This window comes from Gossypium hirsutum, chromosome A09 (genome assembly GCF_007990345.1).
Source record: "Gossypium hirsutum isolate 1008001.06 chromosome A09, Gossypium_hirsutum_v2.1, whole genome shotgun sequence".
Lineage (NCBI taxonomy): Eukaryota > Viridiplantae > Streptophyta > Magnoliopsida > Malvales > Malvaceae > Gossypium > Gossypium hirsutum.
In genome coordinates this window covers 15925657-15997745 of record NC_053432.1, presented here as the reverse complement: position 1 = coordinate 15997745, position 72089 = coordinate 15925657, and the positions used below count along the sequence as shown (strand labels likewise).

Sequence of the window (72089 nt, the reverse complement as noted above, 5' to 3'; positions counted from 1 at the left end):
GAATTTCAGTCACATCGTATCTTTAAGTCGGTCCTAACAACGAACTCATTCCGATAAATACCATGTTTTAGATCATCAAAGAATCTCAGATGACTTCGATACATAATGTGAGAACTTTCAAGTTTTGCGGACACTTACACCACTTATAATTATGGATATGCCAAGTTCTCTGTCCTGGTGGGTTACTATGACGGGTTCATCCATCGACTACACTGTCAAGAAATATTTCAGAAAATCTACAAGAGCTTCCCAAATAACTTCGCCACTAAGTCATTACGAATAATTCACCACAAAGGCTTTTTAGAGAATTTGCCATAAAAGCTTTTTAGAGAATTTTCCACAAAGCCACCACATAAAACCTTCATGTTCGGTGATATAAATTTGCCTAGACTTAGCATTGCTTGAGGTTTTCCCATTATCGCCTTAGGATACAGAAACCCTAATAAACAAATGTGGTTCATCTTCCATTTCTAGAATGCACCATAGCCATGGTCTTTTCATATATATGTCATACTGCCCTTTTTTTCATGTTTACTATCCTTGCGGACATCATGTTTAACGTCCCGATAGACTACAGCCTCACCATATTGCCTTTCGTGTTTACTGTCCCGGTAGACATCACCAAAACTCCACCGCAGGGTCTATTATCACGTCACATGTTTTCGCAACACTCCGCCTGAAGCCCTTTATCACCAATCATACTTTGTCATGCATCACTCAATTAACAAAATGGATAAATTTCACTCATACCCTTAACAGAATCATACTTCCCATAAAATTTGGTCTTTATTCGACCTTAAGTTGTCTAAAGAGCTTTTATAAACTCGTATAATGCTCTTATGCGATTGTAAATTATGTTGCAATGATGTTTTGAACTAAATAGTATGTATTAATTGTTAAATTCAATTGTATTTTATCACAGTTGCTTCGGCAACGAATATAATATCCCGTAACTCAGACTTGGCAATCGAGTTGGGTATAGGGTGTTACATATTGTATCTCCTTCCAATAGAGTTCACTAAAAGGGTTTTGCGATGTTGATGGCTCGAAAAAGGAAAATGTCAATGTAAGACTACAATGAAACAACATAGACCTCTTAAGGGAAAAAAATATTAAGGTTTTCCAATTATGCAAAGGTGAAGTTCTTTTTCCCATTTCCTACTAAAACCTTCTAGTGATTGAAGTTAGTATCGCCGACTGTGCAAAGGTTGAAGATGCTCATAGTCTGCAGAACGTTAAGAAATATTGTCTGGTGGAAAGGAGTCGAAACGGATGGGACAAAATCGATATAAATGCTATTGCTAGTGATAGATTGGAAAGGATGTTACCATGTAATAAGGCATGGACTCATGGTCTTAGTGATGCAGTTGGGAAAATTCTTGTGGGCTTTAGGAAAGAACCTAAAGATTTTTTAGTCAGCTATGCTTATTACACTAAGTGAAAGTGGGAGCATCGTAATAAGCAAAAGAAGGTAGAGGAGAAGACGAAAAAGGGATTCTAATGTCATTAAGCATGAGTTATCTCAGTTACCCATAAGGCGCATCGCCATTTAGCACGTGCCTTCACATATTTCTAGTTCAAGTTTAAATGCTACCATAGTCTAAAATTTTTAAATTCTCAAAATTTCTCCAACTTCAACAAATCTCTCTATCACGTCTAATTGACTCGATAGAGCTTACTTTATAACCCCCCTGGTCAAGTCTGGGGGCAATTATTATACCATCTTCACAAATAGTTACATGTGGCACACTTCAGTTAGCCTCATACCAGGTGGACCTCTAACATCAAGCTATCCCTAGTGGACCTCGTACCAAATAAACCTCCAACATAGACTACCTTTGTCAGAAGTGCATAGGATCTTACACCCGTTGATTACTAGGTCATCCCTAAGACGTTACATTACTGATCTATAAGATCATATTGTCGCCTTTGCAAAGGAACAATATGTGACTTTACCACCAATGAGGTCTTGACACTTGATGTATCCTCTATCCCATGTATATAAGCATTTTCACTCCCCTAATAGGACCAAAAGAGAATAGACAAAGGACAAAAGCAATTCCTTAACCCTTAAGCATCTCTCCTCTTCCACCCTTTTAGACACTCTCACCATTGTTTATACCATTGAAACACAATGACTCTCCGCCACTCTAGGGTAAATTGCCACGTCACCAACCATTTTCTTCCCTTCCTTGATTCTCATTATCAAAAAAAAAAGACATGTATAATTTTATATTTTAATAAAAGCAAAGTATCATCTATATCTACTTTATGATTCATAGAAACTAATAAAATATGAATATTTTTATTTAATGTTAAAGAGAAAATTCTAAAATTAAAATTCACATGTCTTGTTATGATTATTTTTATACACTATCATATATTGAATATTAACACATAAAAACGTAAATATTTAAATCTATTTGCCTTAAACAACTTAAAAAGATGATAAAATCAAGTTTTACTATCGTTATTATCGTATCAACCTAATCACTATTTTTATTTATGTAGCTTTTAAGCTATTAAATTGAGATGATATCATGTGTTAATTTAACATTAGTTCAACTAAGAAAAGATTTAAAAACCATTTTTTAAAATGTAAAATATTATTATGAGGCTGTTTTTATTTTTTAATACTGTTATATAAATTTTTAAAAATAATTTATATTCAAAGTAAATCTAAAAAGAAGTCACAAATGATTAAACTTAAACATTTACCATTTTAAATAAAACCTTAATTGTTTCTCACATAAAATTTTTTATACATATAGTTTTTGGACATAAATTTTTCTTAAACATTTTATTTTTATTTATTTATTTTGTTAGATGAATATGAAACAATGTGAAAGGAGAACCAATAATATGGGAATAGATGAGCCTTGTGACGACTTTCAAAGAGCATCATTCAGAGCTATGAGAGGCCCACCGCTATCATTTGAGCCGATAGTTGAGGAAAAGAAAGGCAATTTCGTCTATGGATACTTGTAGGGTAATTTGTGGTTTTCATTCATGTATTCTATTCAAATTGCCTACTTCAAATTTTACTTTAATTTGTATAATATGATCACATGATGGTTATGGTATTTATTATCTCAAGTGTAGCCTGAGTTCAAGTTATTTTAACTGTGTTTGTTATTTGATTTTACCTTGTTCTTATAATTCACAAAAAAAAATGTTTTAGTAGACTAATACATTATTTTTTTAAAAAAAAAACCCTAAAATTTGAAGTTTCTATATTTGTCATGTTCTAAAAAAATTCGTCTCTATCTCATGATTTGAATTCTATCTGAAACTCAAAATTTTATATGGTGTCATGATTTGGATTTTTTAATGAAATTAATTAGTGATTTGAACTAAGATATAATATTAATAATAGTGAAATGATGAAAGTACATAAAATTAAAGTAAATGGACTAGATAGTTTCAAAAGAAAAGTAAATGTACTAGATCTTAAAATTAAATATAATACAAGGACTGAACAACAATTTGATCAATTTATAATTTATATATGCAGAGAGTAGGGGGCATGGGGACTGTGGAGTATGGAACAGCTTTAACTTTGCGTAGAAAAAGGGAGGGTCAGTTTAGTTTTCCCATTTTCATATATGGAATTGTGTACCTCAGTTTCAACTAAACTTTTGCTTCCTTTCTTTCTCGAAAATGCAAATCACTTTATATCAATCAGTTAAATAAAAAGTTATTTCATCAGCCATACTTATGAAAACATGGGAAAGCTTGTTCAAAGCTGCAAAAGCATACAGCATCCATTTTAGAACCAGATCAGGGTGCAATTGGGAATATTAACAAACAAAACTTGTTTAAATTAGAAGTCTTGATTTGTTTGATACAATTGTAGATCTCCTTTTATATATACAAGTGTTAGATTAAAAATTAAATTTAAAAACAATAATTTAAATTTATATCTACAAAGATAAATTAAATTTTATGGTGGAGAGGCCAGAATTATACTGAAAAATTTTACCGTTTCTTAATTAAAATTTACTAAAATTTAAGGGCCTAAAAAGGGAAATATTCCAAACCAATGGCTAAAGCCCCTGCCATTTACAAAGATTTTTATTATATTTTGAATTATTTGTTGGTTTCAACTTTGTAGGCTTTTTAGTGCCACGGGGTTAGATCTTTCAATTCGTATGGTCTTAAGTGATTCTTTCGTTTTAAATACGCTTAAATCAACCTAACTCTCGCAAATTGAGGGTTCTCGTAAAATTTCTCTAAAGCACGGAATTATGACGGAAGCAACTCAAACCGAAAGAGTAACAAAGAACAGAAAAGTCAAAGGAAAATATTGCACACTAAGTTTTGAGTAAATATTCTCAAATATATTCATCTATGAATGAAGTTATTACAAATGAATGGGGAAGACCTCTATTTACAATTAAGCTCCCCAAATCCAACGGTACAGATCGATTTACATTAACAACTAATATTAGTTCTCATCTACAATAAAAATAAAAGTAAAAAGTCCTAAGGGATTTAAATTTTGTACATGTTTGCTCTTTAGGATTTACAAGAATTATCCTGGTAAAATAAGATTTACTGGAGTGTTTCAATTCAACCAGGATTCAAGTAGATAGGTTTCTGATCATATTCCACGAATCGGGCTAGTTTCAGTGTATCGAATGAGCCCGATTTCATCTGTTGACCTTCATGAGACGTTTTGTGTGTATTGGTCACGAGCTTTGATCCGTGGCCCGTGACACTAGAAAATGGAACCATTAGCTACACCTATCTTGGATCGTAAAAATAGAAACCCTTTTTTGACAAGAGGTTTATAAGGCCATTAGCAAGTTGATCAATTATGGAGATATAAGAAATCTTCATGTGCCCAGATTGAATATGTTGCCTTATAAAGTGGTAGTCAATAGCTGAGTGTTTCATATGAGAATGGAAAACATGATTAACACTAAGATAAGTAGCACTGATATTATCATAGTGAATAACTGGTGTTCAAGTGGAGTTCAGAAAAAAAAATCCAGATGACTTTCGTAGTGGCATTCGCAAGCGCTTAATATTTTGTTTCAATGGATAATCAAGCAATAGCATTTTGCTTTGATGATTTCCACAATATGGGATTGCTGCCAAGATATATTATGTAATGGCCAATTTTTGGCCCAGACAAATAAAATAACAAAACCCAATAAACCAAATAAATAAAGTCCAAAGTACAAAACTAAAATACTAGCCCAACAGGCCCAAATCAACCTAGCCCACTAAACATTTTCCAAAAAAAAAAAAGAGAAAACCCTAGCAGCTCCCCAAGCCTCCAGCCGCCGCACGCTAGGCCAACCATGGGCCACCTTGCGCACTACCACCACCACACCCCGCGCATGCCCTTCTCCTCCATGCGTCTGACACCGCCTGCAAAACGAGACACAACTATAGAGAACAGAGCAAAAACGCAACAAACAATAGAAATTTTCTTGGTATTCGGCTATAAGAAGCCTCAACCGAAAATATGTGAGGGGTTCTTTGGGGGAAATACAAAAAGGGGTATCAAAAACAAAAGAAAAAAGAAAAGCTTAGAAGGTGAACTTCAATTTTTTTCCCTCTGTTATCTCAATCTTTCTATTTATCTTTGCTTTGTTTTATTTTTTATTTCATTAACTTACTTTAAAACAAAAAAGAATCAAGGAAGAAGAGAGTCTTACCGGATCTACCTCGTGGTCGCTCCCCTCTTCGTTCGGCGCATTGAACCGCCGACGATGATAGGTGTTGAAACCCTAGCTGAAGAAAGGAGGAAGAGATAAAGGGGGGGTTTGAGAGCATTAGGTTTTTTAGAAAAAAATATATAAAGGTTAAAATAGTTTTAAAATAAAAGCTTAATTGAAAAGTCAAAGGTGAAACGGCGCCACTAACTCCATGATTTGTATGTTTATGCATTTAGGGATATTTGTCCCCCTGGTCCCTCAACCTCTCCAGTGCGCTGCAATTTAGTGCTTTAGTTACCTTTTTCCTATGATTTTGCAATTTGGCCACCTAATTCTCTGAGGTTTTCAATTGAGCCCCGTACCAAGTGCTGCGTTTTAATGATTGGGGATATTTCTGTTTTCGGTCCTCCCATGTTGCGCGCATATTGCAATCTGGTCCTCTCCTCCTTATTTTCTTTTCAAATCTGCCCCACAACTTTGTTTTTAGTTTAATTTTAGTCCTGTTTTCGTTTATTTTCATTTTTTTATTTAAATATCCTTATTATTATTATTATTATTATTATGTGCTTTTATTATATGCGTATATATATATGTATTTGTATTAGGTTTTTTATTTATTCTATTTTAATATTTTTAATGCTATACTTGCCTTTATATTTCAACATTATTATTATTATTATTACCAATGTTTATATATGTTTTATGTATACATGTGTATATATATATATTTACGTATAGGCTTATTTTTATTACTTTACTTCAATATCTTTATTGTATTTGTTTTTGTGTTTCAATATTGTTATTATATTTATTATTATTATCATTATAATAGTTTATATTTCTATTTAAGTACATAGATTTATATATATAGTATTTTTGTTATGTTACATTGTTCTTTTTTTGTATTTTAATACCATTACTATTATAATCATTAACCGTAGTATATGTTTTGTTATATACGTATATATTTTATATATTATGTATATTATTATTTTTATTATACATATTACGTATATATTAAATATCGTATTATTCATGTATTATATCATATATGCACATATCTTTAATATATATATAAGTATATCTTTATGTAATATTAGTATTATTATTAATATTAATATGTTTTTTTAACATTGTAATTATATGTGTATATATTATGTAAAATGTTTTAATATTATATTATATATATGTTTTATATATATTATGAACATGTATTTTCAATATTATTAGTTAAATTTTTGTATATATTACCCTATGTACATATTTTAATAATACAAGTTACATATACCTTTTTTACTATCTTATGTATATACTTCAAACACTATATATAGTATATTTCTAACACTATTACTATTTATATATACTTATATGTATATTCATCGTGTTTTCATTGTGTTCTCGTATTTCATACTATTGTTACATTTAATATCGCGTGCATTGTCATTGTTTTTAATATTATTGTTGTATGTATTATGTGCCTTGATGTATTTCCAACCATTATCTTTCGTTTCCCGCCCATTTTTATATATTACCCCGTTGTTCATTATTTTAAAATATTTATTCGTGTTTTTATTTATTTCAATAAGCAAGGAAACGTACCGATTTAAATACTATGTCATCGATTTCATCGCTATGTTGGGTGAATATCAATTGACTCATGTTAAAACAGTATATCCTTCTCAAAAGAAAACGAAACTTGAAATTTCTCGTGTTTTGATCGGGTCACGATTCAATGTTACTTTAGACTTGCAATTTTGAAAATTAAGACAACACTTGTTTATAAGATACCAATTTTGGGCGTCGCGAGGGTGCTAATACCTTCCTCGCGCGTAACCGACTCCCGAACCCAAATTTTCCTCTGGACTTTCACGTAGACCTAAACTTGGCCTTCTTTTTGTTTTAAAAATAAATTTATTAGGTGTCCGATCACACCTATAAAAAGGATCGGTGGCGACTCCCTTTGTTAATAAAATCGAAAGTTGGTTTTCAAATGTTTAATAAATCATCACAATTAGCGACCAACCGAAAGCGAAAATTTTTACGTCGCTACATATTACATAAGCTGAAGTTGAAGTTCTATCATCCAAGCCACCCAATTTGAATCACTAAATGCTGCTATATTTATGTGAGATGATTTTTTCTCAAGAATAAGCCACTATGAATCATTTGTTTTAAGGTACCATAAGACTCTCTTCAGACTAGACCAATGAGACTAAGTTGGTGCATGCATGAATTGAGACAATTTATCGACAAAGTGAGCAATATCAAGTTGAGTGTGAGAGATACTGTAAGGAACCTACTAATTTTCTATATGTTGTAGCATCAACCAGACCAATGCCATCCTTGAGCTGTAATTTCACATTTGTTTCCAGGGGAGTAGTGATTGATTTAGCATTGTTCATATCAAACATTTGTAGGAGATCCCATATGTATTTGACTGTCCTAAAATACTGGTTGTAATTGTTGTTCAAACATGATATGTAACAGATACTCTATAATAACTTATTTTTATCGGTGTTAAAAAGTTCGATTTTAAAGTCGAACTATTTAAATTGAATTAATCGAAAATTTTAATAAAGCGGTTATGAGATGTATTTAAAATTAAAAATTGAAATTTCTAAGTGATGAATTAAATAAGTTGTTAATTATAATACAAAAACTAAATTGAGAAGTCGGTAAAATAGGGAGAATTTAGCAAGACATTAATTAAGTCCTTAAATGACAATTAAATCAAGGATCTAACTGCTTTTAAACCGTGACTAATTCATGGCTAATGGAGTAATGTGACCTTATCCATCAATTAGTACCAAGTGTATTGAGATGAAATTATAACCATGGATTAATCTGTTAGTTTATGTTAATTATGATTAATCAATTTATTATATATATAAGTAATAGTGGGTGAGAGAAGAAATGGAAAAACATTCTCATCTTCTCCTTCCACCGAAGAATAAAAATTGTGGATTCTTTCATTCATTATCATCCACCATTAAAGGAGATAGGTAGGCTTTTCAAGCAAAATTTTGTTAGATTATTAATCTAGGACACCACCCATTGAGTAAAATTTCCAATTGTTAAAGATACGTTAATTTGCCATTATTAGAAACTTTAGAGAAACTTAAAAGAATGAAGGCTTTAAAACATGCATGTTGAGTATTTAAGCTTGAATCATATTAGAAAAGAAATGGATTGTGTTGAATCAAGGTTTAATTGATGATGTCTGCGAAATCAATTAAAAATCTTATTAATACAAGTGTACCTATCAATTAATAGTATAGTTACAGTAAATAAATATATCGTTCCCACGAAGATTAAAAGTAATAGTAATTATTGTATTTCTATTATTTAACCAATAAATTCAAATGATTGATTGAAAACTAAAATTAACTAAATTAATTGCTAACGTACACAACAAAGAAAAATTCAAAAAAATAATCGAATACTAACCAAGAAGCGAAACAATACCCATAAAAGAATTCACCTAAACTTCATCTGTCACTATCAATCTAAATTACGCAATTTATTTACTTAGTATCTTGATCCGTAGAAATCTTTAAATTATGCTAATATCGAGAGTAGAAGCAACAGACTCTAGGTTAATTAATTGAAATTTCTTTTTAATTAAAACTCCTATTATCGCATCAGCTAGATTTATGGATTCCCCTATTAGATTTGGCTTTAATTCGATAGATTTATGTTGTCCTATTTCTAAGATTGCATGCAACTCCACTTAATTACGCTAGATCTATTCTTAAACAGGGCATATTTCTCCTCTCATTTAAGCACATCAAACATGAATCAATAATCTAGAAATATCAAACCAAGAATTAAGCACACATAATTGAGAACAAGATCTAAAGATTTATTGCGTAAAATAAAAATCAAATGACAGTATAACCACAAGAAACAAAGAAACTCATTATAATCTCCTGAGAAATCAATTAGGAGTCTTCAATCTTGACGGAAATTTGCTTCAGAATTGGCTTCCATGGTTTTTTCGAGTTGTTTTCTTGAATATTTTATGATGGCTCGCTCATATCTTCATATTTTTGTCATATATACGTCTTAGAATGCCCAAAAAACTAAAAATCGCGTTCTCCCACAATTTACATTCCATATTCGCGAAATTGACACTGCCTACCACATTGTTGTGTGGCAGCCTGTGTGGAATGGGTCAACCCGTGTGGCTCTTGTAACTTGCTCCGATTTTCCTGTTTTAGCTCCTTTTGCTCACAAATGCTCTCCTAAGTATAAAACATGAATTTAAAGGATTAGGAGCATAAAATTCACTATTAACATCAAATAATCACCTAAAAACGCATTAAGAATGGGCTAAAAACATATTACTTCTAGTATCTATCAAATATCCCCACACTTAAGTGTTTGCTTGTCCCCAAGCAAAATTCCCAACTCACATTGAAGTTAACTTCTCTTAATTTATTATTTCCATCGATAATGTCTCAGGATAATTTACAGATAATCATGCATTGGAAATTCAAACTAAAATGACACTAAAAAGCACAAGCAATCCAAGCATAGAATTTTAAGCTTTAAAAACATTATGCATCTCCCTTTATCTCAATAATTACCTGAAATTCAAAATTAACAATAAATAATATCCTCACTAAAGATTCACTCAAAGCACTCAAAGTGTTTAAGGTTCAAGTAATGTGTATTCAACATTCAAACAAAAAATGTTATTACAATATGCTTGCTTGAAATTCAAATCTTCACCATTATAGAATGATGTGACACGCCAATTAAAAGGTCTTTACAAGGTTGTAATGGGGCTAGGTTAAGGATATGGAAATGGTCAGAAAAGTTTGTTACAATTGAGAGTCGAGTTGATAAGTTACCAAACTAGAAAAAAATCAATTGTTGAACAAAAAGAATTTATGTCAACAAGAAATAAATAATAAAAATGAGCTTTTCAACACAATATGAAGCTAACGATTCAAGCTCAATCAATTTTTTTCTTTTTTAATTTTTTTTTTGTTCTTTTTTTAATAACAAAGTAAAATTCAGCAATGTCAATGATGAAATATAGTCAGACAACTAACCAAATCAAATCTCAATACAAAAGGAGTCAATAAAAGTGATAATTTACAACATAGATATGAGTTATGGGTTAACATGAATGGGTAAGAGAGAGAATGTGTTAGGATCAGCGGGGTTTACTAGGGATTAATACAACAAGTAAGATGATTAAAGGTTAGGTGGGTTAAATCCTAAGTGTCTCTATCATCTTAGTATATCAAATCAATAATGTGGTCTTGACATGCATAATCGAAGCAAGTTCTATAATAACAAATCAAGTTGACATACTCACAACTAAAAATAAAATGAGCATGAAATAACATATATGCTCTATAGGCTCAAAAGCTCACAAAAAATTATGGTTTTGATGTCAGACTTGCAGATTTAAAATTTCAAGATAATCCTTTAGTTCAATGAGGCAACCTAAAATAATAATTTCTAAAAAATGACTTATCATGCTTAACTCTCTCGTGTCTTAAAGTATAAATCACACAATGCATAAGAATCCACAAATGATTCAAAAACAGAATTAACAAAAAAATCCAAATTAAAAGAAATTACTTCAATGGTAGTTGTGAGAAAATTCCTTAAATACAAACAAGTCAGGGATTTTATCGCATAAAAGTATAAAAAACCACCTCATAATTAAGATGTACATTGTCCTTGATGTACAAACAAATATAAACAAAATAAGTACAATATCATAAGAGAGGGGGAGAACTAAAATTGCCCTGAATATGGATAAATTCACCAAAATAGCGAAAACTGAAATTATAAGAGATTCTAAATGAAGTACATGTTTCCGAGTAAACTAATAAGAAAATAGACAAAAATAAATAAGATAAAAAGATGACAAAGTAGAATAAAAACAACTGACAAAATAATGAAAATAACAATGCATAATAAATGAAAAATAAAACATATAAGTCTTAAAAATTTAATAAAAGCAACTAAAAAACAAAAAGGTAAAATTGGAAATAAAAATAAAAATAAATAAATAGAAAACTAAAATAAATCAGTGGTTGACGTCTAGTGGTAATTCAGAATTGCGAAGCACAACATCGGGTGAAGAAATATGAAAGTGTTGGCATATCCGCTGCAGATACACCTTAATGCCATCAAACTGTGCTGACTCTTGCCGGCATGCTTAAAATGTAATTGCTCCAGGTGATCTATCTGCTCTATCTGTTGGTGTTCAAAATGGTCTATCTGATCAAATTATCGCTACTTTAAGCGGTCAAACCACTCGAAAATATAGTCAAGTGGGACAAAATGTGCAGCAGTAGGGTGACACAGAGGAGGAGGGGAGTGAGTTGGGTCTTTATGTTAAGATGATCATCATTCGGAAGCTCATACTTATCCTGAGAATCTGAATGAGATAGTGTGTATCGGCGGAGACCCGCTCCGTGTAGGCGCTCAATCATCCATATATGACTCATAATAGATAATTCTTACTAGATCATTTGTCCAACCAATGTGAATGATGAAGTCTGCTTCGAGGTGACAAGCAGTCCAAAATATCTTGCTAGTCGAGTCATGTAAGGGCCCAAACAGATAAGATCCTTCCTATTTTGGTCAGACTGGTGGCGACAAGATACGGCCACAAAATAGGCAATATCAATAGGGCATCGCATTGCCATACTCCAAAAAAAATAAGCATCATACATACCAACAACCCCCGTACTCTCCCTACGACCAGTCAGTGTGTGCACCAGAATGACATGAATGTAGCACAGTGCCAAGGGTAGACAATTCACCTTTGACTAACTTGGGTTGTATTGTGCTTCTGTCGCAGTGATTTTTGACCAACAGAGTGGAGTTGCGTATTGAATGTGTCGGGATAATTTGGAGAACATCGGGGTATTCATAAACTCTTCGAAATAATGTCCAAGGGTAACTCTGAAACCCAGAGCTCTAAGATAACGCGTCATACCCTCGAGTCAGAAAGATATAGTGCACAATTCATCCCACTTAGACATAGCCTACTGTAGAAAGAATATTGAACAAAACTCTATTGTGAATTCTGAATAAGTAGGCTCCACGATAGAAAAAAGACCTATCCCACGGAGCTGTGTCAATTAGGGTCTAAACTCTATCAACTAAGTGGATCGCTTGTAAGGCCTCCTAGTCGATGCCACAACCCAAACCCAAGGGTCGCTCCTTTAAGTGTTAATATTGATTCTCATATGGGCCTGGAGGAAATTGGAAACATGGATGTCTCGCAGCTATAATGGGGGCAGAAAATGAGGTTGCACCCGGTGTCTTCCACTTTTTGAAGTGAGGACAACGACCTTAGATTTACCTCGAGTGTTATAAAGTACCTGAAAGAGTAGATAATAAACAAATATCATAACACTAGAAACATCAGCATCAGTAATAAGCTAATCGAACAGATAGGCAAATCAACATATGAAATAGAACAAATTAGCATGCAATTTATTTCATGACGAACATCGAATCACTTTACTACTATACCTAAAATCTACTCCTAAGACAAACTAGAAATAATAATAATTAGGCATAAATAATTTAACTCAACTAAATTAATAATCTAAGATTAACAATAGTAATAATAATAAATATAAGAAACATAATAAACACAATACTAATAATAATAGTAATAGAAATAAAAACAACACTACTAATACTAATAATAATAATAATAATAATAATAGTAATAATAATAATAATAAAATGAATATAATAACAACGTAATAAAATTAAAAAATAAAGGGAGAACAAACGATAGTGTTAGGGTTAACAGTGACGGTGATGCACATGGCAGTGGTCGATAGACGTGTGGTGGTCGAAAGAAAAGGATGGTGGTAGAACCGGGACCATGTGCGACGGTGGGAAAGTAACGGTGGTTGAACAGAAGTGGACAGAAATAAAAAGGAAAGGGAAAGAAAAAATATGGGTAGGAAGATGATGTTGTTGTCGATCATGAGTGTAGATTTGGGGGTAAGGTAAGGGGAAAGGCCGGTGATGAAAATAAATTGTGAAGGGGAAGGGAGTTGGTGGCTACAACGACGGTGGTGTTACACCAATGAGGGGGAAAACTAGTAGAGAGGGAGGGGAATAGTTTGACAGCGATGAAACAGTTGACAGGGTTGACGATGACGAGGGAAAGACTAATGACGACTAGGATTTTGGGTAGGGGCTAGTAAAATGGCGTGAAAGAGAAGAAAAAAAAGTAAAAAAATTAGGGCTTTGGGTTAAAAAATAAGGCACAGAAGTGTAATTGGCTCGTGTTGGGCCACACAACCGTGCCTCTAGCCCATGTATACCCTCTAAGGTCGTGTGTAACTCAAATATTAAAAAAAATAAGCTCCAGATCGTAGTCTATTGCAGACCGTGTAATACTTCAAAAACTAGGTAAAAATAAGCCTAGTATCCACAAGGCCTAGGACATGCCCGTGTGCTAGGTCGTGTGTCTCACACGACCATGTTTCTAGGCCATGTAACTCATAGATGCCATGTGTGTCAAAAGAAAATTGGAAAAATTAGCTCCAGTATGCACACAGCTTGAGACATGCTCATGTGTCTAGGTCATATGTCCCACACAGTCATGTCTCCAGGCCATGTGGATCAGCCCAAATTGTGTGGTCCTTTTTTTATTTTAATTTTAATTTTTTTTGAATTTTTTTAAAGTAATAAAAATAAAAATAAAAAGTAAATGTACTATATATATATATTTAAAGAAACATGCTATACATGCAACAAAATTAAAAGAAATAAAAATTAACACCCGAGTTGCGTCTTGAGAAGTGCTTATTTATAGTTTAAGTTCGACTCCCCTTTTTAAGCTCACGGTTAATATGGATCTTGGAGCCAAAGCTCCTCTTTCACGTTGTCAATATTACCACCAAAATAAAGTTTAAGATGAAAATTATTTACCTTAAATGTGTCATAATCAGGGTGTGTTATCTCAATGGCTCTGTATGGAAAGATGATTTTTTACCACAAATGGGTCCGACCCTCTTGACTTAAGCTCTGAAGGGAACATTCGTGGATTTGACTTGTCTAGTAGCACTTTATCCCCAACTTTGAATTGGTTTGTTCTTTTTACATGCACATTATAGCGTTGCCTAGTTATTTCTTTAATTGTTTTTAGGGTCTCATCAACATTTATTCGCTATTCATCTAATTCATCGAGTTGTACCATTTTCTCTCATTTCGTCCATTGATTTCTATCACCTTGAGATGGATACTATTTGAACACGTATTCATTAATGAATTCCTATAAGGAATGTCGAGCCGCATGATTACTAACATTAATAGAAAAACGAGTATCATCTCGCTCACTAGGAATTCTAACAAAATCACGTGCTTGAAGAGTAACATTTTCATCACCTACACTCAGCATAAACTCACCATTACCTACATCAATAGCAGTCCTAGCAATGGCTAAAAAGGATCAACCTAAGATCATAAATACCCCAATATTCTCTTTGATGTCCAATATAACAAAAACAACAGGGAATATAAATTTATTGACTTTAACAAGTACATTTTGAATAATACCCTTTGGATACCTAACTGATCTGTCAGTTAATTGAATATTCATCCTAGTGGGTTTTGGTTCCTTGAGACTAAGTTGTTTGAACATTTTATAAGGCAAAACATTCATACTAGCCCCCCAAATCAAGCCTTTTCAACATTTAAACTACCAATAAGACAAGGAATAATAAAACTCTCTAGATCTTTAACCTTGTTGGGTAATTTGTTTTGAAGAATGACCAAGCAATCCTCATTGAGCTCCACAATTGACAAGTCGTCTAACTTCCTTTTATTTGTTAACATCTCCTTTAAAAATTTCGCATACTTTGGCATCTACGAAAAAGCTTCAACAAAAGGTAAGTTAATATGCAATTTTTCAAAAGTTCAAGAAATTTACCATATTGTTCTTTTATGCGGTCTTGCTTCAATGCTGACAGATATGGAATTCTTGGTTTGTATTCTCTAACTACCTGCTTATGCTCTTTCTTATTTTCCTTAACCCGTCATTTTTCTCAATAGCTTCTAGATTCAACTTCTTTTTAGGCTCGACTAACCCTTCCACGCTTTGAACAGTGATTGTGTGGACTTGCTTTCTTGGGTTAGTTTCAGTGTTACTAGGTAAGCTATCTTGTTGTCTCTCCGAAACCAATTTAGCAAGCTATCCAATCTAATTTTCAAGTCCCTTAATTGATGCTTGCTGATTTTTCAGAACTATTTCAGAGTTTTGAAATCGAATATTAGACACCGAAATAAATTTAGCTAACATCTCCTCAATGTTTGATTTTTTTTTCTTGATGATAAGGTTGTTGAAAACCCGAAAAGGGTTGTGACCTTTAATTTCCTTGCCCACCCCAAGAAAAATTTGGATGATTCCTCAATCCTCAATTATAACTATTGTTATAGGGGTTATTTTGAGGTCTAGAATTACTACATATAAAGTCTAATTGCTCATGTTTCCTGTTAGACTTGAAGGGTAAATATTTTGAATTAATCATCCTCGCTCCATTCGCATCACATTACATTACTGAATTCACCTACTTAGAAAAATTCAAACCATCAATTTTCTTACCAAGAGCTTCAACCTGATTCTCCAACATAGAAATTGCATCAATCTCAAAAACTTCTGTTGCCTTAGTAGGTTTTTCTCTCGTAACTTGCCACTAATAATTATTCAGTGTCATCTCCTCAATAAACTTTTGAGCTACCTTAGGTGTTTTGTTATTCAATGTTTCGCCAATTGCTACATCAATCATATGTCTAGTTGAGGGATTCAAACTATTGTAAAAAGTTTGAACTTTGAGCCACAAAAGTAGTCTATAGTGAGGACACCTTCTCAACAAATCCTGAAATCTCTCTCATGTATCATAAAGTGTCTCAATATCAAATTGAGCAAAAGCATAGATATCATTCCTCAATTTAGCTATTTTAGCCGGTAGAAAATATTTCAACAAAAACTTCTCAGTCATTTGATTCCAAGTCGTGATAGAACCCTGTGGAAATGAATTCAACCACTATTTTGCCTTGCTCCTCAAAGAAAATGGGAACAACCATAAGTGTATGGCATCATCAGTAACACCATTGCTCTTGAAAGTGTCGTAAATCTCTAGAAAGTTAGTCAAATGAGCATTCAGATCTTCATCTTGCAATCCATCAAACTGAACATATTTCTGCATCATTTGAATTGTATTCGGCTTTATATCAAAATTATTCACTACAATTGTCAGTCTGACAATACTCAATTCAGCCCCAATCAGAGTAGGCTTAGCATAATATACATAGTCCGAGGAGCAGGACGTGCAAGAGGCTACTAATTATTTTGATTATCATCCATCTCCACAATAATGTCCTTTTGCTCTTGATTGACTATTAAAATTTGTTGATCTTGCCTTGCTTCTCTAACTTCTCTATGATTTCTGCGAGCAGTTTTTTCAATCTCACTGTAAAAAATTATTAGTTCTAACGGATTGTCTCTAGTCATAAACTAAAAGAACTTGTAAGAATCAAACAAAAGATAAAATTAAAATGTAACAATTAAATTTAAAACAAAAAAATATTAAAATAAAAATAAAAAATGGCTAAATTAATAGAAATAAAGTTTTCCTAATATTTTAGTCCTCGGCAAAGACATTAAAAACTTGATGTACACAAAACAGACTAAAATCTGACTAAGACAAGTGCACCTATTAATTAATAGTATAGCTACGGTGAGTAAAGATATCATTCCCACAAAGACTAAAAGTACTAATAATTACTTTCTTCCTATTGTTTAACCGATAAATTCAAATGATTGATTGAAAACTAAAGTTAACTAAATTAATTGCTGACAAACACGACAAAAAACAACTTAGGAAAGTAACCAAATAATAACCAAGAAGCGGAGCAATACCTAGTAAAGAATGCACTTAGACTTCATATATCGCTATCTATCTAAATTACGCAATTTATTTACTTAGTATCTTGATCCATAGAAATTTCTAAATTATGCTAATATCTTTTTCAAGAGTAAGAGCAACTAACTCTAGGTTGATTAATTGAAATTTCTTTCTAATAAAAACCCCTATTATCACATTAACTCGATTTATGGATTCCCCTATTAGATTTGACTTTAATCTGATAGATTTATGTTGTCTTATTTCTAGAATTGAATGTAACTCCACTCAATTATGCTAGTTCTACTCTTAAACAGGGTCTGTTTCTCCTCTATTTAAGCACATCAAACATGGATTAATAATCTAGAAATATCAAACCAATAATAAAGCACACAAAATTGAGAACAAGATCTAAGTTTTTATTGCGTAAAATAAAAATCAAACGACAAAGTTTATCATAGAGTTCATCTCCCTAGGTATTTAGAAAATTATTTCATACTTGAAAATAAAAACATCCTAAAGACAGTATAACCATAAGAAACAAAGAAACTCATTAAAATCTCTTGAGAAATCAACTGGGAGTCTACAATCTTGATGGAAATCTGCTTCAGAATCAACTTCAATGGTGTTTTTCAAGTTGTTTTCTTAAATATTTTATACCGGCTCACTCCTATCTTCATATTTTTGCCATATATACATCTTAGAATGCCCAAAACTAAAAACTATGTTTTCCCATAGTTTAGGGTCCAAATTCATGAAATTAACTCTGTCTGCCACATGGTCGTGTGGCAGCCCGTGTGGCTCACACGGTCGTACAAAAAGGGTCAGGCCGTGTGGCTCTTGTAACTTGCTCTGATTCTCTGGTTTTTGCTTGTTTTTCGCTTATTTTGCTCCCAAATGCTCTCTTGAGTATAAAAACATGAATTTAAAGGATTAAGAGAATAAAATTCACCATTAACATCGAATAATCACCCAAAAATCCATTAAGAATCAGGATAGAAACATATTACTTTTAGCACCTATCAATTAAGTTCAAGTTATATGGCCATAAATGGATTCATAGGGACCTAGGTGAAAAAAACGAGAACTTTGGGTTTTCATATTAGGAATTGATAGCTTGAGGCCCTTAGAGTATAATTACGCATTCAGGTTTGAAGATCGAGTCTAGTTTTGGGTTTCACATAGTCAAAGTTCCTAGCATAAATGATGACCAAACTATTAGATTTGGTGCTCAAAGTGTAGTATATTTGTTTTGTATACTTGTATCTTTTAAACAAGTTGATTTAATAATAACATCTATTAATTACATTAATACCTTTTGTATAATGTCCTCAATGTTTTTTCACGTGGACCAAAATGGAAGAAAATATTGACTCACTAATTATTTAACATATGAAAAATAGAACGTCAATAATGACAATGTATCGCAAAAAAAAAGAGAAAAAAAATAAAGAGCACATATATTTTACGTTAAAATCCTTTTGAGAAAAAACCACAGACAGAAGAAAAGATAATTCACTATATCGAATTCAAATGATTACAAGAGGAGTAGACTATGTCTATTTATAGACTTGTAAAACCATATTCTAATAGGAGTGTAGTAAGATGATGTATTATTACCAAAAAACCTAAGCTAATGATAGACATTTAGTAAAGCCTGTAATCTAATTATTACAAAGGTTATTATACTCGAACTTATAAAAGATAATATTCCACATCTATTTAAGAACAAATACACATTACCTACAATAACCACACAAGTCAATTCATGATCAAGACTTCTAGAATCTCCTTATGAAGGAAGCATAGGAGGAAAAGATATAATAAATCCTTTTGTATGTAATAATATGTAGCTGAAAAACATGTAGAACACAAACATGATAACTTAAGAACAATAACACAATTAAAGAAACACACAATCAATACAACGGAAAATAAACAAACAAAGCTCATACATATTAAGAATAGAACCAATATTATGAAAAAAATAATGTTGAAATTTCATTGAGACATGTCATAAAATACCAAACAGTCATGATCATTTAACAGATTCAAACATAATTACTTGAGCTCAAGCTAACCCTACAACTTTTACTTAGAAGTATAATTGCTATAAACAATTTTACCAAAACAAACATTTAAAAAATTCATTTATAATTTTGTCTTTCACTAATCCTACAAGAGCAACACAAATCTTAAAGAAAAAAAAACACAAGACCTATTAAACAAACCCAAAAAATGTTGAAGCAAAGAGACATTCTATTAATATCAATGAATTGGGTTCAACCAAATTATTTGCAGAATCAAATTGACACCACCATCTAAGGAAAATTCTCACTCAAAAGCGGAGAGACATCTGGAAACTCCTTGCACTAATCTCAACGGTGCAATTCACTTGCTTCAGAAATTCTCTACTCTTACCTGTACGAGGGCCCTAAACAGATGCACAAAGGCAAAATTAAAATCCACCACAGGGATTATGAGCTTAGGGGCTAATTTGTACGTTTCGAAATATAGAAAGGTTAATTTACCTATTTTTTTCGGCACAACCTTTGTTATAATATATGATATAAAAAGCTCAACTAGGATTTACATAGCCTAGTTTACTGGAAAGTACCGAGAGCCAGCAGATATGGCCTCAGTTGCTTGACATATCATTACAAGGGTCATTTACTCTTTTTCCTTTGATACTTTTGCCCTTTTATTACAAAACACTTGTTTATCAGCTAACTTCTTGTTGAAAAGAAAATTTTCACTTATTTTTGATTGAGTTGGTAAAATTCCTAATAGGAGTTTTACATCAAACATTTACTTGGATCCTCTTTACATGCCTTTTAATCCCCATATTTATGTATCACCATTATCCAACGACTTCACTACTTCCAACAAAACTTCCAACTTAATCTCAAGCCTCTAGAAGTCGAGAATCCGGCTTCGTCGACCTACGTGCTAGTGATTTGACGGATATTAAGGCCTATCATTTACAGCTATTGCAGGGCTCATCTTCTTCTTCCTCTCATTGAAGCTACTGCATGTAACAAAGCTTGGAAGGCAACATTGCATAGACTTTAATGGCTTGTCCTTGAACATAGGGTTATCATGATCTCCATTAGCAGTCCTTTCACTACTGCAAAGAGAGGTAGCTCCAGAGACATGATAAGGGGTACCATTTGCAGATTTTGAAGTAAGGTTTCGGTCTTCTCTAACGCTCTCTCGGAACAGTTCGAGGAGCTTCTTCTTTTTTCCCATCGGGGATGTTTCCAGAACAGACATTGGTGATCCTTCCACAGTGACCTTGCTAACTCGAGGTGTTGTCCCGACGGAGAAGCTATGATGAACAGGGGTATTACCACGAGACGGAGTAAAATCTGCACATAGATTACAACTTTTGGATGACACAACTATGATAGACTCGAAAAAAGAACGTGTACTCAACTCAGAAGCGAAGTATCAGTCATATTACAGCAATCAGTACTCATTATACGAGTTAATTCGAACAGTTATACTATTCTTACCCCCATTGACACTGAAGAAATCATCCTCACAATCGGAATCGAGATATGCTCGGGAATCGAAAAAGGTTTCTTCTTTACTACCTGCAGAATAAAAAATTGTTTCAGCTTAAGGTATTTAGATAGCAAAAAGGGAGCAATTTGATGAATATGCTGAAATACATTGAAATGCTTATCATGAAAGTAATATAGAAAACAATATCAACATGATGTTCAACATTACTATTGTACAATTTTCAGAAACTGTAACATGTATATGATGTAGCAAGCAACAGAACATCCTTGGAAAAACGCTATATCGCTTTGACATTCGATGGACGTATACATCAGCAACAACAGTCCCATGATTTATCTCCAAGTGTTGTACTGTATTGAAACATAAATTGTACATGTAGTAAGGACCACAACATAATCCACAAGTTGTCTTTCTTGGGGTTTTAATCTCCATTAATGTCAAATTATTGACAGTTAAAAGACAACTCTCTTAAAACTCTTTTGCAGCTACCTACTATTTAAGAGTGATCCATCCATCAAGGGCTAATAAATTTACCACAAAAAAGGTTCCCCCTATATACTTACAAAAATAGATAGATACATCAAAAGATTGCTCATTGCTGGTTTGTCTATCTATTCCACATTGGACAGTAAGTCATTAAACAAGGATATATAAGGCTAAAGTTAGGTTCTCAACTTCAAATTGAATACTGCCATATATGTGAAAAATTAGCTTTATTTTATGTCATACTAGAATTCGCGATTAGCGATGTCGTTTTCGGGTAACCTAACAATTTTGCAATAGGCCTAGCCATTCCAAAACGGCCAATGACTTTTCTTGCAAGACAAGTGGAAAAAAGAAAAAACCAAAGGATAGCTACCTTTTTGTACAATATCTCATCATGTTTAACAGTTTTATGTTCACAAAAAGTTAGAAAACTGAGCTCTAATCCATGATAGATTAATTAACAAGCAAATTAAATATACTACCATGGAGGGCAGGGGAGGTCAAAGAAAGGGTCTAAAATCATCTAAGAAGGAGAAGGGAAGTCCAAAATTTAAACTAAAATAGAAGAGTTTGCACTAATATAATAGTGAAAATGTTTTGAAATGTCCCCAAACAAGCCATAATTATGCTAAGAAACTATAACATGGAGGACCAAAAAAAAAAAAAACTATGAAAATATCACCATGTTTATCTCATAATCATCAATCAGGAGGGCCAACACAAATATCATTAGGCATATCATTCATGGCAGACATTGAAAATAACCTTAAAAAAATAGATAACTACAAGCATCATCACTCATTAATCCAACAATATATTCATTTTTTTTCTGTAAACAAAGAACACAAGACTACTTGATATAAAGATCAACATGTTGATAGTAAGAAAAATGAAAACTCTGACAAACCAAATACCCATTTCAGATCTCACATCATAAAAATAAAACATCATCCAGAAACAGAGAAAGAAAAGTTATATAGAATAGATTTTTTCACACTCCATTGAAGATTAAAAGAAAAAAAAAGTGAGACTAAAGCCAAATAGATTGTCTTTACCCCATAACCAAGCAAAGTAATTCCAACCTATTTATTTCACTAAACACACACAGAGACAAAAAGGTAAAACGAAAAAGAAGGAAAATTACCAAAATCTTTGAAAGTATAGGGCGATTGAGATATGAAAGCAAAGTCACCATTGGCAACTGGTTTCTCCTTAACAGGTGATGGTGGAATGATGAGGTTATTATCTGTTTTAGACCCAAAAGAAAGTCCAACTTTCATGGCTGAGGCTGGCTCTTGAGAGCTCTTATGCACTGAAACACATGAACCCATATCTATCTTTCTCTCTTTTTAGAGCCACAACATCACCCAATCTCAAAACAATAAAAAATAAAAAAGATGAAACTTTTCAAACTTCTTTTTCCTCTGCAACCTCAAAAGGCAGAAGCAAAAGAAAACGGAAGAGAAGATGGAGAAGAAAGCTTTTTTTTTTGGGGGGGGGGGAGGGGGTATGTTAAAGAGTGGGAAGATACATACCTTGGGTTAGAAAGAGAGAGAGGGTTTAGCCTTGAATTGAAAGGGAAGTTACCACTGCCATTGCCAATTAGCAAGCAGTGCATGAAAAAAAGCTGTTCATTATTTATTTAATATTAGTAGTTCTTTTTCCATATTTTTCTTACCTATTGTGTTAAGTGGACCCCTTTCACAGCATTTCTTTTCTTTTTAGTTTTATCATTATAGTAATTTTGGGACCCACTTTTTAAGTTTTTTTTGACAAATCTTGTGAATTGTGTAAAAGTGTCCTTTTTTTTCTTTCTTCCTTTTCTTTGATTTCTTATGTAAGAAATGATATTTTCAATATGAAAATAATTAATTTGTTTTAAAATTAATTAATATATTATATTTATAATATTATTAAATGTAAATATTTAATGAACAGTGTATAAACTGACTTAACAAATTAATAAATTAAATTCGCTTTGCAAAAACAGAGGAAAGAATAAAAGAACTGTTGGGGTACACTATTTATTACCAATTTATTATTAAAGAGAGGAGAAATAAATAAATAAATAAATAAATATAGATTGTATATAAGGACTTTATACTTAATGGTTTTTAGGATTACTATAATTGGATAGTTTAAAATTTTTTATTGTTTTAAATATATGGTCATTGAGTTTTAATTCCATTGGTATCAGTATTGTTATCAATATAGGAGGTTGTAGGTTCGAGTATGTTGAATCACATTATCTTTTTATTAAGGGTTGAAAAGAGTCATGAGTAGTTCTAGACATTCTATTAAAAAAAACCAAATATGATAAAAATTTATACTGAGATTAATTTTATATTACATTTGAACCATAATCAAGTTTCATGTGTATAATTACACCCATAGGCAACAGCAGAGGGTTGGCAAGGGCCCAGACTCCTACCTAAAATTGAAAATTGAAAATTTGGCCCTTTAAAATATATGAAGTTTTAAATTAATACATGGTAAAGTTGCACTTTACCCCTCACAAAATGATGAAATTTTGATTTAATACTACAAAAAAAAGTTTTAACTTCACTCAAGATTGCACTAAATCAAAATTCATGTATTAAATTACTCATTGAATTGAAATTCATATATAATTTTAAGATTTATCCTAAATTATATTACTGGACCTTTTATAGAATTTGGACTTCAAAATATATTTGGCAGAGTTAGATGAGGTGAAATTTAAAAACTAATTAAATACTTTTTAGAAGTTTCATAAAAGTAATACACTGAATATAAAATATATTTTAAAATAAAAATTAATAAATTCTTTGACAATACCTATATGTATTACTGCTACTATGTAGTCAAACCAAACCCATATTATTTTATTTTTATTGATTTTTGAGCTAATTAAACTCCAAGCTTTCAACTCTCTCAAATCATATGTTTAATCATTGTTTATTTTCTCAAACTTTGCTTTTTTTTGAATGGATGAATTAATTAATTTGTAGCAAAGCTAAATGTGCACATAATTTTGTTGCTTCATTTAGGATAAAAAAAATTTATTTGATATTTTAACTCTATAAAAAAAATTTATTTTAGTTTTTTATTTAAATTCTTATTTGTATTGTTTGTAAAATCACCTTAAAATATATGAAAAATTAAAGTTTATTAATTTTGCTTATGTAGCATACACATGAATTACTATATAGATATCATGTCAGTAATTAATTAATTTTTAAAAAATATTAAATACACTATTAATTTTTAAAAATTACTTAATTACTGACATAATATACGTGTGGGCTACCACATGGATGCCATGTTAGCAAAATAATTTTTCTATTTATTTTGGGTGATTTGACAAGTAATATAAGTTCAAAAATTAAAAATAAAAAAAATTATTAAAATAATATTTTTTTAAAGCTGGAGAGTGAAATAATTTATTATGTAAAAATAAAAAAACCATAAAATTTTAGAGAAAAAAAAACAAAATAAATGTGAAATTGAGAATGTTGATTAAACCAAACATCTTTTAAATATATCTCATGCTTTGCATTCATTCCATAACTTTGGATCTCACAGTTTTTTTTTTTCAAAAATGATAAAAATTCATTTTTGTTTAATTGTTGATGACAAGATAGAAGAATATGTAAAAAAAAAAAAGTTTGGGATTATATACAATATTTTATTCTATGCCTTTTGCCAGCTATCTTTGAAATTATTTGTTGGATTTTTTTTCAATAAATTATTTGTTGGATTTAGGTTTGAGTTTGGTAAAAGTCTTTCAATTGGTATTAAATGGATGATTAAATGCAAAAAAATTAGAAAAAAAAATTTCCTCTTCACCAGCAAGGGATTAATTATATAATAAAATCATTTAATTGAAAAAAAAAACAAACACAGCCTTGAAATAAAAGAAAGAATAGTAAACCTCAAATTAGAATAGTAACGAAGTCGAATAAAAGGATTGATTTAAATTTCATGTAATTTTATTTTTGGAAAAACGCGAATAATTATAATTAAAATAAAATATTATAATATGTTATCAAATTAATAATTAGATTAAATTTAAAAAAAAAAACCTCACGTAATTAGATAAGACTTCATTGATATAGTCGATTGAGTCATAGTTGCTAATGTAGGAGGGTATGGGTTCTAGTGTGTTTAAACGCATTATCCTTCTATTTATGAATTAAGGAGAGGCTGTGGGTAGTTCTAAGCATTATGTCAAAAAGAGATATGATCAGAAATTATAATGAGTATATGTAAAAACTTTTGAATGAATAAACTAATTAATATTAATTTTTTTAAAATTAATTAATTATAAAAGTCAATAAATTATACAAGAGTAATAATCACTTAAAAGATGAAGACAAATAACTTTTAAAAAAATCTTTGGGTTGTTCCAATTTTAACGTTCCAGTCATCCCGTAATTTCACATTACGTTCATCCGGTAGTATATGGTGTAATATTAATGTGATATATTCTTTAGGTAATTTCAAATAACGGTCGTAATCTTAAATTTTGGACCAATTTGTCTTTTATTTTTTTATTATTCTAATCAATTTAGCCACTCTTTTCTCTTAAATCAAGTTTAAGGCTTGTTGGGGATCAACCCAACTAAACAACGAATAAGTAAAAATAGTGAAAAAAATTGAGAAATTGAACACACAAATTTAACATGAAAAAACCCTCCAAAGAGGATAAAAAATCACGGGCAGAAATAATTTTACTAAAATGAAAAAAGAACAAAAAGTATAAAAGATGAAAATAAAACTAAACCTCGAAACTCGAAAGCAAATAACCTTCAAAACAAAAACATAAAATTCTCCAAAAGTGTTATGAGTTCTAATCTCTGGGTGTATTTTCTAATGTTGTAAAAAAGTCTATTTATAAGTTAAATTCGTAGGTCAAATAAATTATGCTGATAAATGCTAAATATATTATACTAATAAGTACTAAATCTTCTAGAAAGAAAATATATTTTGTTAACTTGACTTGCAAGCAATCTCTTATTTAACTGAAATATGAGACATACTCAACAAGACTAATAAAAAATAAAAAAAATAGTGAAATTATTATAATTATGATTTATAAATTTATTTCAACATAATATATTTACTTATTAATATATAAATTGTAATAAAAAGGTAAAAATTGTAAAAATTTATCATAATTTTATGAAAATTGAGACTAAACTTTTTTTTTAATCTATTAGAATGACATTAGAGTAAAATATGGTTATAAATAATTTAAAATTTCGTCAATCAAAAACCTAAGTTTTACATTCAAACCAAATGAATTAAACACTTTGTGATATTATATTCTTATAAACATGATTTAAGGTTTAACGAATTAGTCGCGAAGAAAGGCTTAACATGTGAATGGCTCAGCTTTTAGTGTGGCCTACACATTCATAAAATCTTGATCATATATTATGCATCTCAAAGGAAAATGACAAAAAGTTGAAAATTATGGATGAGGAGAAAAAAAGAACATTTGCCATTTTTAAAAAGTTTGAATGATTGAACTTGAAAAGAAGAATAATAATATATTGATTGGTATTTAATTTTTTTTTAAAAATTTAGTATTTGAGTTTGATTTTAATGTTTATTTTAATATTTGAGGTCTTTTTTTTCAGTTAAATATTTAAGTTTGACTTTAATGTTTAATTTGGTACCTGAGAATTATTTTGTCCCAATTAAGTTCCTATATTTTTTATTAGACCATACGTGCCAAATATTCATTGGACCCTATAATGTCATTTCAACTGTGAACCAATTTAAATATTGAAATCAAACTTAAGTATTAAATTAAAACAAATAAAATGTAGATAACAAATTGATCATTGCAACTAAACTTAAACAAAAAAATGATATATTAACCCAAAAGAAAAGAAAACTAAATATATCTAAACCTTGAGAAAGTACAACTCTTTCTAATGTAAATACAAATATTAACTAAATACAAATAGAAAAAGTCTTGTGAAACATTTTTTTTTTGTTTTCTTATTAGAATTCTCAATTTTGATGATATGTGAAATTCATACCCAAATTCAACCTATTCGAATTTTATCATAAAAAATTACTAGTTTGAAACTAAAAAAAAAATTGAAATGAATTAAACATAAAACGATGTTAATCAATGATGATCCGACTTGAAAAATTAGAACCTCAAATATGAATAATCCAAATTCAAAAGCACTCGAAATAAAAAAAATTCAAACAAACCCGAATTAATTTGATTAGAGATTGACTCAACTCGATTTTTTTTTAATAATCTCATTATGGGTTTTGATCATATATGATTTTTTGACATAATATCTAGAACTACTCATACCCCTCCCCACCCATAAATAGGAAAATAATATGTTTCAGCATACTCGAACCCATATTCTTTTATATTGACAACAATAGCTATACGAATCGAGCTAAAACTCAACTGGCGAAAATATTAGAAATTATATTTTAATGTGATTTGTATTGTGTTATATTTTAATATATATTGTTGTGGGTTGCAATGTCTTTTCAAAGCAAATGAAGAGAAGTGAAGTGAGGGCGAGGATGAGGGGTTGCTTGCAAATGGCCGTAGCTTTCAACGAAAACGATTGGAAATTGGCATTACTTTAGATGGACTAATCAGATATGGCAACGCGGAAACAGTTGGGTTTAACTACATTATTACGAGGGATTTTGGTACACAAATACAAAATGAAAGCTAGATTACTATTTAAATAACTGCCACTGCCATCTTTCATTAAATATATGGACCTTTTCTGAACATAATATTATATACTAATAATTACGAATATATTATAAAAATTTTATAAAATAAAATAGTGACAAATAATACGATTATGTCAATTTTTATTTATATAATATGACTCACATGTCATACAATATATATATAATTATTATACGTAAATAATAATAAAAAAAGTTGTTAGGAATGATAATCACCCACCTTGAAAGGATTATAAATATGATAAAAAAATTTAAATATTTTAGTTATATCCTTAATTTTTTTAAAAATTTTTAATTAAGTCCCTCAAAATTTTTAAAAATTATAAAATTGTTTCTGTAAATTTTTCATAAAATCTCTAAATTATTTTAAAAATTTTAGTTAAATCTCCAATGATATAAATGAAGTATTAATTTATATCCATAAGTGAAAAGTACAATTCATGTTCAATCATTCTTGGCTGTTTTGCAAAAGATTTTTAGTTTTTTTTTTTATTCTCTTTCTTTTTAATGCTTCATTTATGTTACACAAGCAGGCCACCAAACAGTGGCCTGAGGTTGTTTGCTCGTCCATTTTCAAAAGAAAATTAGCAAAAAAAAAAATCTCATTTTCATATGAAAGATGTTATTGTTTGGCCTTCTACTTCAAAGGTTTCCCAACTCATACCATTTAATGTCAAAATAAATAGCAAGATATGAAGCATCCCAAGCAATCACAATAAATGATTACTCACTCAATACCATGAGAAAAATATATAATATTAGGTATATATGTGAATGTTAAAGTCAAAAACTATATGTAACTAATTACATAAGATGATTAACTCTATAATCTTATCTTGGGATTTGTGCCTCCACCTACTTTTGCAATCTACCAAGTATGACTTGAATTATCAAATATCTCATATGCAAACAATTAGGTCAAAATTGTCACTTTCATATAATATATATATATATATGAATTATTAATATTTTGTATATTGTTGTGGAAATGATTAATTTTTTAATTGGAAATAAAAAAATTGTTTTTAAAAGTGTTTATGAATTAGACCGAGTGAAGTTGAAATTTGATTTTTAAAAAAAAAACATTTTATTGATTCAGTTTAATTTATCTGAAAAGCTCACATTACTATTTTAAAAAGGCTTATATGAAAAATAAATATTTAAACTATGTCACTTTTTCCATTTAGCTACTTAGATATTTTTTTTTGGCAAAATAGGTACTTAAAGTTTTACTTATGTTGCCACTTTAGGTGCAAATGTTGACTCCTATTAATAAAAAAATAAAAAACCTCTGAACCGATCAAATTATAACACGTGACATTTTTAATTAAATAAAAATATTTAAAATTAAGATTCAATATAACACCTCTTATTTGTCCTGACATATGGTACGAATAGAAGGTGCTACCGAGATAGTACTAGTATCCTATAATGCCCATTTGAAAGAAAAGAATTAAGTAATTTGCAAAATATAAGAATGTTACTTAATTTGTTCGTTTCGTGCGCTGGTTCTAGTATCCTCAAAACCTCGAGATAGTGAAGCCAGAATCCAGACGGCAACGACCAACTCATCCTAAATTTGTATAACCTTTTTCTCTATGTCAATGGAATGTACCTATAAACATTTGTTGTAATATTAGAAATGGTCTAAAATGGCTTGTATATAGGTTATGATTATGTGACTTTGGTTATAATCATGCTTGTATATGATGTTAATGATCTAGTAGCTATAACACCCCTAACCGATATCTGTCGTCGAAATAGGGTTTCAGAGCATTACATATGTTTACCGATCAAACAGACATAAATTTCAAGCATTTCCTATCATATAATATTCAGATCTGAAACCAATTAAATTCATACACACTATCCCTTATTTGAGCCCTCAAGGCCCAAAATACGTGTTAGAAACAAATCAAGACTAATTCGAAAACTCAAAAAAAAATTCAAAAATTATTAAAAAAATTTCAAAGCTACATGGTTCACACGGCCGTGTGTCTGGCCATGTGGACTCAGAATGTACCTTAAACGACAAGTTTACCATTCCCTGCAAGCTTGGATATTAAGCAATTAAAAAATTATTCGTTTAACTTATTCAAAAGATGATTAAACACATCAAAAATTTCAAAACAATCATCCTTGGTGTCTAACCAATGTACCATCATCGATATCACAATTATATCATCAAATGATATTATCAAAACATCATTCAAATTCAAATTATAAACATACCAAATTCAATCCATTTTGCCTAGTTCATGAGCACTTAAATATAAAATTAAATTCACATGCACCTATCTAGATTTGGTTCAATTTACCATACTTGGATATAGCTTCAAACACAAACACATATTCAAATGTATATACCAAACCAATATTAAACTTATAACCTCATTTACAATCAAACAACAAAATAACTATTATTTAGACACCTTAGGTACATGCTGACACAAAAGATAAACATCATCTCATTTGAGTTCGGGATCATTGTTGGATGCTGAATCGGTGATCAAAATTAAATACCTAACCTGCGTACAGAAAACAAAACCGTATGCTAAGTAAAACTCAGTGTTATTTCTATAATCCGAATATTTAAAGATAAGAAATTACAAATATACAATTGAAATATAAACACATATTAATATTTAAATATTACAACAACCATATCATATTTCATTTGTTTCACAAATATCTCAATTCTCATACTTGCTATATAAATAGCTTTTCACAATTTATTTCACATTTCATTATACAATTGCATTATCCATTCCATATTCATTTCATGAGTATATAACTCATATATTCCATATATTTGCAACATATTTCACATCCTATTTTCAATTCACTATTTCACTTTCATTTCTCATACCATGCCATTTCAATATCAATTATAAAAATTTATTATTCATTTACCTCTATTAACACATCTCGGACTCGGACAGATACATGGATCTAACTAAAACAAACCAGTTTGGCACCCAGTGCCTTATCGGATAATTCGAAGTAATAATTTAACACACTGTGTCACACCGGCTAAACCGAAGTAAATTGGCACCCAGTGCCTCATCAAATTAATCCGAAATAGTAAATTGACACCCAGTGTCTCATCGACTCGAAGTCGAAGAAATCCTTGAACTCTTCCAATCCTATAGCATGCCGTTTATATCCAACTCAGTCCGATACAATTAATAGGGTTTAATTTCACAATTCAAAAACAATCAATATCCAATATCAATTTTTCATATAATCACATATACATATAAATTCAATTCAATATCAAAATGCCAAATTCTCACCTCAATCACTTACCATAAACATTAAATTAAAATAAAACAATTAATAACTAAGTTCGGATTATTGAAATACAAACCAGAAATTCCGAGCTATCCCTCGTCAACTTTATCTTTCCCCTTGTTAATCGAAGGTTCTGGTACAATGTTAGCTACAGAATTAAAAAAATTAAAATTCATCAATACAACATAATTCAATTTCATATTGAATATTTCAATTTTTACTTAAATATTGCCTAAATTTCAATTTAGTCCCTAAACCGAGACTAATTTTATTTCTTCACATTTAATCTTATATTTTCATACAAATTCCACTTTAAACTAAATTTAACTCTTCACTCAAATTCATAAATTTTGAATTTTCACAATTTAGTCCCTATTACTCAAAATTTACAATTTATTATACAATTTAATCCCTTTTTCATTTCTAACTTAAAAATCTATCAATTTAATCCCTAATACTAAAATTATTCAACATAGACAACACTCAAAAACTCAATAACTTCTAAAATTTTGACATGGGTCAGGTAGTATTTAACATAAGGATTCCAAAAACATAAAAATTACAAGAAAAAAGGACTAAATGACAACCAATTAAACTTGAAACTTTGAAACCCCCAAGGCACTTCGTCTTTCTCGTTTCTCCCTTTTCTTTTTCTTTCTCTCTTTTTTTTTTTGTTTCGTTTCTATCTTTCTATCTTTATTTCTTTTTAATTACTTATTTTATTATTATAATATAATATATATACTTAATAATTAAGATTTAATATTATAATATTATAATATATATTTTTTAACTTTAAATTTTTATAAATTTAATCATTTTAAGACAATGGCATAATTGCTTCTTTAGTCCCTTTAAGTTTTCTTTAATCTATAATTCAACTTTCACACTTTATGCAATTTAGTCCTTTTACTTAATTACTCTTAATTCATGCAAATTCACTTAATCAAAACCTAATTAACTACACAACTAAATTCGTAAATATTTAGAGTCTGATTTACGAAACCGGAGTCTTGAAAATGCACTTTTCGACACCCATGACTATCAGGTCGTTACAGTAACAATGTTTTTGACAAGTTTAGGTATATGAAATGGCTGATTTGGAGCCTTGAGGCCAATGGATGTTAAACATGTAAAGTTGTTGTCATTTGAAACAAGGATTCAAGGGTCTACCTGTAATATCACGACATCACACACTAAATGTCAAGACACCAGGCCATATCGTCGTGACGTCCCTTGCTCAAGGTTGTCAAGCCAGTTCTATTTTATTTTGAAAACTTTGCAATTTGGTCTTCAAGTTGGGAATTTGGCTATTGTTTTCAATGTCGCAACACCAAGCCTTGGAAGTTGTGATACCCACCTGAAATACTTTGAAAAATTTTCATTTTAGTCCTAGTTCAACCTCAGAATAGTATTAGACTTTCATAAGCTCGTATATGACCCGAGAATGATTATATATCATGTTTTACACTTGTAATACTTATAATGTAATGATTAATGATGAAAATTACTTGTAAATGATTGTAGTTGCTCTAGTAACGAATGTGACACCTAATAGTTGTAATACAATTTCACTGTATTATGTCCTAGAATAATACCATTTACTAGATCGAAAAATTTGGGGTGTTACATTCAATAAAAAAAATATCATATCTTCATCTTAATCTACATCTACATTGTCTCTGGTACGAGCAGTCCGGTCGAATTTCAAACCCATAATTGAGATGAGCTCAATTTCTCACAATGCCCAATCACAATATCCAAATCTAAGCAAACTCTACTTCCATCTTCATCTTCTCTATAAAGAAGGTTTTACAAAATTTTAAAATAAACTCTACTTAAAATCTCTCCCATTAAAACAAACCCTCATTTTCTTTTTCTTTATTTGAAAGAACTAACCCCCATTTTCAATATTAAAATAAATACTCATCTTTTTTGCTATTAAAAGTAAACCCCTATTTTTAATTTTAAAATCTCAAAATAAGAAAGAAAAGAAAGAAATGGTAGAAAGAAAAACCTCCGTTTTCTCTATTTTGAGGCCATGATAAGTTGCTTTATGGGGTTTTTATTTCATATATGGCTAAGAAGATGAAGATAGAGAATATGAAGAAGAAGAAGGAGAAGGAGAAGGAGAAGAAGAGGGAGAGGGAAAAAGAGAATTTTTTAAAATTTAATTAATGTTAATTTAAATATTTTATTAAATTTAAAATGCCATGTGTCATAATTTAATTAGTTCAAAACATTTTTAATGGAAGTTAAGAGTTGGTGCTTAAAGTGGTAACGGATAAAACTTTACATACCTACTTTGACAAAAATAAAAAAGCTTTAGGTACCTAAATGAGAAAAGTTACATAGTTTGGGTACCTACTTTCATATAAACCTTTTGCAAAAAGGCTAAAGGGTCTTTAAAGCCCCTAAATTTTTCCTAAAAAATCAATTATGCCCCTATAATTTTTTTTTCACTCAATTGAGTTCTTGAATGTTAAAATTTCAATAAATTAAACCTTTTTAATGTTAAAGTTAATGGTCAACCACTAAAGTTAACGATAGTCATTTTAGGGATTGTTTACATCATGAAATTTGATAATGTATATTTAATATAATTACAAAAATCATTAAAAAAATAAAAAGAATCATAAAAATATATGTAAAAAATGCTTAAAAACTAGAAAATATATAAAAATGCAAACATTATAAAATTATTATAAATGACAAAAAATTATATAAATTATTAAAAATTGAAAAAAACAAAAAAAATAATAAAATAGCATAAAATTATATAAGTTATGAAAAGTAAAAAATTTTAAAATTATGAAAATATTTAAAATTGTATTAAAAATATTATAAAAATATAAAAAAGAATATGAATTACAAAAAAAATTAAAAAAATTTAAAACTATAGAAAATTATTACAAATACGAAAAAAGTAATAAAAATTACAAAATATTATACTATGCATAAAAATTATAAAACAAATTAAAAATATATGAAAAATCATAAAAAAAATTATTTACACACTAACCGTCATTTGATCCCTACAACTATCTGTAGTGCACGTCCACTGCAAACCTCTCCAAACCTTGCACCCTTTTTGTCTATCGTCGATAATAGGGAAATTTTTTAAGATGCAAACTAAGGTGGAAAAATGGATTGAGAAGGCAAGTGAGAACTAAGTTTGTATATATATAAAATTTTAGACTTTTTTTATATATTTATATATTTTTTTGTACTTTTCTATAAATTTTGTGAATAATTTGGATTTTTTTTAATTTTATATAATTTTCTACATCTAAATTTATGCACCTTTTTATTTTTTAGAATATTTTTAATAATTTTCTATATTTTTAATTTTCCATGATTTTATAAAAAATTTTAAATTTTTTCATAATTTATATACTTTTTTGTTATTTTAATTTTTTAATAATTTATATTTTTCCATTTATAATAATTTTATAATTTTTTCACTTTTATATATTTTATAATCTTTTAAATAATTTTTTTATTTTCTATAATTTGTATTATTTTTAAAGATTTTAAATATAAAATACCATATTTAACCACGTGGCAAAAAAAAAAACCCAAAACGACTGCTATTACTCTTTACTAGTCAAATGACTTAGTTGATTGAAATTTTAACATTTAAAAGTTCGATCGAGTGAAAAAAAGTATAAGGGTTTAATTGAATTTTTTGAAAAAGTTCAAGAGCTTTAAAGATCCTTTAGCATTAAAAATAATAATTACTAAAACCATATTATTTTATATTAATATTCATATATTTTTATAATTAAAATTAAAATTAAATTAAAATTTTTAATTTAAATTTGGGTTGAGTTAGCGCAAGTACAAAAAATCTTTAATTTTTGTCCAATCCTGACCCAAATCAGGCTAGACCGGCAGAGCCACTTGGCCCATGGACAAGTCTAAAAGTCACGTGTTTAATTAATTAAATTTTTATTTCATATGTTATTATTAATTAGTTTCAAAACATAAGTATCATTATTTATTATTTTTAAACACATATCATACAGAGATTTCTTAACCTGCTTATAAAATTAAATTTTTAAAAAAAATCTACTATTAGTATACCAAATAATTAGGTTAAAGTATTGGAGAAATCATTGTATTATAACACAAAATCAAATTAATCCCTTTATTTTTAAATAAATTAATTTAAAATTTTTAAAAAATATATAAATTTAATTTCTATAGATTATAACAAAATTAATTTTTATTATATAAAAATATCATCTGCTTTGCTTATGAATTCGGATTTATTTTTATTTTTATTTTAAAAAATAAAATTGGGATAATTTAATAAATTAAAAATAAGAAATTTTACTTAAATGTGCAATTATTCCATCCTTAAATAGGCGACACATTGCATGGTAGAAGATAAAAAAACACGTGGGCTACCAAGGAGTGGAAATTCGCAAGAAAAATCCAAAAGGAGCAGACGTGGGATGGTGAAGCAGGCAAAGTCTATGTCTATAATTAAAGCCAAATTAAGGAAAAAGGAAAAGCAGACAAAAGTTGTGCTGTCAATCAAAACATATATTATTAACACCCAAATTATTTGCATACACAATGATATAAAGTATACGTTTAGTGGTATTGTATAAAATTATATGGCTGTGGAAGTCTTTGCCTGCCGGTTTCAGCCTCACATTCATATATCATTTCTTGGTTTGAATTTATGTACAATATAATAGTAATAATCAATCAAAGGAATCATGCAACATCCACCAATTTTCAATATAATTTCAATAATCCAATCTCAAATCACCTTCTTCCTACCAAATCACGGGATTCAAATGCTCAAGAGAAAAAGTTCATTTTTATTCTTTTTAATCATTTATGGATGAATTACTCTTTCTTAATAAAAATGAATTTTTTACTTAAATTTAATTATAGATAATCATCCAAAATGTTTTTTTAAAAGTTGTTAATTGCATAATGAATTTAGTTTTAAATCTAAAAACAAATTAAGAGCAATGGTTACCATGTAGTTGAGGCTGAAGGCCCCAAATCCACTTTCTTCCCATTCCAACACTAAGAAGAGGCCAAAAAGCCCATCTCACATTCTTTTTGTCCACTTTCCCAAAAACAAAAGAAAAAGCATTTAACAGGCTCAACATGCGACTTCGGTATTATATTCCGACCACTAAGCCTCATAGACTAAGACATGTACAAGTGCATTTTACATAGTAGGTGTTAAATTTTGGTGGCTCGCAGGCAAAATATATGGTTGTTTTGGTCTCACTTGGAAGGTCTGAAATTCATTAAAATGATGTTAATATTTTCATCATCAACATTTACGGGATTTATATATGTCACTTATTTATTATTAACTTTTTATTTATCAACTATTAAATAACTAATTAAAAGTTGACATAATAGCTTTTAAAATTGGTATAATAATAATTTTATCCTACAATATTTATATATTGTACCAATTTAGTCTTGAATCTAAAAAATTAAACCCTCAAATTTACACATTGTATAATTTGATCCATTTGCAATTTTGCTTTCCTTTGTGACCCTTTCCAACATTGACCTTGTGTCATGGGGCTAGACCTTTCATTTCACAATTTGTGCGGCCTTAAGTGATTTCTTCGCTCCAAATCTACCTAAGTTAAAAGATGACTCTCTCTTTTCTAAAGATGAGATATTAGAAAAGTTATCTTATGTGTAATTTGGGGACTATAACCCTAATATATAACTTTAGCACATTAGCCCTAATTTCTAATCAACCCATCATCAATTAGAAATTAGTTACTCTAGTATCTACACATATTTGACCCATATTTTATTTAATAATTAAAGCCCAATAAACCTTAACTAAATTAGATCACTTTTAATTTTTAATTTGGGCTAACCTATTATGATAGTAAATAATAATATGTAATTAATTATATTATATATGTGATGTCCATAATTTCCAACAAACTCTCTCACCCTTTGAAAATGTAGGAGTAAATCACGATACACTTAACGCTAACAACCTTAAATATATCTAACCCTATGACATGCCAATGATACCCATAACTCTATCCAACATGATTTAATAACACATTATTATTATAGTTAATCATCAATATTCAATTCAATTAAATGTAATAATCATCATCACAACCACTTACAAGTTCAATATCATCAAACATATTATCAATCATCATCCGTCTTTAATGAAAATGCATGAACGCATATCATCACATATAATTTAAGCACATATAAACATATCATAATATCAATCGTTTATAACTCAAATTTATTTATATACAACAATATATTCATTATCTCAAAGCTTTCAAGTATAGATACAATTATTTGATACTTATGTCATATTTGATTATGTCAACTAGCTATTCAATGAAATAAGAATTGAAAGTAAATTATAGTAGTACAAATCACGATATCTATTTGATGTTTGTCTTCTCTTTTTGTTTCATTTTCAATGTTTCAGCATAGTCTTTAACTACGTTCGATAATACAATTATAAAAATAACTTTAGTTTCGTAATCAAATATGAATGCTCTTTATTCTATTTGGTCCAAAATTCTCGTATTTTACAAATTTACCCAATCAAATCTAAATTTGACTTCGTAGCCTCAAACTATCAAGTTACCTCATTCTCTTTCGAAGTTGTGATCTTCTCTCTCTCAACCTTAGATTCAACACGTTTTCACACTAAAATTTCATCAATTCAATATTCTAAGAAGTGGGCTTCTAATATTTATCATTCTTTCTCAAAATTCCAACAAAAATCGAAGGAAAACCTTACCAATTCTTTATTGTAAGCTACAGCAATGAAGAGAGAGCTTAAGCAAATATTTCGTTCTCTCCTTTGTCGGTGTGGAGAAGATGGAAATGAAGCAAATTTTCTTTTGTTTTGTGCTTTCTCTCTCCCACCATCACCTATTCACCCAATTAACCTTCATTATCTAATAAAAATAAAATATATCAATGGCCAAGAGTTGTTTATGGTAAGGTTTGTGGCAATTGATGGGAAAGATCACTTTTAAGGGCTTGCTCAAAGCTTTAATCAAGCTTCTTCTTTTCACTCATCTTATAATTTGGTCCTTGTTCTGTATACTTAGTATCTTAATCAATTTAGTTGCTAATTAATTCTATTTCTTAATTCCGAAATTATTCCTAAACTTTTCATTTTAAATTCTTTGGACGGCTTGGCTTAATAAATTCAGCTTTGACATAGACTTTTCGACGGCAACGAAAATCGGGCCTTTGCATTAGTAGGGGTCTCAACCTCTCTAAATTTTGTAAATTTTCTTTTTAGTCCCTTTTAAGTTTTTTTTTTTAAAACTTATTTTGATATTACAATTAGTGTTAAAAAAAAGGATATATTTGCGTCAAAGTTTTTTTTAATTTGATTTCTTTTATAGAATTTATAATTTTTTGTGATAAATTTAGTAACATTTTAGTTTAATTTGGTAAATTAATACAGACTATATCTAAATATTAATAATGTAAAAAAATGAAGTAAAAATTATAATATTTAATAAACAACTGAACAAAAAATTAAATTATTTACAAATGGTTGCCGAAATTTAGTAAGAGAACCACTACAATCCGCCTTCCACCAAGCACCTTAATTGCCGGAGTCATAATTTTCTTTTTCTAAATTAGGTTGCTCAAAAATTAAAATTATTTAAAGTTAATTAAGATTTTAAATAACAAAAATATTTTCACTAAATTAACGTCCTAGTTAACATTAAATCATATAATAACTTAAATAAAAAAATAACAATCAAATTGACTAAAATTATAAAAATTATATAATAATTTAAATCATGAGAAGTGTGGTGTGGTGGATACTTACGTTATCTATTAATTATGAAGTTGGGGTTTGATCTCTGTCCATAAGTAAATCACATTTCATTACTAATCCTTTAATTATTCGGAAATAATAAAAATTATTTTTATTTTTATTTATTTATTTTTTGGGGATCCTAACGATGAAGAAATTATACATTATGCATTATAGGTTTTTTTACAAAAAAATAATTAATTACAAAAATGGGTTGGAGAAAAAATTATTTATGAAAATGAATTGTTTATTACAATGTAAATCGATGTCATCTGTTAAACTGGTAACACCACTCAACTTTTTGGCTAATCATCAATCAGTCATTACGTTTTTTTTAAAAGAATTTTTTTATTAGTATTATTATTATATCAAACGATATTAATATATTTTTTAAAAAATATTTATATTTTCACAAATATACACAATAAAAGAAGACATGAAAAAAAAATTTTAAATGTCAAAAAAGAAAGAAAAATAAATGGCAATGTCAAAAAAAGTGACAGATTACCTTCTTCTTTTTTTAATTCAAAAGGGTGCCCACTCAAGTTTTTTTTTTTCATTTATTTCTCTCATGTGTATATCCTAAAAAATATAAATATTTTAAAAGGTGTACATTGGTACTGTTTGATACAGTGACGACATCAATAATTTTTTTTAAAAAAATAACTTAATGATTAGTTGATTATTAGTCAAAAAATTAAATGATTTCATCGGTGTATTAGAGAACACCGGTTTATATTATAACAAACAACTTATTTTTGTAAATAAAATTTTTCCTCCCACTTTTGTAATTAATTTTTTTTATATTATTTTTATAGAAAATCCTATATTGTAGAAGTTATGGGCAAAGTCAGAATAATCTTTTAAGATAATCTTTTAGGGGGTCGAATAAAATTTTAATTTTTTATATTTTTATAATTTTTAAATGATTAAATTAAATTTTTATAATTTTAGAGGAATTAAAAATATAATTTTATCTTTACTAATTTAAAATTTTTAAAAATATTTTAGAGTTTGAATAGCAATTTAACATTTTAGAGTGGAGCATGTCAACCTGTCAGGTTTCGCCGCTGGTAGAAGTTGAAATTGAATATCGTAGTTTGCTTTTTCTTCTAAGCAAGGTGGGAAAAGATAAGTTCCGAATTCCTGAGATTTTTTCCTCTCACCATTGACTTGTTGAAATAGTAGTATTAGCTGACCATCTGCCACAGCTTAATCACCCGTCAATTACTCTGTCCCTGAACTGAAATGGCCGCAGCACTTGTTTCTTTCATCTTGGGGCAACTAGCGACTATCACTTTTGAGACTGCGTGGCAAGAGCTGAAGCTGGTGATAGGCGTTGAGGAAGAAGTCAGAAAGCTTCAAAGCAATTTTGAGGCCATCCAGGAAGTGGTTGAAGATGCAGAGGTAAAGCAAGTTGTGGATAAAAGTGTAAAGAGATGGATAGATAAGCTCAAAGATGTAGCGTCTGACATGGAGGACGTGCTTGATGAGTGGAATACTGCACTTTCCAAATTAAAGACAGATGAAGCTGAAAGTGCTTCGATCCCCAAGAAGAAGGTACGTCTTTCACGGTTACCTTTTAATTTGGGTGGTCAAGTTATTAGGGGGTATGACATCGGTGATAAAATACGAAGAGTCAATGTAGAGTTGGATGAAATTGCTAAAGAGAAAGATGGATACCATTTTGCTAGAAGTGAAATGACACAACCTCGACGATTAGAAAGAACCACAGCCTATGTTGATGTCTCTGAGATCAAAGGTAGAAATGATGTTAGAGACGAGATAGTGAGCAAATTGACCAGCGATGAAGGATCCATTCAGACCGTCTCTATAATAGGGATGTGTGGGATCGGGAAAACTGCTCTTGCTCAATTGGTGGTTAATCATGTTAAAGGTCAAAACTCCTTTGACGATGTAGTTTGGGTGTGTGTTTCGGACTTTTTTGATCAGGTCAAAATTGCAAGAGAGATTTTAGAAGGCCTTAGATGTGGTTCATCTCGAGATTTAATTTCACTACAAGGCCTGTTGGACAATATTGCTGAGAAAGTCAGGGATAGAAAAGTTTTTATTGTTTTCGATGACGTCTGGACAGAGCGTGAAGCAGATTGGGAAGCACTAAGAGCTGCTCTGCAACATTGCAAGCATGGAATTAGGATTTTGGTGACTACTCGAAAAGAATCGGTGGTCAAGGTGATTAGATCATCTCATGTGTTTCGTTTAGAACTGTTGTCAGACGAGATATGTTGGGAGATTCTTAAATCAAAAACATTTTTTGGAAGGGAGGAGAGTGAGCGTAGAGATCTAGAGGATGTTGGGATGAGAATTGCAAAAAAGTGTAAAGGTTTGGCGCTTGCTGCAAAAGAATTAGGAAGTTTGCTACGACAAAAAAGGAGGAGAGTGGAATGGGAAAGAGTGTTGAATAGTGGGTTTTGGGAATTAGAGATAGCAGAAGAATATATTTTCAGACCTCTATTGTTGAGTTACTATGATTTACCCTCAACAATAAGACGATGCTTGTTATATTGTGCTATATTTCCCAAGGATTACGTGATGGGGAAAGATGAACTGATTGTGCACTGGAAGATGCAAGGCTTTTTGAACTCTGTCGATGACGATTCGGAGATGTTGTTGAAAGGTGAAGAATACTTTGAGTACTTGGCAGATCGTTCCCTCTTTCAAGATTTGGGAAGGGATCATTATGGCAACATATTTGTAGGTAAGATGCATGACTTGGTACATGACTGTCTCCTGTTTATGACAAAAGATGAGATTGTGACAAAGGAGGTTGATTCGAAAGAAACATGGAATCTGGATTTAGTTTCCAAAAGAGCTCGTCATTCAAGTATAAAAATCAGCCAACCCAACTCATTTCCTGTTTGTATAAACGGAGTAGAAAAATTGAGGACTCTTATCACAATCGGCGAAAGCTATGATGTCACCTTTGAAGGTTTAAAGAAGTTATTCAGTGAAGCCAAATGCCTGAGATTATTGGATTTTCAGTTGCCGAAAATCAGAAAAGTTTCTGAACAAATCCAAGTTCCAGAAGAAATAGGCAACTTAATTCACTTGAGATATCTCACTTTTCTTTCTTATCAGAGTCTGGAATTGCCTGAATCAGTTTGTGATTTGCGAAATTTGGAATACTTGAATATCGCCAACTGTAGTAAACTACCCAAAGAGATGGAGAAGTTGATCAACTTGAAGTATCTTTATACTAGTGACTGTAACAGGCTAAGCCATTATCCTAAAGGGGTTGGGAGATTAACAAGTCTTCAGAGATTAGATCGAATCATTGCAAGAGTCGACTGCAATCATACAACAGACTTCAGTGTTGGAGATTTTGAAAACTTGGATCTGCTGCGCGGAGACCTTTGGTTAGAATTGGAAGGAAACTCGATAAATATAGAAGAAGTTGAGAGAGCTAAGCTTCATAACAAGATACATCTCATGGAACTGAGGGTGGTTTTTAGGAGTAATAATACAGGACATGAAATGAAGGATAATTTCATCAAAGCTTTGAACCCACGTCCCAACTTTCACATTCACTTTTTTGGTATTTAAACAAAAAAAAAAGAAGAAAGAAATAAACATATTCTCTTTTTTCTTGATGTATTTGTGATTCTAATTTTTTTCCAAAATTATTAGCATATTCTTTAAATCCACATTTAGCTAATTAATGTTTTCTATTTGTAATACAATGTGCGTCAGCCGTTGCTGTATTTAGATAAATCATACATATGTAAGTGTCATATACTAGAATTTTAGTCTCTCAATCCATATGATTTTAGGCAATCCTTTCGTTTCAAGCACACATAAGTTAGTCTAACCACCAAATAATTGAGGATTCATAAAGAATTCCTTCAATACACTAATTTATATAGCAAAAACAACTCTGAACAAAGAAAGTATTAAAAAAAACAAAAAAAACTATGCATGAGTTACAAGTGAAAGGAAGCTCTTTATTTATAGTTGAGCTTTCCAAAACTGACAATTTAAATCAAGTTACATCGATGGACGATATTAACCTGTTCCTTAAATAGCAAATTTAATGTTATGAAATATGATTTTCCTCAATATTCTAAGATTAGTTCCCTTAGTTACCAAGATAGTCTATCTTTCTATATCTGTATCATTGGACCATTCAAACTTTAATCTGATAGGTTTCTCTAACAGTTCTTTAATTCGGGCTAACTCTCGTGGGACAAATGATCCCCATGCTAATGATAGACCTTCATAGAATGCATTATATGCGATGGCCCGTGATATAAAGGACATGTTCTCAAACTCAAGTATTTTGTTGTTTGATCTAAATTCGTCTCACCTGTTTTCACCAGCTATTAGGCATATTTGAATCCTTTTTTTATCATTTCTGCTTTTTCAATCACCAGCTTTTCTAAGGATTAAAATAGAAAGGCTAAATTCCCTTATAATGGGAGCCTACGTTTGTGGTTTTGAAGATGCAGTAGCTGTGGGACATGTATAAACAAGCATCCCTCAGTTCAGCCTTCAGAGAGCACAATGATCCTACACTAATTACAACAGTTTCATTTCATCTTCCACTTTGCAAAAAGAGATTAACAAGTGATTTTGGCAAAATGAATTAATAACTTGTATCTATCATGATTTATGGGGTACTCGTCAATTTATACAAGTTGAAATCATCAAGTCCTCATTTCGAATAGCTGCAGAATGAGGGAGTATACTGGAAAAGAATCTAAGAGATAGTTAAAGCAAATCCCATATTGATGGGTTTTTTTTAATTACTAGTTTCCGAGTGTTTATTTATTATTTAATAAAATATTTCTATTTCTTATTTCAAAAAATAAGGATTTCAAATCATAATTAATTAATTGTATAACATTAAAAAGCAATTTTAAATTATATGAAATATAATCAAATTAAACTTTATAAATATTCTTAACACTTCATTTATATTTTGGAATGAGATTATATATATATATAAATTTTTTTAAATTTTATAATAATTTATTTTCATAAATAAATAACTATTGAGATTATTAAATCGTATTATTAAAAATAAGAAATGAATTGCAGATGAATTGAAAATTTTGGACCTCCTAAAAATAATTAAAATACAAGGACATGTTGATAAATATTTTTATTCAATTTTTCATCATTGCCATCATCTTCAGTTAATATTAGACTTCTGATGTATTAATTACCTAAAATATTATAAAATTATAATAATACATTGTTGTTGTAAAATTGGAGATATTATAAAATTATAATTATAATAATAACTAGAAGAATAACATAAAGTAAAATTAGAATGAATAAGAATGTATAATTATAAAAGTAAAACTTTCAACAATAAAATAAATAAGAGTGAGTTTAAATGATAATAATTGGTATATAAATATAATTAATTTAAAACAATATATATCATTAATAATGAATTAATATACTTAATTATGTAGTTAAAAGCAATAAAAATTTTATGTATCCACCCATTTCAAATAAAATTTAAATTCACAATTAGAGAAATAGAATCTATCTCACAAATATTAAATTGATCAATTTTATTATTTCTCGCAAACAAAAATGTGTTATGGGCAATTTTGTGCCCAAGGTAAGCGGGTGAAACAAATAAAAATAATAATAATTGCGAAATAAAATATAAAAGTTCAAATAAAAGTAAATTAAACTACTCAAACCTTATGTGTGACTTTACTTTCGGTTTTTGATTTGATCATGGATTATAGTTGTCTTTCCATTGGATGATAAGCCTATTAAAGTGATCAAGGAACAGTCTTAGACCACAAATTCTTTCGTAATAGTAAATTAATTATGGGAACAACCCAACAATTAATTCTTGTCAAATGAATAACCTTGAGATCAACTCTCACAATTTAATTTTTCAATTACATAAATTATTTAAATTAGATAGTTAGTTCTCATGGTATTACTCAACTGTGTACCTGATTGAATCACGTGGACTGCATACGTGATTGAAACGCACTAATTTATTTTTTGATAAAATAAAATGATGATTACAAATTGAATTATTTTTCAAAACAACGAAGAAGGGACCCTTGTCGAAACAATGCCAAAAAATAATCCTATTCCTTTTAATAATATTGAGAAAAGAAAAAATGAATATTAAAATAAAGAGAAGAGGAAATATAATATTAGATCTCACAATTCAAATACTGCACCGTGGAATTTTTGTTGGCTTTAAGCTAGAATAGAATTTAACTATTCAAACATCTTCTCCTCTAATAGTTTAATTTAAAAGAAAGAAAAGACTGAATCCATTTTTCATGGGTTGTTTTTCAGGCTTAGCAATAATATTTACTATTTATCTAATTAAATAAAGATGAATCTAATCTTAGTTAAACTTTCAACAAAATATTTTTATAAATTCAAGTTTAAATAAAAGTAATTAATAATTTATTAATCTTAGTTATAGGTTTAATTCAATTTCAACTCAATTATATAATTCAAATAAATAAAAATTGTTATTTTTTTTTAAAAAAATATCTTTTTTAATATCAACTTGGTAATAAAATGAATAATAAAGGATATTCTCATTGATTTAAAAGTTTTTCTAAACTCGTGCTTTTATTTTCTTAAAATGAAGTTTCATTAATTCATTCTATGAATGAGACCATACAATTCGAGGAACAAACAACAATAAACACTCGTTGTAAGTGATGAATGACAAACTCCATCAACACAACAAACTCTTTAACCTTACCATCAATATAACATTATGACATGTTGACAATTGACTATGTCACAACTCAAGCACGACATATCTAGAGTGATTGTAAGTAGTTAATATGATAAGAAAATCGGCTTTGAATGGTCTAAAGTGGTGGGCAAAAGTCGCCAAAAGAATCGAGCATCCACTAAACTAGAGAAGACAGTGAAAAAATTATCCCTAAAAATCATTTGGAAAAACAAGACTAAAAAACGTGCTACAAGAGTAAAGAAAAACTTCTAAAAGTCACGAAACAAATTATCAACGCCAACATGATTCCATGCACTTCCTTTTCCTCCTCAAAAGAGGCAATAGCATTGAAATCGCCCCTTAGCAACCACAGCTCATCCTCCTAGGGGCTTAAAGATGCAAGATGGGTCTACATAGATTTCTGTTTCATTGCATTAGGGCTTTGCATAGATAGTAGTGAAGAAAATATTTTGCTTCATACCTTAACTGAAACATCGGTAGTGAATAAACTAATTTGAAACCTCAAGAATATCTCGCTTAAATTTATGCCTCCAAAGAAGCCAAATACCACCCGAGAACCTCTTCACTTCAACCCTATATAAGCAATCAAAACTAGTTCTCCGTATGATATCATTAGCTTTTCTACCACTCACTCTTGTTTCCATCAAAACCACAATATCAGGTTTTTGTAATTGCAAAAGATTCTTTAAAACAACACCAAATTTGGAGCTAGCAACTCCTTGACAATTTCAACAAATAATTTTAAGGTCCATAAAAAATAGAAAAGGAAAAATCACATTTATTGTGATGTTGATGATGGCTCGCATTGTGGAAATTCCAATACACATTGTTCAACAAACTCTCTCTAACTCATTCGGTCCTTCACAATTAGAACCTTCATCATCAGATTCATACCAGAACCTTCAATCTCCCCAAATGCCACTTCTATAGGGACCTCATTCACAAGTTCTATTTTTAAAGACATGCTCGATTCATCAAGCTCTTTCGAAAAAGATTCAACCCATTCTACCACATTGGAGTTAAGGAGTGGAACTTTAACTCTTTTGGTCACACTGGTAGTAAGAAAAGATTGCTCATGGTTAGACTTAAAGGAATCGAGAAAAAGCTTGATCTATATCCCTCGGAGCTCCTACCAAATTTAGAGAAGCAACTCAAATCTGACCTTGAAGAAGTACTTACTCAAGAGGCAAGCTTATTGCAATAAAAGGCTCATTGTAAATGGGTATGATAGGGACTGAAACACTTAAGTTTTTTCATGCAAATACTATTAGTTGAAGAAGTTCTAATTTGATTAGCATGTTGAAGCTTAGTGATAACAGTTGGTGTGATGATTCCAGAATTTTACAACAAATGGTCACAAAGTTATTCAAGTCTCTTTTCACAAATGATTTATCAACTTGCAATGGCTCTCTCCAGCAAGGGTTATTCTATAAAATGTCTAAGGCTGAGTTTGAATCCAATAAGGAAATCTAGAGGGTTGTTTTCGAGATAGCCTATTTGAAAGCTTTTAGAATTGATAGGATACGTGCAATATTCTATTAGGAAAAATGGCCAGTGGTTGGGTATAGTGTTTTTGAATTTGTGAAGAATATTTGGAATAGTGGTAGGCTTAAGAGTTGGCTTAACCACACATTACTGGTTTTGATTCTGAAGTGAAGAATTCTGAATCCTTTGCTCAATTTCAACCAGTTAGTCTTTGCACAGTACTTTACAAAATTGTGATTAAAGTCATAGTTAATATATTAAAGACATTGATGCGGAAATGAGTTATTCCAAATCAGTCAAGCTTTGTTCCTAGAAGGAGCATAACAGACAATATTATTGTTGCTCAAGAAATCATTTATTCCATGAGCAGGAAATCTAGAAAGAAAGGATGGTTGTCTGTTAAAATTGAATTGGAGAAAGCCTATGAGACTTGATTGGGGCTTCATTAGGGATACGTTAGAGGATATTAAAATTCCAGGTACTATTCAAGAACTTATTATGCATTGTGTTAGTTCTTCGACCATGTAAGTTATCTAGAATGGGAATCTGTTTGGTGTCTTTACCCTATATTATGGAATAAGGCTAGGTGATCTTTTATTGCCCTACCTCTTTATTCTTTGTATTGAGTGTCTGGCTCAAATGATTAATGTTGAAGTCTAGAAAGGAAGATGGAAACCTATAAAACTATCTAAGAATGGCTCTGATATCTCCTATCTCTTTTTTTTATAGATGATTTTGTATTTTTCAGTGAGGCATCTGTTAATCAGATGTCGATTATGAAAAGAGTGTTTAAGAACTTTTGTGTTAGCTCTAGACATCGAATCAATGCACAGAAAACTCAGATCTTTTTCTCTAAAAATGTTCCTCACGAATTAAACGAGAATATTAGTTGTGGACTTGGTTTCTCCCATATGGATAATTTGGAGAAGTATCTAGGTGTGCCACTTCTACATCAAAGAGTGACAAAAGATATGTACCAAAACATTATGGACAACATGAAGAAAAAGTTGGTAGGGTGAAAGGCTAAATTGCTTTCGCTAGCAGGTAGAATCATGTTAGCGAAAGTATTCATAGATTCTATTCCTATTTATGCTATGCAATTGATAGTTATTCCAAAGGGATTTTGCTCGAAAATGGAGAAGATTATTCATAAATTTGTCTGGAGACACACAAAGGTGAAAAAAAGGATAAATCTTGTCAAGTGGGATAATCTATGCAAAGATACAAAAAATGGAGGCATTGGATTCAAGAAAATTGACTACCAAAATGATGCTTTCATCATGAAAATTGGCTTTAGATGGAAGGTGTTATATAAGGAAGGGTTTGAATGTTGCTTTTTGGAGAGATAATTAGGTGAAAGAATGGCCCCTTTTGTGGAAATTTGTACATAACACAATTATATACCCATTGACCATGTACCCGTAATGGATATGGTATCGTTGAGAGGGGATTGGAATTGGAATGAGATTAAATCTGTTTTGCCGCCACTAGTGGTTTTGAACATTTTAACCTATAAACCTTATTTTGTTCATGATGTGGACGATTTTGTTGGATGGGCTAATGTAAGAGGTGTACATTTACGGTTTGTTCAACTTACGTGTCAATATAGGAGTGATAAATTTTAGCATAAGATGCGGCACTTACCGGGACCTCAAAGGGATGGGTTTTCCTTTGGCGTGCATATTTAAATAGGGTCCTTACTAGTGATGGCAGAGCGAAAAGGCACCTTACTTCTGATGCAAGTTGTAAGGTGTGTGAAAATTCGACAAAAACCATTAATCATGTTTTGAGGTTTTGTTCCCCAACTGTGGCGACATGGTTGGTGGTGATCAAACCGAATAAAAGACACTTTAACATCAACTTGAAGGATTGGTTCGATATTAACCCATTAAATCTCGATTATTTTACTTGCAATCCTACTGTTTGGCGAACCCTGTTTGGTGTCATTTGTTGGTATTTCTGGATTAGAAGAAATAATTTTGTTTTTAATACAGATTTCATTGAATATGATAGTGTCTTGGAGAAAAGCTATAGGATGAGATATTTTTATCTTCATTCTAACCATGGGATGGCGAGTTGTTTAAGGCATGGACAAACAAAAGTTTGTAGACTAGTTAGGTGGATTCCACCTACGGATGGATGACATAAGGTGACCATTGATGGTGTTGTTAGTAATGTGTTTCAAAATGCTTAAGTTGGTGGTTTAATTCATGACCAATATGGCAATTGGATTGCTGGATTTTCTAAAAAAATTAGTTGATGTTCTTTACTCAATGCTGAGCTTTGGAGTGCTATTGAGAGACAGCAAGTAGCTTGTAATCTAGGGTTAAGAAGGATGATGTTTGAGATGGATAATATTACAAGTATTCATTTGAGTCAAGCAACTTCAGTAGGGCAACATCACTCAACTGTGTTGCGAGTTATTAAAGATCTATTCCAACTATCTTGGATGGTTTAGTTTACACACGGGTAGCCAATAGTTTGGCTTCAATGGCATCCTCAAGGCTTCTGGGTAGGTATATCTATATGTAACCGTCGGATGAAGTTCTTCAACTGCTACACGGTGATTGTTATAGATAGCTTGGCCTCGCCTCGCCTAGTTATGGCTTTTTATCCATCTTCTTGTACCAAAAAAAAAACCTTCTAAAAGTGAAAACTTCTTAAATAATGAAAAATAAAAAAGAAAAAACATATAAAATTTAAGACAACACGAGTTTATACATACATGTCAAGCTGACTCTAAAAATGCAGTCTTGTTAACATCAACTTCCTTAACCTTAAACTGATGATACCCAGAATGGAGATCTATTTTAGAAAACATAGAAGCCCAATGAAACTGATCAAACAAGTTATCAATCCTCAGAAGTGGGTACTTACTCTTCACTGTTAACTTGTTTAAATAACAATATTCGATACAAATCCTCATGGTACCATCCTTTTTCTTTGCAAATAGTATCGGTGGCCATTACGGAGACATACTAGGACGGATGAACCCACGATCAATCAGTTCCTGAAGTTGAGCCTTTAACTCTATAAGCTCCCTCGATACCATATGATAATGAGCGATGGACACCAGAGCTGTAGCTAGCAGAAGTTCGATATTGAACTTAACTTTTCGATTCAGAGGCAAACCCTGTAATTTATCGAGAAAAACATCCCAAAATTCCTTAAATGTTCAGATGTTCCCAATAGAAGAGTCCACATAAGCTGAATCACTTACAAAAGCCAAATACGCTTCATATTCTTTCCAAACTAATTTTTTGGCCAGAAGAGTGTAGATCACATTGGATAAGTAATCCCGACACTCACCGATCATAACCACCTCAACATCATTCTCAGATTTCAAAACTACCCTCTTAGCAGCACAATCCAAACTGACTCGATGCTCCACAAGCTTATCAATACCCAGAATTAGATTAAATTCTCCAAACGGTAGTTCCATCAGATTAGCCGGAAATACAACCCCTTATACCTCTAATGACACATTCCTATATAGTATATTGACCCTAAAAGATTGGCCCAACAAACTAAGAACAGTAATTTCACCGGAAGTGCTCTCAACCGAAACCACCAAGTTTATAGAAATAGAACTAGCTACATAAGAATGTGTTGACCCTATTCTATTAGTGTAAAATAAGGGGCATCATAAATAAAGAACGTACTCGTAATCACATCAATGGCATCTTTGTCCTCAGACGTCTAACAGCATAAACCAATGCAGGCTACCTCGCCTTAGTCTAATTAGCACCTCTACCTAGTGCTCTCTGCCCCTTACCCATTCCATTACCACATTGGCTGGACCACGGCCTCTGGTGGCTACTAAAGTGCCTGTTGAGGTTGAACAAAACCTTGAACTAGAGCTTGCATCTAATTGAAACACTGTGGGAAATCCCTAATACGGTGCTCCATCGACTCACATTACAGACACACTTCTAACCTCATCTAACACTCGCCCGGATAGCGTCTACCATAATCCTTACAAGGCTGAGCCACAGTAGGAGCAACTGGCCCCCAACTCTCGAAAGCCTATCAGACCTGGCCCGTTTTTTAGGCCTTTGAAAAGAACTAGAGGGCTTCGAATCCCTCTTATTCTTACCTCTATCACGGTCTCTATTCTCGTACTCTACATGCTTAACCTCTTTAGCAATCTTTGCCTTGTCCGTGAATTCTCGCTCCCTCTACGAAGTAATCAAAACTCTTAGATTATCCCTTAAACCATCCTCAAAGCGAACATATTTCTCATACTCAGTCGCCACCATCTCACGAGTGTAACAGCTTAATATTAAAAATTTGGCCTCATACTCGGTCACAGTCCTATCTTCTTGAGTGAGGTTTGTAAACTCGCGTCTACGAGCATCCACATAACTTGCCTCTACATATTTACTCTGAAAGGTAGTATTAAAATACTCCCAAGAAATCCGATCCAGCTGAGTACCCTCCTCAAGTGTTAACCACCACTGATACACCTCATCATGAAGAAAAGATATTGCACCATTCAACTTCTACTTAGAGGTGCAATTGATACTGTTCATTATCCTCTCGGTGGCCTCTAACCAGTATTCAACCATAGTCGAGCAGCTCTAGTGACGCCCCTAAACAGCTCAGTACCATTAGACCAAAGTCATTCAATTACCGACCCACGGTTCCCAAAACCAGAATGGGGTCTAACGACCCCTCCAAAACTTTAAGCATAGTTTGGGACAATGCGTCATCCCCAGTCGAGGGATTATGGGACCTAGTCTCAGTAGTAGGTGTAACTGGTGTCTCACTTGTATCTAGATTAGGTATATTACCTATTGATGACTACTCAACTCGAGTCCCTCTACAGAGTTTGTCGCGCTCATGAACCATGACTACATGTTCACGAGCACTCATTGTATTCATAACTTTATATATATTACAAAGTATTATGTATCAGTTTCAGTGTTTATTAGCAAATATTTTATGCTTCAAATAATTATCAGAAGTAGTTTTATAAATTTAAGAAATTTTCAGTCTCTAACTAACTCAGTGTAGTTTTAATCGTTTCAGAGTTTTCTAACTAAATTATTTCTAAGCTAGAAGCACTTACAGGATCGGCGCCGGAGACTCGGTATTCACAAACTTACATTTCAAATTGAAACTGAACTTTACTCAGAAAATAGTTTTTACAAATATAATTGTGAACCCAAAATTGTCACGTCCTGAGTTTTGCATTCTGACTCTGATACCACTAAATGTAACACTCCAAACTCAGTCTAAATGTTATAGCCAAATCTGAAAGTGTTACGAAGAAAAGTTATAAACCCGGCTTCTTTCTTTTTGAAATCATCATAAATCGTTGTTACTTAGTAAGCCCATTTTGTTTGTAAAGTGTGTTGTCATACTTATTTAATTAAAACCGTTGTTCGTTTATGTCTTTCAAATAAATCGAATATTTTACAGCGGAGTTTCTTAAAACGTTATATTTGGTAAATTGGGTTTGTTTTTTTAAAAATAGTTAATTTCAGAAAAATAGTCGTTTTCATAAAAATCGTTTTATCAATCGTCATGCTAGAAAATCAAAATAAAAATCCAAAACCAAAAAATAGTCTCAAAAGTCTAAAGAGTCCAAATTATACAAAACTCTCAAACCAGAAATTTAAATAAGCCAAATTTAAGTAAATAAAGTTTTACAGCAACGTGGACACAACAGAGCTCCTGTTGCACCGACTCGCCTAAGTCTGAGGGTTACCTGAAATTATCAGACATACAAAGAGTGAGTTTTCTCTTAAAACTCAGTATGTAACCCATACATATACAGAAATTTATATTTGATCACATGGCTGAACAAATACAAACATACATTTAATACAAAATTGTATCAGCACAGTACATATGCAGATATATAAATCCTATTTCTATCCTCTACACACCAACTTCGATCATCCCAGCACACCACATGGGGTATAAAACACTTACCCAGCCCTACACACCACATAGTGCCCTCACGACACTTCCAAAATAATTGTAGCAGTGCTACTAGTATAATGACAAGTTAACGCCTCACACAGAACACTTCATCCATATAATACATAACCCGCCCCATAGTCAGAAACAAATATAATACCGGATATAACAGAATAACAGATGCCAGAATATATATATCATGCAGCTCGTATAACAAATATTAAACTTGCTTATACATAACAAATCAAACATATAACATCACATTACATGCATTTAGGCGTTATTTAAGTTTAATTCATATTAACAAAATAACAGTTTTCATGCTTTAAAGCTTATATAATACACACCGACCCCACAGAAAGCCCACATGTATGACCTTAGGAAAAAAATTTAAATTTTGGGCCCACATGCCCGTGTGGCATTAAAAGGTCCCAATTTTGGCTTTTGTCGTTCGTTGTTTTCAGGTTTCTCGTTACACACCTTATTCGACTTCAATACCCAAGCAATCATGGGACCCTCAGAACCTAAAAACGAGGTTCAAAACATTAACTTAACAACGATTCATGATACTAATTCAAAGATAAGTATAGCACACAATGCCCTTAAACAGCTCTCCAAGTACAATTAAACCCTTACGCAAAGACGGATAGCCACCATGCGAGTCAAGTTGCTGGGGAAGCGCCAATCGTTTTACAATTCTCCCCTAATAAAAAATCAAAGCGATTAACTAGGAGAAAAATGCACCACACACACCCCTCTTAACCAAAGTCAATGAATGGAACCGTCTCCACAACAAACAAAAAAGAGAAGAAAATGAGAAAAAAATTACCGACATAAACCGAAGCAGCAGCAGACCAATACACAACCTCCTCAAAAATCGCAAAGCACAGAAAACAAAAATTCAAGGGAAAACAAGAAATTTGAAGTAAATAGATGAAAAAGAATAAAGCCAACTCTTGAAATTTCTTCCACTTGAAACCAACGTGAAAACAAATTGAAAAGATAAGGGAATGAAATTTTAAAACGTGAAAAAAAAACGACGGTAGAAATCTTGAGATATTTTCTCTCTCTTTTAAAAAAAAAAGAAATAACAGATAATTCAAATAAAAAAACAACTTTTAAGATAATTGAAAATATCATGGATTTACCCAACAACCCAATCAACTCACACCACTAATCCCACAACCACCTGATAACTACCCACTTTCTAAGAGTTTAAAACCCACACCAACTCCACCCACTTAACAATAGACTTGAGGCAAGTAAAATAAAATCACTCCACACTCCTACCACAATTCAAACCAAGGACCCCCACCCACACTAACACCATTCAACCACTGCAACAAGTGCTCATTTACAACAGAATTTGTAAAAACAAAATTTTAATAAGTCAAGGCGTTACACATATTGCAAATTTTCTTGAGTCCACAGACTCCAACAATTATATTTTTTTTCTTCTTGCCTTGAGACATACTGTTGTATGTTGCATTAAGCACGAAATAAATGCTCTCAATGGCTAGAAGCACCCTCCAATGGCTCAAAACATCCATAATTCAATAATAGGGTATAAATATTATTCAGTGACACTCACATGAAGATAAGAAACAAGTATACAAATATCAAGAGCTAAATTCTAATCTATTCTCATTATTATTTTCACTTGTACACACTTGTGGGGTTAGTTGTGATTCATTCTTTCAAGTATTGTATTGTATTGTATTGTATTGTATTGTATTGTATTGTATTGTATTGTATTGTATTGTGTGTAATTGTTATATATCTACATTTTAGAGGTGATAATTCATTCTCAATTTTATTTCTTATTTTTGTGAGGATTTACTTAAGGTTTTAGTTAGAAATCCTTAAGGGGAAGTGGCCCTATATTGCATATTGAAAAGATAAAGATTGTAAGGTTAAACTTTATCCTTGAAAGGTTCAAATTAATGAATTTGGAAAATCCTTAGTTGTGGTAAGGTAAGGTGTTGAATGTAGACAATTAAGCTTGAACCACTAGAGATTCTTGTGTCTCTTTTAATTGTCATATTTGCTTTAAATCTATAAAACAACAATTCACCCCCTCTTAGTGTATATTGAGTCTAACATACATCAAATATAAAATTAAAGTGGTTTTACATCATTTTGTAACTTTTTTTGTGGAAATTTTGTAACTTTTTTAATATGATTATTAATGATTTAGGGATAGACAAGTCCCTGAACTTTGGCCAAAAAATTAATTAAGCCCCTCTGTAAAAAAAGCACCTAATGCCTTTAAACTTTTAAAAATTAATCAATTAAGTCATTTGACCGATATTTCCATATTTGAATGTTAAAATGATGATGTGATCATTAACGGCTGCCAAGTCAATTGTTAGGTTGTTAAAGTGGTGGTCCATGTCATTGACCAATTTCACATTAGCGAAAATAAAAAAAATTTAAAAAACTAAAATTATTTTAAAAAATTTTAATTTTTTAAAAATTATATAAATTTATAAAACATTATTAAAAAATGAAGAGATGTTAAATAAAATTTAAAAAATAAACAATATTAAAAATATTAATAATCATTTAAAAAATTTAGTCCACAATGTTATTATAATTCTTTAAAAATATGAGATATGCATGGATGTTTTAATTTTACTTGTACCTTTTAACTGTATAAAAAATAATTTAAATATATATAATTTTTTAGTTTTATTAATTCTGCTCATAAAATTTTAAAAAAGTATGAATATATTGAGATTATTTTATTACATGTGTAGCACTTTGTATAGTTCACCATAAGTAATAATTATTAAAATTTATTAAAATAAATAAACTAATTGTATGAATATTTCAACTAAGTATATTAATTCATTTTTTTATTTACTTGAAAACAAACAATTTGGAAGAATTTTAATATTATTAAATTTTAAAAAATGGACTCAGATATAGCCTGATAGTGAATAATCTAAAAGTTATCAATTTTTTAATAATTTTAAAAAATCATTCGAAAAGAATACCGACATATAGTTGGTCAGATTAGGATTATGGATTTCAATTTTAAATTTTTTTTATTTTTTAATAATATTTTACAAATCTATTATTTTTTAGAAATTTTAAATTTTTTATAATTTTTTTTTAAAAAAATCAATAAGCTGACCTGATATGAAGGAAGAAGCGAATGTTTGGCTTTCGGAGAAAATCAAGGCCATATGCTGATGAACTAAGGGGATGGATGGATAGTGCATTGGGAGAGAATTACTGTTTTGACGTAGTCGTTACATTGGCAAAGCTCCCAAGAGCTTGCACCGAGGAAGACCCTTCTTTGAGACCAGATGCCTAATGATACGACCATGCCCCGGGCACACTTTTGGATCAGCTCCCTAAGCATTGTTTGCAAATCCATGCGAGCTGAATTAGTTCAATTTCATTTCGTTAAGCTCCGTTTAGCTCGTTTCCAGCTCACTCGAGCTCAAGTCAACTCACTCAAGCTCAATTTAGCTCAATCTTAACCCAATGAGCTTATTTTTAGCTTTCTTTAGCTTGCATTTATTTTGCTGAAATAAACCATTTAATTTGTCATTAGTTAAATTAGTTGTTTATCTTAAGTTAGTTAATTTGTTAAAATCTGGACAAATAATTAATTAAGTGTTTTAATTATATCTAAATTAAATACTTAATTAATTATGATGTTTTAAATATGTCTAAAATTGTTAATATGTATGGCCAAATTTAATGTGCAAATTATTGAGTTCATATGCTGCTAATTTAATGTGTTTGAAATGCATTTAACTTGCTGATTTAATTTGCTGCAGGTTCATGAACGGATTGGTGCAATGTATGGGAGTGTGCATGCACAATTGAGGTTCAATGGATGGCATTTAAAGGAGCACATGCATTTGGGACGTTCATGCAAGAGGGAGTTGCTAAAAGTTCATGTATTTGAAGATTCATGGATCATATTTATGGGGGAAAATACATGGGACGTTTCATGCATGATTCATGCATTTTCAAGATGACCATTCAAGTATTTTAGGCACATTAATGCCTCATTCAGCCAAGGGAGATGTAGGATCATTAAAGAGCTGCACATTCATGGAATTATGGAGATTCTTCAAGGCTAAGGATGCATGAATGCATCAAGTGAAGCATCATGATGGTTCGGCCAATTCATGTACCATCTTCAAGCATGAACTGGATTTTAATGCTATTTGTGTGAACATGTTAAATACCTGTGTGAACAGAATTTAAGTTAGTGTGAACAACATAGATGCCGAATATCAATAGGCATTTTAGGCTTATAAATAGCTTACTTGTTTATTGTAAAAGGTTACAGAATTTGATCAATTAAACTTAATAGAACTTTTGTTCTTGTGAGGTTACCTCCTCTCTTCTTTCGTTCGAGTCTCGAAGCGACTTATCTAACTTGCTAGTGGTGTCAATCCGAACTCCATTGAACTTATCACCGAATCGATGTGGCGTTCAACCATCTTCCTATACCTTTGGTTCTTACCTCCATATAGGTAACGGGTCACGGTCCGCTTCTATCCTTCATCAAAATTCACCTTAAGCAATATAAGACTCGGGGCAATACTTTTTAGTATTGAATCATTCTTAAAGTTTGAGTTCTTTATCCATTTCCATCTATTTATCATCTTTGTAACTTAATTCTTTGTTAAACCGAACCTATCTTTCATCAAACCAAAACCCATGCTTTGAACCCATTTTGCCTACCTTCCGCTTATAAAACATTCAAACTCCATCTATCTACAAATTTGAACGAGCTTCTCGTTGGCGATCGGGCATTTTAAGTGAACCCGACTCAATCAATCGGGCCGGATCACATCATTTGGGGGATATGATGTGATAATCGTCTTCAAGAGGGAGGGTATGATGTGATCTCAATCGCATCATGTTGTGGCACCACTCGTTGCTATCATGATTGGCCTAAATACGAGGGCCCCAAGTGCAAGATGAAGCTATGATGTGATCTCAATCGCATCATGTTGTGGCACCACTCGTTGCTATCATGATTGGCCTAAACACAAGGGCCCCAAGTGCAAGATGAAGCTCAATCTCAGCTCAACAAGCTCAATCTTAGTTTTTCCCAGCTCGAATTAGCTCACATGAGCTTAATTTAGCTCGTTTGAGCTCAATTTAGCTTACTTTAGCTCGTTTGAGCTTGGCTTAAGTTTATTTCAACTCATTTATTTTAATGTCTGAATAAATTAAGTAATTTATTAATTTAGCTTAAATTACTACAGCTCATAATTATGTTTTGACTTATTACATGTTTTAAATGTGTCTTGGCCGAATTTAATATGTCTTGTTAAGACTTTATTAAATTTGTCTAATTTAATTTATGTTTAATTAGTGTGTCTAAATTATATTAATGTTTGTTCAGCTGAATTTTATGTGATTTAATTTTGGTTCATGTGTTTTTGTAGGTGAGTTGAATTTGGAGAGTAATTAAACAAGGTTCATGCATGATAGGTTCAATGTATGGGACGGTGCATGTAAGGCCTCTTTCAATGAATGGTGGCTGATCCATTTGGCTCCCCAAGGCACCTATTTGGCCAAAAGGTGTCCAGCAACTTAAAGCACAAGCTTGGCCGATCGTATTCCCAAGGCAGCATCTAAGCCGTTCACACCTCAATTTGACCAATCAGCTCCTATACATGTATGGGTGGATTCATGAACGTCCAAAGGGAGGGAATATTACCTTAATTCATCACATTAAATGTATAATGTGCATGTACAAAGGGGAGAACGAATTTACAAGGTACATGCTTCCATTCATGAACCAGCCCATCATTAAAGTTTTAATTAAGAGAGATGCATGAACGTCTACTTACAATGCATGATGTGGGAACACAATTAAAGATGATTCATGAATGGGCTGGTTCAATGAACGTAAGGATGATGCATGAATGATTTAATACAATGAATGGAAGAATGCATGAATATTCACTTACATGCATCGGTTGCTGTCCATTGATCTTCTAAGTACCTATTCGGCCAAAAGACATCTTTTGAAGTGTCCATTCACACCTTGGCTGAATCTAGACAAAGCTATTGGCATCCCATGCATTCATCAGCCCTCAAGTACATTTCCTTACTCATGAAGTTGGCCGTTGAACATCCATACAGCCGAATTTGGACATCACTTTTAATGGATACATTTCTAGTTTAGTTTTACACATTTAAAGCCGAATTACTTAGTCTTTAAGCTTGTTTAGTATGACTATTCGGCTATCACCTGAATTCTATAAATAGTTCATTTCTCTTTGTAAAAAGGTTAGACAGAATTTGATTATTGAAAACTTGATTGTAAGGTTTCCTCCTATCCTATTTCGTACGAGTCTCGTTCTGACTTATCTAGCTCGCTAGTGGCGTCAACCCGACTTCTTGAACTTATCACCATCCTGGTGTGGTGTTCAACCATATTTTTATACCTTTGGTTCTTACCTCTATATAGGTATTGGGTCAAGGTTCGCTTCTATCCTTCATCAAATTTCACCTTAAGCAATATAAGACTCGGGCAATATTTTTTAGTATTGAACATTCTTGACGTTTAAGTTTTATTTTCCATCTCCATCAATTACCTTTTTCTAACCTACCTTGTTTCTATTCTAAACCGAATTTATCAACACCAAACCACTCATCTAAACCTTCTCAAAGCTTCCGCAACCCTTAGCCTAAATCACCCAATTTTGACAACTCCAACTACTCCTCGTAGACGATCGGGCAACTTTGTGAAACGACTCGATTAACCTGGGCCGGATCACATCATTTGGTATCAGAGCTACTAAAACGAGGAGTACCGATGTTCGTATCAGGCCGCAAGTAGGTTCGAAACGTGAAAAAAAAATCAAAAAAAAAATTTGAGTTGTAATTTAATTTTTTTCCCTTGTATTTAGCTTACTATTGTATTGGAGTAACAAAAAAAATCGAAAAAAAAATTCGAAAAAAAATTGATTGAAAAAAAATTAAAAAAAAAGTGAAAAAAATCGAGCAAAAAAAAGAAAAGAAAAAAAAAGGTGAGCAAAAAAAATCAAGTTTAAAAAAAAGTGAAAAGTCTTGCGAGTTTTTATTTTATTCTCTTATTTACTCCGATCATCAAGTTTCCCTTCCTACCATTATTTACCATCCCAATGCCACATTTTAAACCAATTTTCTTCTTTATTCAGCCTACCCTACACCCGACATTATTCCTTGTAACCCATTTTGAAACCGACCCTCAAGCAGCAAATTAAGTCTATCGAGACGAATTACGAATTTGTGAGACGAGGTCGAGTGGTAAAAGGCAAGAGAGCGTGAGTTCATTCGAAAAAAAAGCCTAAAAGAGAGTTCAAACACAAGAGTGAGTGAATTTTTCTTTTTGAGCGAACTTGAGAGATTTGTGGTGAGAATTATTTTTCTTTCTAATTTAACTTTTGTTTTCTAATATTTTGTTGAAGCATGTCTGAAGAATTTTATGAATTTGAATTCCAAATGTGGAGACAAGAAATGCAAAGGATAATGCGATCTGAATTTCGACAATTCGACAAAGATAAAGAAGATTTGACATCTACTATCGTTGACATCAAGATTAGTGCAATCCTTCAAAGATTGGAAAATGAACCACAATGTGAAGATATGTTTCACACGCGTTGCCGTGTCCACGATAAAGTTTGTTGCCTCATTATTGATGGTGGAAGTAGGTCAAACATGGCTAGTATTCGAACGGTAAAAAAACTTGGCTTGGCCACTACCAAGCATCCACGACCCTATCAACTGCAAGGACTTGGTGTTGAAGGCAAATTTGAAGTTACTCAACAAGTGCGTGTTGCATTTTCCATCAGAAGATACCAAGACGAAGTCCTTTGTGATGTTGTGCCTATTCAAGTTTGCCATTTGTTGCTAGGAGAACCATGGCAATCGGATCGCAAGGTCATTCACGATGAACGTACCAATAGGTATTCCTTCAAGCATCAAGGAAGGAAAATCACTTTAGCGCCGCTCACACCGGAACAAGTACAAGAAGACCAATTCAAAATGAAGCAATCCATTGAGCGAGAAAAGGAGAAAGAGATTGAAAAAGAAATTGAAAGAAAACAAAAAGAAAACGAAAAAGAAAAAGAAATTGCAAAAGAAAAAGAAATCGAAAAAGTGAGAGAAAAAGAAAATGAAGAAAAGAAAATTGAAAAAGAAAAAGCGAAAAAAGAAATTGAAAGAGAGCTTGAAAAGAAATCAAGTGAAAAAGAAAGAGAGTCTATAAAAGAAACGAGTGAAGTGAGTAATCACGAAAAAGAGAGGAATTCTTTTGCTAACCCCCTTTCGAAATTACCTTGTGATTTTTCTTTGTTTCAGGTTTGCAAGATTCCATCCACGGATTGGTTCCAACTTCATTACCTTTCTACCGAGAGACGTTTTCAATTGATTGAAAGAGGTAAGTTGGAAGATAAAAATGATTGTCACATTTCAAATGGTAAGCAAGGTAAGGGTTCCTTGTTGAGCGAGTTTCAACTCATTTACTCACATGTTTATGACAAGATTGCTGAAAATTGTTTTTGCGAAATTGTTTTCCCCATTGAATTAGTTAATTTTCGTTCATCTATTATTTATGATTTTGTTTCAACTAGTGCTTTGAAAAGTTTTTTCTATGATAAGTTTGTTGCTGGCAATTTTATTGAAGGCGTTCGATTAGATCAGCATGAACAAAGTGTGATAGTGTGCGATAAAGATTATTCACATACAAAGTTCGATTTGTTTGATTATCATATTCTGAATGATGGTGATTACACCTTCCATAGTGGTAAGAAGTGTTTTCCTATTGATGAGTATGGTATTGGCAAGAATTTTACTGAAGTACGAATAAATCCGCACAAACAAATTTTGAACTCTTGTGATAAAAAGTTGGCATGTGAAACGCCTAGTCTACTTGTGTGTGGTGATAATTTGAATTTTCTATTTTTTTGCGTAAGTTCCCCATGTTTGAACAAGTCTATTCGAATGAGATTTACGATGTATGAATGTTTGAACATATGCATGCTCAAATTCTTTTTGTTCCACTTGTGTGAATTGTTGGTAATTAAGAAATTCACACTGCATTTTGGAACGAGTGAACAATATCGTGTGTTCAACCCTGGAGTTCGCTATTCTGATTCATCTTTGAGAGAAGGCAAGCATTGTAAATTTTGTTTGAATGACCAAGTAAACAATCGTTGCTTGTATGATGCTTTGTCACTAAGTTTGAAAACAAGACGTGTGAATCTTGTTGGCTTGTTAAGACAAAATCAAATTTTTGATTGTAGAGAATGTTGTTTATTTTTGTTTAACAGAATCAAGACATATGAATGTTTAAAGGCATGCTTGTTTAATTTTCTTTTGATCCGAATATGTGATAAGACGATGGCATGTAAAATTGTTAGTGCATTTGAATTTGAAGATGGTGTCTCAAATCTGCCTTGCTATATAAATTCTGCATGTTTAAGTAAGATTGATCGAGTGGAACTTAGATTACATGATCATTTGGAGGACTCCTTGATAAATTTTGATTATAAATTTGATTTGATTCTGATGCATCCTTTATTACCAAGTATGGAAAACCATTGTGAACGGGTCAAGGTCCATCTTCTACAATCCATTTAATCCACCTTGAGCAATATAAGTCCCGGGGCAATACTTTACATAGTATTGAATCGTTCTTCGCTTGAGTTCAATTTCCATTCCATTTTATCTATCTACTTAAACTTTATTTTCTTTGTTAAATCGAACCATCCATTCTCCAAACCAAGCCATTTTTGAACCCTTTTAATTGCTTCCGCTTAAAACAACTCCATAAAGTTATCTCCATTCGACATCAACCAATACTTCTCGTCGACGATCGGGCAACTTAAGTGAACTCGACTCCATCAACCGAGCCGGATCACATCATTTGGTATCGAGCTCATGTGGTTTAGTAAACAGATTCCTCACTTTTTCTTGCTCTTTTGCCTCCTTTTCTCTCGTTTTTTTTTCTAACTCATTGTCTTTTCTTTCTTTTTCAATTTTCTCTTTTTCCTCACACTTTTGTTCAATCTCAATTTCTTTTTCGATTTCTTTCTCTTTTTCACATCCTTTTTCAATCTCAATTTCTTTTTCCATGACACTCGTTTCTTTTATAGACTCTCTTTCTTTTTCACTTGATTTCTTTTCAAGCTCTCTTTCAATTTCTTTTTTCGCTTTTTCTTTTTCAATTTTCTTTTCTTCATTTTCTTTTTCTCTTACTTTTTCGATTTCTTTTTCTTTTGCAATTTCTTTTTCTTCTTCGTTTTCTTTTTGTTTTCTTTCAATTTCTTTTTCAATCTCTTTCTCCTTTTCTCGCTCAATGGATTGCTTCATTTTGAATTGGTCTTCTTGCACTTGTTCCGGTGTGAGCGGCGCTAAAGTGATTTTCCTTCCTTGATGCTTGAAGGAATACCTATTGGTACGTTCATTGTGAATGACCTTGCGATCCGATTGCCATGGTTCTCCTAGCAACAAATGGCAGACTTGAATAGGCACAACATCACAAAGGACTTCGTCTTGGTATCTTCCGATGGAAAATGCAACACGCACTTGTTGAGTAACTTCAAATTTGCCTTCAACACCAAGTCCTTGCAGTTGATAGGGTCGTGGATGCTTGGTAGTGGCCAAGCCAAGTTTTTTTACCGTTCGAATACTAGCCATGTTTGACCTACTTCCACCATCAATAATGAGGCAACAAACTTTATCGTGGACACGGCAACGCGTGTGAAACATATCTTCACATTGTGGTTCATTTTCCAATCTTTGAAGGATTGCACTAATCTTGATGTCAACGATAGTAGATGTCAAATCTTCTTTATCTTTGTCGAATTGTCGAAATTCAGATCGCATTATCCTTTGCATTTCTTGTCTCCACATTTGGAATTCAAATTCAGAAAATTCTTCAGACATGCTTCAACAAAATATTAGAAAACAAAAGTTAAATTAGAAAGAAAAAATAATTCTCACCACAAATCTCTCAAGTTCGCTCAAAAAGAAAAAGTCACTCACTCTCGTGTTTGAACTCTCTTTTAGGCTTTTTTTCGAATGAACTCACGCTCTCTTGCCTTTTACCACTCGACCTCGTCTCACAAATTTGTAATTCGTCTCGATAGACTTAATTTGCTGCTTGAGGGTCGGTTTCAAAATGGGTTACAAGGAATAATGTCGGGTGTAGGGTAGGCTGAATAAAGAAGAAAATTGGTTTAAAATGTGGCGTTGGGATGGTAAATAATGGTAGGAAGGGAAACTTGATGATCGGAGTAAATAAGAGAAGAAAATAAAAACTCGCAAGACTTTTCACTTTTTTTTAAACTTGATTTTTTTTTGCTCACCTTTTTTTTCTTTTCTTTTTTTTTGCTCGATTTTTTTTTCACTTTTTTTTGAATTTTTTTTCAATCAATTTTTTTTTCGAATTTTTTTTTGATTTTTTTTTGTTACTCCAATACAATAGTAAGCTAAATACAACGGAAAAAAAATTAAATTACAACTCAAATTTTTTTTTGATTTTTTTTTACGTTTCGAACCTACTCCGAGCTTGATACGAATGTCGGCACTCCTCGTTTTAGTAGCTCTGATACCAAATGATGTGATCCGGCTCGGTTGATTGAGTCGATTCACTTGATTGCCCGATCGTCGACGAGAAGTTTGTTCGATTTTGTAGATAGATGGAGTTAGATGATTTTTATAAGCGGAAGGTAGGCAAAATGGGTTCAAAGGATGGGTTTTGGTTTGATGAAAGATAGGTTCGGTTTAACAAAGAATTAAGTTACAAAGATGATAGATAAATGGAAATGGATAAAGAACTCAAACTTTAAGAATGATTCAATACTAAAAAGTATTGCCCCGAGTCTTATATTGTTTAAGGTGAATTTTGATGAAGGATAGAAGCGGACCTTGACCCGTTACCTATATGGAGGTAAGAACCAAATGTATAGGAAGATGGTTGAACGCCACACCGATTCGGTGATAAGTTCAATGGAGTTCGGATTGACACCACTAGCAAGCTAGTTAAGTCGCTTCGAGACTCAAACGAAAGAAGAGAGGAGGTAACCTCACAAGAACAAAAGTTCTATTAAGTTTAATTGATCAAATTCTGTAACCTTTTACAATAAACAAGTAAGCTATTTATAAGCAATCATTCTTAAAGTTTGAGTTCTTTATCCATTTCCATTTATCTATCATCTTTGTAACTTAATTCTTTGTTAAACCGAACCTATCTTTCATCAAACCAAAACCCATCCTTTGAACCCATTTTGCCTACCTTCCGCTTATAAAAATCATCTAACTCCATCTATCTACAAAATCGAACAAACTTCTCGTCGACGATCGGGCAATCAAGTGAATCGACTCAATCAACCGAGCCAGATCACATCACCTAAGACAAGTTATGGAGATGGGTCGATGAATCTCCCAAAGGTGATCATACATTGATCTGCGAAAGCTCTTTCAAACCTTTAGTAAGGACATCATTTACCAGTATGTGAATTATCCGTTAAAAGATCCAAATTTCTACTATTATTTTCTATTTTCAGCCATTTTGAAATGTTCAGGTAGTCTTGTAAATTAAGAAAATCAAGTAAAGAAGGCAGCATAGTTCAATTCTTTATGTATGTTTGCCACACTGTGAGAACCAACATGACAATAGCATAAATTTGAGCAGCGATAGCCCAAGGCTTGCTGAAATAATTTTGCACATAGTATGCTCGCCATCGAGGCCACATCCGTTTACAATGACAATCGAGTTTATTACAAAGTTCGGAATAATAGAATTCCTTGACAAAAGTATCATTATAAAGATTATTGAAAAACTGGGTTGCATCGTCGGGACTCAACCAGTTGTCGAAGATCTCCCTCTTGCACAGTATCTCCATGTCGTTGGTGGTGTCAATGAGGTTATCGAGGAGCTTGGCATAGCAAGTGAATATAGGTTGACATTTAGGCAAACACTGCTCGTACGCGATCAGGTTCCGGAAGATCGTTTCAGTCGTCTCTTGGATCAGCAATGATGGGATTGTGAGACAACCATCTCTAAACCTTATGTCCAAGACGCTGTCTGGTTCTGGTACAGCTTTCATGAATTTTACACCTGCTTCTTTGAGCATAGTGATGGAACGAATCGGCTGCCAGCTGGATTCGTTTTTTTTTTCTGGTTCTTGGAATGGTAACACCAAGGATGATCTTAACAAATCAAGAATATGCTTGATATCTTCGTCTTTGAAACGGCTTGTATTTATAGGAGGGGGATGAGAAGTGAAGGTATTAGCAAAGAACATGAGGGCGAGCTCAATCAAGGACTTGGTTTCACAACGGAGCCTAGTTTTTTCATACAAGAGATCAAGCACTAACCAGGGGATTTGATTCTCTAACAAAATCAAGTCATGGTGTAGATATTGCAGCATACATGACATGGAGAAAATCGGGTCGTCCGGCTCTGGCTTCACCACTTCCGCATCTTTACGAAACAGCTCGATAACGAAGACACCATCTAGCAGCATTGTTTTAACGAATTCATCACCCAATTCTGCTGCAAAATCACGGCCTGCATAGCAAGAACTGGCCTTTTCCTTAATCATCTCAACAGAATCAATCCAATGAGATAAAACATTCTGTTCTTCATTCTCTTTGGATTGTTCGGACATCGTTTCATAGCGACTACCGATCACCCTGACAAGGAGAGCCTTCAAGTACTTGACTTTGATTTTCTCAGTGGCTAACAAGTTTTGTTTTCCATGGTGCATTGGCCCAATGGAGAAACAATTGGGGAGAAAAGAGGTCTCTTTGTGCCTGAAGAGTATGGTTGGGGTTTTGAAGATGCAGTAGCTTAGGGGCATGGATAAACAAGCATCGCTTAGCTCAACCTTCAGAGAACACAATGATCCAACATTAATGACAACGTTTTCATTTGATCTTCCACTTTGTGCCTCCATTTTCCAGCCTGCAAAAAGAGATTAAGAAGTTTTTTTTTTAAAAAAAAAAAAAGGCAAAATGAGTTAATAGCTTGTATCTATCATGGATTTTTGGGGTACTGGTTAATTTATACAAGTTGAAACTATCAAGTTATTGTTTCAAATAGATGGCAGACTAAGGGAGTATACTGGAAAAGAATCTAAGATATAGTTAAAGCAAATCCCATATAGAATGCTCTTTGTTGTCTTTTCTAAATCATAGTGTGGAGTAGATGCGTTGCTTCATGAACGAAAAAGATGGTAAATATTAGTTGTGACAATCTGGCAGTCATTGGGTCCATTCCAAACAGAAATTTATTTGCTTTGAATTCTTTATAATTTCGAGAAAGAATGAGAACATACATACAAGATTGGGCCATATCTCATTATTCTTTTCGTCCGGGGTATGCCACAACAATATTGCTGTTTCAAGTTTGGGGGATCCGTATTTAATAGCTTTTGAAAACATAAATCAATTAAGATTTTATTTAAAAAATTACTTGTTTACCATTTTTTTTCTTTTTGAAAATGATAAACAAAACGGTTAATTTTTTTTTTTTTAAATTAGCTTTTAGCTTTTGGACAGCTGCTCTTCAATGAAGTATGAAGTTATCTTTTTATCCCTCCATTAAATTTTCTACTTTGCAACCTTATGTCTAAAACCGACATTTTATCTTCTTAAATGCTAAATTAAAGGCACTTCTTAAAAAGTTTTTTTTTCATTACACTTTTCAAAAGTAACTTTCAACCCTAACGGTAAACTAGCCCTTATTCATTTATGTTGAAGTCAATTTCAAATTCAAGTCATTGTCAAATTAAAGCCACTCTAAGACTCTTTGGATAAGTTGTAAGACTGGCTTTAGTGAGATTGAAAATAACAATCACAGTGAAATTAGTTATTGTGTAAATAAGATTGAGTATTATAGTGGTAAGATTAAAACAAGTGGTAAGATACGTATTTAGATTTAAAAACACATGTAGTGATGTAATCAAAATAGAAATCACTTATATTTATATTCACATTAAATAATAAAATATAAATTAAATTTATATTTTCATTAAATTATAATTAAAAATTATAAAGATATTTTTATATTTAAAAAGAATTTATACAAACATTGTAACACCCTCAAACTCGACCCGATTGTCGGGTCCAAGTTACAGTATGTCACATTTATTGCCAAAGCAATTGCAATCAATTCACAATTTAATTATACAATTTATATGATAATTATCTGACAATAAACATTCATTAATCATACTAAAGAAAATCTATATTTGTTTTATAAAAGCACGTAATAACATACAATAAATCCAATATATATTTTTCTACTAGAATATAAGGTATAACATTTAATTAAAACATCATCCCGTTACAACAAAACTTAATCTATTAGGTTCATGCCAACCATAAGTAACGTTTGAAACAACAAACATTGTTGAGACCAAGTCTGTGAATTGGATGCTAAGGTCGATGCACAGAAATCTTGCATTAAATCTAACCTTCACATGGGAAAAACAATCCATATGCTGAGTAAAACATTCAATGGTATTTCTATAATTTAAAAAGATAATATTAGCATTAACAATTTTAATCTAAGTAAATATGAAGATCTTTATCCACATATTTATCATTTACTTGTAACTTGAAGTTACTAAGCTTAACATTCTCAATATAAACATGTTAGGTAAACAAAATTTTTAACAGCCCTCGCCCGATATGGTCACTAGACCCGAGCTATAGGATACTTCAATGGTTCAACTTGCACTTGATACTTTACCAAGAGCTCACATCTACACATTATACCAAGTCAGTTCACATATAACAACTTTAAGGAATTAGTTTGCACACACTTGACAAAGCCAGTTTGCCTATACAATACAAAATCAATTAGCGCACGACTACATATAGAATCAGTTCACACATACGTTACAATAACAGTTCGCGCCTTGACACAACTTGCACATTTACATGGTCCACATATTGACTCGATTTATGTAAAACTCGTAAGGTACATACAAATATAGAAACAATTTATTCCATCATTGTTTCAGTGTATAAATTCATGCATAAATTAATATTCAATTAAAATCGAGTCTTAAACGAATTTACAAGAGCTTTGGAGTTATCCCGAGTTTGCAGCAGAACCAAACTAAAAAAATTTTAAAATTCAAGTGTAGCTATCAATACCGAGGTCAAGTACCGATATCAAATTGGCAATCTGTCATTTTTAAAATACTATTCATTTGGTAAAGTATCGATACCTCAAACCAAGTTATCGATACCTTTTTCCCAAATGGCCAAAAATCACATGTTTTTAGTATTTTTCATACCCCAAACTCGAACTCATTCCAATTATTGTTTTAAACACCTAAAACTTGCATAAAAGCATCTTAAAAGCATACACAAAAAATCCTATTTGGATAACCTAATAATCAAGTAACCAATGTACCTTAAAGGCACCATTTTGCCACAACCTTAACATACCATTTTAATTAATTAACCATCCAATTCTTCAATTCATTCATGCTCAATCATGTAGCTTAAGAATGACATATACATACCACAACATGATAATAAACTTATGCATATTAAACATTTGCCAATTATATTATAGGCTCAATATCAACTAAGTTCCCAACCAAACAAAGCATAACAAGATAATATGACATCTCCTAAATACCTGCCACATATAACCAAGTTCAATCGATTATAAATCTACCAAATTTTGTCATTCTAATGATACATATGCCATTCGTCAAGGTTTAAATCAAAACTATCATCCCAAAATAAACATATATATATTAGCCCTACATACGTACCATTTATGAGCTAAACATTCTCATCTGTATAATCGTTCCAACTCACCCAACTCAATAATGCACAAATTATTTATACAGTATTTTCATTCCAAATTTATATAATTCTAGCATATCATCTACTAATATTAAACATATAATCAATTTAAGCCAACGTCTATGTACTAAAAAAAATAGCTACTAGCGAGACGTCGATGATTAATTTGTAATTTTACCTTTTCCGCGATTATTCTCTGATTGGTTCAATTCTCGATCTAAATAATAATTCATTTTCAATTTATCAATTCCAAATATCTTATAACAACCTATGTTAAGCATGTATCAATTCAATTTCATCTTTCGGGTTATCTTTCGGATGTCCCCTAAAGTTTTACATTTTATTCAATTTAGCTCGTAAAACCGATACTAACCTAACTTTCAATTTAGAACTCAAATTTTCAACCTGATTTCACTATAGTCCAATGTGGACCTCCTATTTCTCATTTCTACCCTATTGTACAAAACTATAAATTAATTTCACAATTTAGTTCTTTTTCATTTCTAAGCTGAAGATCTATCAATTTAGTACTTAAAACTTCAAGAATTCATCAATGGCATTTTTCTCAAGTTTTAACAGTTATGAAAAATAACACAAAGTTAACTAAATTAAACTCCCAAAATTTAAAAAATATAAAAATTACAAGAAAAAAACCGAACACTTACTTAAATTTTAAGGTTAAAGTTTCCAAAACCCTAAATCGCGTTAAGCCTTCTTTTCTTTCTTGTTGTTTCCGGTAAGGAGGATGAATATGATAATAATTCTCTCTTCCTCCACCATCTCTAATAATATACATATAATATTCATTCTTTTACTTTAGTTTTAATTCATTTTACCATTATTTATTTATTTACCCATTTAGCCTCCCATATTTCATGTAATTAGCCACCGTCTACTACCCTTATCAATTCTCATGGTCTAATTGCTAACTTGGTCTATTTCCCTTGCTTTAATTTGCAACTTCTTTGGCAATTGGACTTTTATCAATTTTATAATTTAGTCCATATACATTAATTAACTATCCAATTAACAAATTTAAAGGATCAAACTTTAATTAAATTTCATACAAACCTAGTAAATATTATTTAATATTTACGGGCTCGAACATCAGAAATGGAGTTTCGAAACCACCATTTCCAACACCACTAACTTTCGAGTCGTTACAAACATTATATAATAGCATAGTTTATTATGTGTAGTAGCCAATTTTGGCCCAGACCAATAAAACCAAATAAATCCAAAAATTATATAAAAAGTCCATTACAGATTAAAACCAAAACAAATTAAGATCTATGCAAACCAAACCAGCCCAAATTTTAAAACCAAATACAAACCCAAACTACCTAGGCCCATTTCTAACCCTAACCCAACAACACCTTCAGAAAACATAGAACCCTAGCACCACAGCCGCCGCTCAGCCCCCACGCGCACCGCCTCGCCTTCTCACCAGCCAACCATCGGCCTTTCACACCTCTGACACCTGCAATCAAATCAAACACAACGACAGAGAGCATGCAGAAGAAATAAATAGCTAAAGAACAAAAAACATGGAATGAACGGTTTGTAGATTGGCTTTAAAAGCCAAAATCTATCATTTGTAATCGGTTACAGACATTTACCAAACAAAAATTAATCAAAAGAATGGACGATTTCAAAAGGTGATTATTGTTGAGTTTCGATTTTCATCCTTTTTCACTTAGATTTGCTTTCTT

General features: G+C 31.4%; 3 protein-coding genes, 3 long non-coding RNA genes and 1 other non-coding gene across 8 annotated transcripts in view; 2 read left to right on the top strand and 5 right to left on the bottom strand.

Moving 5' to 3' along the window:
- Positions 1–4918: 4918 nt before the first annotated feature.
- Positions 4919–5837, bottom strand: LOC121206722 (uncharacterized). Its single transcript, XR_005901888.1, has 2 exons — positions 5670–5837; positions 4919–5379 (listed from the first exon to the last, which is right to left on the bottom strand). It is a non-coding gene; the product is annotated as an uncharacterized lncRNA (long non-coding RNA).
- A 10680-nt stretch (positions 5838–16517) lies between these two features.
- On the top strand, positions 16518–16624 carry LOC121206906 (small nucleolar RNA R71). The gene has a single exon (XR_005902077.1). It is a non-coding gene; the product is annotated as a small nucleolar RNA R71 (small nucleolar RNA).
- Positions 16625–20312: 3688 nt separating this feature from the next.
- On the bottom strand, positions 20313–23263 carry LOC107888852 (uncharacterized protein At3g27210). 2 transcript variants are annotated; one of them, XM_041077810.1, is made up of 4 exons: positions 23125–23263; positions 22734–22961; positions 21091–21171; positions 20313–20943 (listed from the first exon to the last, which is right to left on the bottom strand). In XM_041077810.1, the coding sequence occupies exons 2-4, from the start codon at positions 22918–22920 to the stop codon at positions 20543–20545; spliced, it is 669 nt and encodes a 222-aa protein (XP_040933744.1). In that variant the 5' UTR covers positions 22921–22961; positions 23125–23263; the 3' UTR covers positions 20313–20542. The 2 variants fall into 2 exon arrangements, with proteins under 2 accessions (XP_040933744.1, XP_040933743.1); XM_041077809.1 differs by having other exon boundaries at positions 22734–23224.
- A 7359-nt stretch (positions 23264–30622) lies between these two features.
- On the bottom strand, positions 30623–34765 carry LOC121206720 (uncharacterized). The gene is made up of 4 exons (XR_005901887.1): positions 34632–34765; positions 32783–32969; positions 31686–31757; positions 30623–30843 (listed from the first exon to the last, which is right to left on the bottom strand). It is a non-coding gene; the product is annotated as an uncharacterized lncRNA (long non-coding RNA).
- A 5917-nt stretch (positions 34766–40682) lies between these two features.
- Positions 40683–42998, top strand: LOC107892733 (putative disease resistance protein RGA3). The gene has a single exon (XM_016817786.2). It carries the CDS (start codon positions 40683–40685, stop codon positions 42996–42998), a length of 2316 nt encoding a protein of 771 aa, XP_016673275.2.
- Positions 42999–66170: 23172 nt separating this feature from the next.
- On the bottom strand, positions 66171–67502 carry LOC107889985 (UPF0481 protein At3g47200). Its single transcript, XM_016814516.1, has one exon. The coding sequence runs from the start codon at positions 67500–67502 to the stop codon at positions 66171–66173; it is 1332 nt and encodes a 443-aa protein (XP_016670005.1).
- A 4044-nt stretch (positions 67503–71546) lies between these two features.
- The window catches only part of LOC107888847 (uncharacterized), a 1294-nt gene continuing 751 nt past the window's right edge, over positions 71547–72089 (bottom strand). The window contains exon 2 of the long non-coding RNA XR_001681519.2: positions 71547–71857. This is a non-coding gene — a long non-coding RNA (uncharacterized lncRNA). The remainder of the gene's footprint in view (positions 71858–72089) is intronic.

What these genes read in the sequence shown, in the direction of transcription:
- LOC107892733 (XM_016817786.2), top strand. Translation starts at nt 40,683, where the DNA reads ATGGCCGCAGCACTTGTTTCTTTCATCTTGGGGCAACTAGCGACTATC.
- LOC107889985 (XM_016814516.1), bottom strand. Translation starts at nt 67,502, where the DNA reads ATGGAGGCACAAAGTGGAAGATCAAATGAAAACGTTGTCATTAATGTT.
- LOC107888852 (XM_041077810.1), bottom strand. Translation starts at nt 22,920, where the DNA reads ATGGGTTCATGTGTTTCAGTGCATAAGAGCTCTCAAGAGCCAGCCTCA. An exon ending in CTATACTTTCAAAGATTTTG is followed by an intron (nt 21,172 to 22,733) that starts GTAATTTTCCTT and finishes TTTATTCTGCAG; the next exon opens with GTAGTAAAGAAGAAACCTTT. An exon ending in TTTCTTCAGTGTCAATGGGG is followed by an intron (nt 20,944 to 21,090) that starts GTAAGAATAGTA and finishes ATCTATGTGCAG; the next exon opens with ATTTTACTCCGTCTCGTGGT.